A 71232-nucleotide genomic window follows, 5' to 3' on the forward strand; every position below is an offset into this window, starting at 1 on the left:
AGTTGGGAAGAAATGAGGTGGTGATTGGTGGGTGGGATGCATGGGATTGAATTTATAGGAGGTATTATGGGTTAAATTGTGCCGTCCTGTACCTCAGAACATGACCTTATTTGGAAATGGAGGCCTTACAGAGGTAATCCAGTTCAAACAAGTCATGTGGGTGGGCCCTAATCCAGTATGACCAGTGTCAAAAAGCAGAAAATAAGACATAAGGACAGATAGGGACACAGGGAGAGACCATGTGAAGATGCAGGCAGAGATTATGGTGATGTGTCTACAGGCCAAGGAATGCCAAATGACGATTGCCAGCAAACCACCAGAAGTTAGGGAAGAGGTCCGAAGGGAACAGATGCTCCCTCATGGTCTCCAAGAAGGAACCAACCCAGCCAACACTTTGATCTCGGACTTGCAGCCTCTAGAAACGTGAGGCAATAACGTTCTGTTGTTCAAACTGCCCAGTGGGTGGTGCTTTGTTACAGCAGCTCTGGGACACTAATAGAGAGGGACTGCGGTTGTCGGTGATGACAAGGACCAGGAATGACCATGGGAGTGAGTGGTTCAGACAGGGTAAAGGGCAAGGTCACTGGAAGAGAAGAGATCCTGGAACTGTCCGTGTGGATGTTGGAATCTCTGAGAACGTGGACAGGATTAGCATCAGAAGGAATGCATGAGGCAGGAGCTAAAGCCTTCCAGAAATGAGAAGTAACCCAGGGATTGATAGGTGAGCGGAAAAGGGAGGTAGAGTGAGCGGTACCGTGCGTCAACAGGAGATTTAAAGCTGAGGGACTTTAGGGAAGAAGAAGGGCCTGAAAGTAGAGCTGAAGGGTGGCGGCTGCACACCTTCTGGGCTGGTGACACACGAGCTGAGGGAAAGAAGCAGCGTCCTCAGGAAGAGGCAGGAAGGGAGGGGTGCTCTTCACAGAGACCGTGTCCAGAGGGAGCTTGCAGGTGAGGAGCAGCGACTCCAGAGGGTCCGCTGGAGGCGTTTCAGGAGATGGGAACAGAGTAGGGAACACGCAGGGCTGTGAGGATCAGTGTGGGAGGTGAGGGGCCATCACACGTCGGTGGGAAACTACAAAATACTGTGGCCGTGTTTATCCACTCACCCCAATCAGTGGTACCCCTTTGGGCCTTTAGACTTCTCAGCATGTGGATGGGGAGCGTGGTGAAGATGTGGAATGGCCACTGCCGACAGAGCGGGGGGACCGAGCTGAGGACAAGTCAAGGCTTTCCAAATGGGCCTGGAGCCAGCAGAGGCTGAAGGGGGGTGGCTGGCGGCAGCACTCCAGGGGCCGTGGAGCTCTCTGGTTGCTGTTTCTTGTCTCACCGGGTGCAGAGGCCTGGCGCTAAGTGTGGAGAAGGAAGATGGTGGGATTAGTGCAAGGGCCGGTTGGCTGATGAGGGAGTCTGAGGTGGCCGGTGTGGCCAACCACCAGGGGCTCCGGCTTGAACGACGCTGATAACCCCTGGGAGCAGACACCACGTAGGCTGTGCCAGGCCCATTCTAAGTGCTCACCCGTAGTGACTCGGTTTCCAGCCCACACTCTTTCAGGCCTGCGTGTGGTCATCCCCACTTCAGTGTGAGGGCGTGAGGCTCAGAGCGCTCAAGTAACGAGGCCAAGGCCGAGGCCTACCTGGGAGGAGCCGTGATTCCGCCTGGGAGAGCAGGGCAGGGAGGCAGGGGCTGCTGGGAGGAGCAGGGGTGAAGGGGCAGGGCTGGGGGTGGGTGCCAGCACAGCGGAGGGGAGAAGCAGGGGGAGGAAGTGGGGGCCGGATCCACGTGTGGCTGCGGCCTGAGAGCGGAAGGGTGGACTTTCACATCCGGGGCCACTGGCCGAAATGAGGCAGAAGGGAAGTCACTGCAGGGAACCTGGGAGCTGGGGGGTGAAGGGTCATCCACAGGACACTGAAGTACCCGGGGTGACATGGGTGTGCAGGGAGGGACGACTGGAGACAGAGCTCTGATAAAGGCAGGGAGGGCCTCGCGGTAGAGTGATGGGCAGGGAAGAGTCTGGGCGGTAGGGCCACCCAGGGGGACCCAAGGTGGCAAAAGCCAGCAGGAAATCTAGCTTCTGTCACCCACTCATGTAGAAGCCCACAGGCTAGGAGCACTCCAAGGAGTCATTTTCCCCTAATTTAAATTTACCACATCTTTTCTTTGTTTGCGATTCTTGATACAAAAAAAATCATTTCCAATAGAACAGCTGGAGAATGTGTGGCCACCAGGGGGTGCAACGGCAGCAGCGCCCATCTGAGAGGTTTGCGGGCCTCAACTGTCACCCAGTGGAGAGAAGGGAGAATGCAGGGTGCCCTCCCAGGGTTGCCCCACCGAGAGAATATGAATGTGGGCACTTGGACCTCCCCGCTCACTCCTTCATTTCCTCATCCACCCACGCCGTTGTTTAGACGACAAACATTTGTTGGACACTCGGTGGGTGTGAAGCACCCAGCTAGACTCCGGGGGCCCAGAGGCGAATGTGATGACAGGTCCCTTCCCTCGGGACTCAGTGTTAGTGGTTGGTGCCAAACAATCTGTGGCTGATCCCAGGGGAACGTGGCTAGTGCTGTGATGGGGGGCACCCCTGGGCTCTCGAGGCCGCCGAAGGGGCTCTATAGGCCAGTCTTCCTTCCACGAGGTGCTAGCAAGACCTAGACCAGCAGGGTGGCGGTGACTGAGTCACACCCAGAGGGTTGGGTAAGAGCTCTAGGCCGAAAATTTGAAATGCCGGGGTGCCTGGGTGGCTCAGTCGGTGAAGCGTCTGCCTTGAACTCAGATCATGATTCCGGGGGGTCTTGGGATCGAGCCCTGCATGAGGCTCCCTGCTCAGTGGGGAGCCTGCTTCTCCCTCTTCCCCTGCTTGTGCTCTCACTCTCTCTCTCTCTGTCAAATAGATCAATACAATCGAAAGAAGAAAGAAAGAAAGGAAAGAAAGAAAGAAAGAAAGAAAGAAAGAAAGAAAGAAAGAAAGAAAGAAAGAAAGAAAGAAAGAAAGAAAGAAGGAAGGAAGGAAGGAAGGAAGGAAGGAAGGAAGGAAGAAAGAAAGAAAGAAAGAAAGAAAGAAAGAAAGAAAGAAAGAAAGAAAGAAAGAAAGAAAGAAAGAAAGAAAGAAAGAAATATAAATTCCAAAGCCTCGCAGTGAGGGACCAAATGGAACATTCTATAGCATAAAGATGAGTTCATAATGGCTGGAGCATTGAAAAATGAGAGGAGGGGATCCCTGGGTGGCGCAGCGGTTTGGCGCCTGCCTTTGGCCCAGGGCGCGATCCTGGAGACCTGGGATCGAATCCCACGTCGGGTTCCCAGTGCATGGAGCCTGCTTCTCCCTCTGCCTGTGTCTCTGCCTCTCTCTCTCTCTCTCTCTCTCTCTCTCTGTGTGTGTGTGACTATCACAAATAAATTTTTAAAAAATTAAAAAAAAAAGAAAAAAGAAAAATGAGAGGACAGAGGTAAGCTGTATAAAGGAGGAGTTTGGACTCTAGCCTGACAGCAAAAATGTGCTATTGAAAAGTTCAGGGTTGGACACCTGGGTGGCTCAGCGGTTGAGCATCTGCCTTCGGCTCAGGGCGTGATCCTGGGGTCCTGGGATTGAGACCCACATCAGCTCCCCACAGGGAGCCTGCTTCTCCCTCTGCCTGTGTTGCTGCCTCTTTCTGTGAGTCTCTCATGAATAAATGAATAAAATCTTAAAAAAAAAAAAAGTTCAGTGTTTACTATCAGGAAAATCCATCTAGAAATAGTGTGCAATGTGGACTGGAGAGACCCAAGGCGAGGGGCTGAGGCCAGTGAGGAGGCTGGAGCACTAGCCCAGGCAAGATTCAGTAGGGCCCAAACCTAGGCAGCATGTGTTGTGTTAGAGAGCAAGGGACGAGGTTTCCATATGCTCCTTAAATATGAGGTTCCTGGGGATCCCTGGGTGGCTCAGCAGTTTAACGTCTGCCTTTGGCCCAGGGCATGATCCTGGAGTCCCGGGATCGAGTCCCACGTCGGGCTCCCTGCATGGAGCCTGCTTCTCCCTCTGCCTGTGTCTCTGCCTCTCTCTGTGCCTCTCATGAATAAATAAATAAAAATCTTAAAAAAAAATACGAGTTTCCTGGGGTTCTGTTGGGCTCAATCATTCTTCATAAAATAATGCCTTGAGATCCATCCAGGTGGCTGTAGATGGCTATGGCTTAGTCCATTTTACTGCAGAGGAGCATTCCATTGTCTGGATGGACCACAGTTAGTTTATCCATTTGCCTGTTGAAGAATATTTGGATTGTTCCAGATTTTGGTTATTACCAATAATGCTTCTCCAAACATTCATGTACAAGATTTTGTTTGAACACACATTTTTACTTTTCTAGGATAAACTGTGCAATTGCTGGGTTGGATGGTACTTAATTTTAAAAGAAACTGCCAAATTGTTTTCCAGGAGTTGTACCATTTTACTTTACCACTGGCAAAGTATGAGGGCTCTAGTTGCTCCACATTTTTACCAGTAGTTGGTATTATCACGATTTTTAAAAAAAATTTTAGTCAATTCTAGTAGGTATATTTCATTGTTGCTTTAGTTCGCATTTGCCTAATATCTAATTATATTTAACATTGTTTCATGTGTTTATTGACATTTGTATATCTTCTTTGGTGAAGTGTCTGTCCAAAGGGCTGACTCACTCTTAAGGTTTTAAAATGTGCCGAATCATCAGGGAAATACAAATCAAAACCACAATGAGATGCTACTTCACACCACAACCAGAATGGCTAAAATGAACAAGTCAGGAAATGACAGATGTTGGCGAGGATGCAGAGAAAGGGGAACCGTCTTACTCTGCTGGTGGGAATGCAAGCTGGTGCAACCACTCTGGAGGTTGCAGTATGGAGATTCCTCAAAAAGTTGAGAATAGGGCTACCCCATGACCCAGCAATTGCACTACTAGGGATTTACCCCAAAGATACAAATGTAGTGATCCAAAGGGGCACCTGCACCCCAATGATTATAGCAGCAATGTCCACAATAGCCAAACCATGGAGAGAGCCCAGATGTCCATTGACAGATGAATGGATAAAGAAGATGTGGTGTATATGTATGTATACACACACACACACACACACACACACACCATGGACTACTACTCAGCCATCAAAAAAAAAGTGAAATCTTACCATTTGCAACGACCTGGATGATCTAGAGGGTATTATGCTAAGCGAAATAAGTCAATCAGAGAAAGACAGTTATCATATGACCTCACTCATGTGGAATTTAAGAAACAAAACAGAAGATCATGGGGGAAGGGAGGGGAAAACAAATAAGATAAAATCAGAGAGGGAGACAAATCATAAGAGACTCTTAATCATAGGAAACAAACTGAAGGTTGCTGGAGGGGAGGGGGGCGGGGGGACAGAGTGACACAGGGTGATGAACGTCATGGAGGGCACGTGATATAATGAGCACTGGGTGTTATGTAAGACTGATGAATCACTGAACTCTACCTCTGAAACCAATAATACATTATATTTTAACTGAGTTTAAATAAAAATTTAAAAAATAAAAAATAAGATAAAATAAGATGTATCAAATCATCCACATCTCTATCTCCAGCTTCCCTCCTGAACTTCAGATTGGGATGCAAATGCCTGTTGACAGCTTCATGAAAGTCCCTCACCACTGTACTCTCAATATGTCCAAAGCCAAAACCACCATCCCACGGGAGTCCTGGGCCTCCCCAGTGGAAGCGCTAACACTTTGAGGGTTTACTATGTGCTCAATACTGTTCTAAGTGCTTTATGTATTTTAATTAATTTAATCCTTTAGGTAGTACTGGGTTGTTGTTGTTGTTGACTTTTTATTTATTTGAGGGGTGGGGGAGAGGCAGAGGGAGAGGGAAAATGAGCACAGAGATGCTGAGTAACTCGTCCAAGCTTGCACAGCTGGCAAGCGTCCGGTAGGTCTATCCAGATCCCAGAGTCACCCTTGATTCTCCTTTCTCACCTCCCCAGGTCTGTTCAGTCATTAAGGCCTAAACATTTGCTTTCTGAATATTTTGCTTCCATCATCTTTTCTACAACCCTTATAACTACTGCTCTATTGCAGCCACCTTTTCTCTTGTGTGGACCACCGTAAGTACCTTTTTTTTCATAATGTTTTATTTTTAATAATGTTTTATTATAGCAAATTTCAACAACACAAAAAGTAGAGACTATGAGTATGTCTATTGCTACAACCAGTATAAACTCATGACCATTCACTTCATCTATACCGCCCCCTGCCTGCTGCCACCTAACTGTATTATTTTGAAGCAAATCTCAGCATCTTAATGCATCTGTAAATACTTCAGTATGCTCTGAAACAACACTCAAATAACAATCACAATAACATTCTTCACTTATGCATTAAATATTCTTTATTTTTTAAATTTATTTATTTATGATAGAGAGAAAGAGAGAGAGAGAGAGAGAGAGGCAGAGACACAGGAGGGAGAAGCAGGCTCCATGCCGGGATCCCAATGAGGGACTTGATTCCGGGACTCCAGGATCGCGCCCTGGGCCAAAGGCAGGCGCTAAAGCGCTGAGCCACCCAGGGATCCCCTAAATATTCTTTAAATCATCAACTAATCACTATTTGTATGTTATCCACTGCTGTGTAACTTAGTGGTTTAAAACAATAATAAACACTTATTGTTGCTCATAGTTTTTTAAGATTTTATTTATTTATTCATGAGAGACAGCGAGAGAGAGAGAGGCAGAGACATAGGCAGAGGAAGAAGCAAGCTCCATACGAGCAACCCGATATGGGACTTCATCCCAAGATCCCAAGATCCCGGGATCACAGCCTGAGCTGAAGGCAGCTGCTCAACCACTGAGCCACTCAGGCATCTCCTGTTGCTCATACTTTCTATGGGTTGGAAACCTGAGAGCAGATGATCTAGCTGGTTCTGGATTGGAGTCTCATGAGATGCCAGTCACCCGGAAGTCCGACAGGTACTGGAGGATCTGCTTTCCATGCGGCTCATCGACACTGGCTGGCAAGTGGGTGCTGGCTGTTGGCAAGGGGCTCTGGTCCTCTCCACAAGGGTTTTCCACACGGCAGCTTGAATGGCCCTAGAACCTTGCCTGGCTTCCCCCAGGGCAAGCGAACCAGGGATCCAAGGAGGAAGCTCCAAGACCTTTCATGACTCATGTGTGGGTCACACACATGCCAGCCCGCCTTATTGTGAGAGGGTGTGAATACCAGGAGGCTAGGATTTTAGAGGGTCGTCCTAGAGAATGGTTAACCACAGGTTCAAATTATCCCAGTTGTCTCCATTGATAGCTGGCTTATTTGAATCAGGATCCATGCTTGCATTTTGTTGATATGGCTCTAAATATCTAGGTTCCTTTCTGTCTTTTGTTTTTTCGTTTTGTCATTTGTCTTTTTTTTTTTTTTAGGATCCAGATTTTCTTTAGTTTTACATTTACTGGTTTTTGCTGCTTACATCCTCATGATGTCATTTGAACACAGTCCTCAGATTCATGTCTTTCCTGTAAACTGGTATTTAGATCTAGAACTTAATATGGACTTTTTTTTTTCTTTTGCAAGAAAGTATTGTTGACTTCCAGCAGGGGGCACATGACGTCAGCTATAGTCTTACGATAGTGTGGCTGTTGTCATTACCTTGCTTCATTATTTCATTAGAGGTTTACAAATTAGGGACAAATTAACCCTATAATTCCATCATCTATTAGCTGGAATTTTTTTTTTATTTAAGTTTAATTTGCCAACATATAGTGTAACACCCAGTGCTCCTCCCATCAAGTGCCCTCCTCAGTGCCCGTCACCCAGTTTCCCCACCCCTCCCGCCCAACAGCTAGAATATTCCTACAAACTTCCACTTACTTTTTGATTACCCTGAAGTATTGTTAATACAGGAAAGATAAATGTTTGTTTCCATCCCTTTGTTAACAAGTACTTGCACCCTTCAAAGTGACCAATAAAATATTGACCTTACAGATTTAAAACATTTTTCATTCCATCATACTTCTTTTTTTATTTTTTTATTTATTTATGACAGTCACACAGAGAGAGAGAGAGAGAGAGAGAGAGAGAGGCAGAGACACAGGCAGAGGGAGAAGCAGGCTCCATGCACCGGGAGCCTGACGTGGGATTCGATCCCGGGTCTCCAGGATCGCGCCCTGGGCCAAAGGCAGGCGCCAAACCGCTGCGTCACCCAGGGATCCCCATTCCATCATACTTGTAATTCCTGTTGATGCTCAAATGATCCCATTTTCAGCCAGGAGCCTGCGTCCTTATGAGTTACACCATTTTTGACAGCTTGTTGACTTTCTGCCATAACATCATGTTCCAGGTTCATCTAGCATATCTACACACACCTCTCGGCACCATTTCCCAATGGAGCTCTGGTTCTTTTTAGTGGCAAATGAGAAAGGCCACAATCTGGATGTTAGAGTGTCTCTGCTTTTCAGGGGCATCCATCCTGGTCCATCCTCCAGTCATTTGAGATGTAAAAATGCAAATCTGACCATTCCCTCGCTCAAAGTCCTGCCCTGGGCTCAGGCTCGGTTGCCCTCAGGACAAAGCCAGTTACTAAGCGCGGACAAGCCCGGTCCTGTTACTGTTTCCCGATTTCCCCCTCCCTCCTACTTCCTGCCAGTCTCCTTAAACTTTAAAACCCAGCAAAACCTATGTTTTGATGCTCCCACACCTATCTTAACCTCATCATGTGTCTCACTTTAACTTGGAGCTTCAGCTCTCTTGGGTGTCCTCTCCAAAACACTTTGTCCTAAACCACCAGGCAGGGCTGTCTCCCACTATCGTCTCATGGCCACTGTGCCTACACCCAATGTGAGCACCTTAATGTCTCCATGCAGCTCTCCTGCGCTGCTCCGCCAGGGAGGACTAAAAGGCAGTCATTGCCTTATCAGTCTTTCCCCCAGTACGGAGCACATGGCCTGGTGCCTAGTGGATGCCCCCATCTGGTCACCTGGTTAGGCAGGACAGACTAGCTCTTCCACTTCGGTCCCGACCAGCGCTTTCTTCACCCTACTTCAGGCCTGCATGTCTGCTAGGTACAGACTGAGCTGCTGTGCGTTAGTCTCTTGTTTAATTTCTATTTGGCAGGCTCGCTGAGGGAGGGCTAAAAGGGAGCCCACTGTCCTAGTTACTAAGATCTGGGGTGTGGGAGGTTTTGCTCAGACCACCACACCTTTCCTTCCCCACTCAGCCGGCTGGAGCCCTGACCAGGATGACGAGGATGTCACCGGCCAGGAGGTGCTAACACAACAGAACGGAGCCTACGCAGAGCAACCCTGAACAGGAGCTCTGGAGACAGTGTGCTAGGGTTTTCTGGACACAGATTTGCCACCGCCTGCTGGCATGACCTCAGAAGTTACAGACTGGATGTAGTGATTACATCACCCTCTCAGGCTACAGGGAGTATGAAACAAAACACGGAAAGCACCTTGCAGTGCCTGATTTGTTGTAAGTGCTAAGCTGTGCCTGGTAGATGAAGACCACACACCCCCAAACAGAAGGGCTTTAGTCTCTAAGACTGGACTTTTTCAAAGCCACCACAAGAGAAAAGGTTAAGAGCTTAAGGCACACTTTCCAGGTCGGGGAAAGTGGCTGATGTTAGCCGGGAAGGAGCTATGTGGAATCCAAGAGTTCTACTGGGAGCAACCCGGACCAGTCAGGCTAACAGTCAAATCCTAAGAGGGAGCGCTGCATCCACAGTGAACACGGCAGCCAGAGGGCTGCCCAAATGGAGTAACTGCATTGTAATGCAAACTGGTTTCAATCTTATAAACTCTAAACAAGCAGTTTTGATTTTTCACTGATGATTTTTATCACCTAGAATAGAGCCTGGCCACAGTGGGTGACCAAAACCACTTGCAGAATGAGTAGATTATGATGCCTTTCCCATTACGCATTCCCAAATTTCAAAGCTGGGCTATCCACTGGAACCAATGGTGCAGGATGGTGCAGGCCACCAAGGGCCTGAAGGCCGGGGCAGGGGAAGACAGGAAGAGGCCTGGGCTCTATCACAACGAAGAAATCCCCAACATTCGTGGCAAACTGGCTTCAGGGTGGGAGTCCTGGTTTCTTTCTGTTCACCAGTCTAGGTCTAGATCAGAAATTCAGTCCTGGGACACCTGGGTGGTTCAGGGCTTGAGCCTTCAGCTCAGGTTGTGATCCTGGGGTCCTGGGATCGAGTCCTACATCAGGCTCTCTGCATGGGGCCTGCTTCTCCCTCTGCCTATGTCTCTGCCTTTCTCTGTCTCTCACGAATAAAATTAAAAAACAAACAAACTCAATCTTGTTCTACTCCCATGTCCCACTTAGCAACTCACACAGTACCCAAGCCCATGTTCAGCTGCGGCTTCAAATTATTTTTTATTTTCATTTTTATTTTTTTGCGGCCTCAAATTTAACACACACTTACACCAAGAAAGGTTAAGGTATTTTCTTTATTTTTTACAAATTAAGACTATGTAGATTTCATATATTTCTGAATCAAAAACACCTTTGTCTTCACAGTATGAGTTAGAGAATGCAGCCTGAGCTGAAAACCAAGGAACTAGAAAAGAAAGTGATAATTACAGTGATTACTGTATTAAAAACCTGTTAGGCATTTTCTTTAAAAGTCGTTTTTTTTTTTTTTTTTTTTTTTAATCTTGTCATTCTTGGCACTGTTTCTAAAGAAAAACTCCTTTATCCCAAGCAAAAAAGCACAAGAGGTGGAGTTTGGCTTCAAGAGATGTAACTCAGATTCTCAGGCCTTGCAGAGAATCAGCAAATTTATGGAGAGTGCTATTGGGCGTTTAATGGGAAGAAGTCCCTTTATTAAGTTCTCAAGCCAGAGGCTAGAGGCGGCAGCTAGGTCAGAGGGCAACATCCTCTGCAGAAGAAAGCCATCGGGGCAGCACGCCACTCCAGGAATACACACACCCCGGGAACAAATTGCTTCACAGGCCAGCACAGTGATACGGTGTGCTGCAAACCAGTAGCCACTGGGTCAAACTGGGTGCTGCCTGTGAACAGGGAGAGCCGAAAATGGTAGCCTACTGGCAATGAGCTTTGAGGGCTCAGTGCCCCTTACACTGAAGACTTGAATAGCCAGAGCTGCAGCTGCTCTCGAGGCTGCCTGCCCTTCTGTGCCAGAGGACTGTGGATCAGAGAACACTGATCCCCGTTAGTATGGGCCTCCCCGCACTCACAGCCACAAAGCTGCGGGAATCACAGGTCTTGCAGGTTTGGTCACCTGGTCCCTGGCTGGAAGGCTACAGATTTCTGGAACAGGTGAACAGACCAAAAAACTAAAATGCACCTGTAAAATGAACATTAATCTACCACCCCAAATCTCTGGCCTGACACTACTGGCATCCAGGCTGGAGAAGGGAGAAGGCAGGAATGCACCAAACTGTTATGAATGCTGCCTCCCAAGTCACCACAACCCAGGTTTGCTGATCTGAACAAAGAACCAGTCAGTTAGCAGCGATTTTCTGCCCCACTGCCCCAACAGGTCCTTATCTAGATAGGTTTGTCAGGCAGGATTAGTTTACAATTACCCCCAGGCTCACTCAGTCCCCTTCTCTAACCTTCCTCTCCTGGGATCTTCAGTCAAAGCCACATGGGGGAGGCCACTCAACAACTAAGGTGATATAAAAAAAAAAAAAAAAAAACTAAAGATGGGAAGTTTGGGAATTCTACGCTCTATCTGGCCACACATAACCAGCCTTTTCATAAAGTCCTGACAAGAATCAGTCTTTCCTTCATGCTGAAATCCTCCCTCCCCACAGATGGAAAACCAGCAGATTCCCTGAGGGTCAGACCAGGAACAGGGAATGGGAACATGTAAATCTACATTCCTTTTGGGATAGCAAGACAGAAAGCTGTGTTTGCCAGACCAGCAGCGGCTTGGGCAGCTCAGAGGAAGCAAAGCATCCACCAGAAGAGGCTCTTCATTTTCTTTGTAGGGGTTGACAGAAGCTCAGATGTAATGAGCCTGAGTGACAACAGGACCATCAATCTCCTCTCCGATGGAAAACTCACTGTCTAGTCCCACAGGAACTGTGCACAAACCAAACGACGCTGAGGGAAGAAGAGCCGAAGTGGCTCGACCAAACAGTTCATGTGCACCTGGTGAGGCTCGGGTGGAAAGTGGACTCCTGGAGTTTGCTCTGCTGTGGGTCCCACTCCTCGTCACGGTGACTGGCTGCCTGAGCAGAGGAAGAGGCTAGGGATGGGGTGCTCAGAAAAGGGAGTGGGGAAGAACCCCAGGAATACGAAGCCAAACTCCAAACTATATTCTGCTAATCAGTTTTTTGATCAAAAAATTCAAAATAGAGAAAACCACAAAGTACAAAAGCTTTTCTGATGCTTTTCATTATCACAGAACACACCACCTGCAATGTGTGCGAAGAGGAAATGAGGGGTGGAAGGAGAGGTCAAAATGGGAAAAAGGCTGGATGGTCAATTTCACTTCTTCTCTTTCTTCTTGTCCTAGAAATGGAGAAAAATTGCCTAATTAATTTTTGGCATCTGACATTCAAGCTAAAACTTTTGAGTCAGCCAACAGTGGCTGCCTTTGTTTAGGGACTGGAAGAGATGAGGATGATAAAAAGGAAGGAGAAATACTCCCTCAGCAGGGTATGAACTGAATGTTGACCCTGTTCCACTGGTGTTCCCTTGAGTTGTTGACAGACCTGACGAGAATAAAGGTTAAGCAGCAGTTCCTACTTCCACCCCAAGAGTACCCAGCTGGGTCACCTGACCACTCTTGGCTCACTCATCACCACCACAGCTCAAATCCCAACCACTGAAGGCTGTATCCACCCTAAAATAACTACACAAGAGGCCAAGACCAACTTTCCATTAGTCCGAGAAGCATAAATCTTGAGCACAAACCAACACCCAGAAATAATCTAGCCCCAATGAAGTCTTCATTCAATCCTAGGTGGAAGCCCAGTATATTAAACAGGAGCAAGTTGAGTTGCTTTGGCTGAGTCTAGTCTAGTCCTGGCACAGATAAGACAGAGCCACCAATCCCACCTACTCACCTGCTTCCTCCTCCTCCTCCTCCTCCTCCTCCTCCACCACCACCACCACCACCACCACCACCACCACCCACCCCACCCTTCCGTCTCTTGTGCCCTACACTAAGATAAGAAAAACCTCGTGGTTTCATTTGTTCCCCTCCTGCTGGAGTAGACTGTTTACACTAACCACATACAGAATGCTTCTCTAGAAACAAGACTAACAAACGAATAAAACCGGTCTACTTCTGACACGTGTTTATAAAAGCTAATATTAAATCCCATAGAATATCTTTCCCTGAGTCATAACTATTTTTACAGCCTTTAAATTCATATAGTAGGCTGTTTCTTGCTGCCACTTAAACCCCTTTCTCTTTTGATACTAATCTCTATTTTACTTTTAAGTAATTTCTATACCCAATGTGGGGCTTAAACTCACAACCCTGAGGTCAAAACTCACATGGTCCACCAACTGAGCTAGCCAAGGCTGGCCCTTGGGTTGTTTTTTTTTTTTTTTTTGGTTTGTTATTAAGGATTTTTTTCCCTTGTTCCTTGGCCTAAAGACTTCTGGTTTACCTCTTACTCAGCGGCCTTACAGTTAGCCTGGACCTATACAGTGTGTCAGTTTTCAAATTTGAAGTTTACACAGATGTTGAGTTCAGGTGCCATTCTCTCATCTTCAAGGAGTAGATGGACTAACCTTCTCATTCATAGCCAGGATCATCATGAGTTTTCTGAAGAGGGTAACGAAATCTAAGAAGAGGTCAACGCAGTGCCTGAAACAGAAGAACCAGATTACCAGTTGGCATTTCCCACCTTCCTTTATCTACAGCCTATAGAGAGACAAGAGCATAAAAACCCCATGCCCACTCATAAGTGAGCTTCACCAACACCGTACCACCAACTAAGTAAAACTCTGGTGCCTGAGAGCCTTCTCAAAGCAACAAAGCCATACAGCAGAGGGAAAAGAAAACTGGGCTTTAGACCGCAGGGGCCTGCATCTGAACCTCGGACCACCATCAATTAGTTAAGAGACTCTAAGAATTATACATCTTTTTTTTTTTTTTTTTAATTTTTATTTATTCATGATAGGCACACAGTGAGAGAGAGAAAGGCAGAGACACAGGCAGAGGGAGAAGCAAGCTCCATGCACCGGGAGCCCGACGTGGGATTCGATCCCGGATCTCCAGGATCGCGCCCCGGGCCAAAGGCAGGCGCCAAACCGCTGCGCCACCCAGGGATCCCCGAATTATACATCTTTTTAAAGTTGTATATTACAAAAACTGTGTATCTTCTCATCATTCAAGGTTTAAAAAATATAAAAATATAGAGTAAAAAGGGAGACAGACCTTTCTCCTATGCCTAGAAATAACCCCTATTAAAAGGATAATTAAATGCATATTAGTTCAATTTTTTTTAAAGATTTATTTATTCATGAGACAGAGGGGGGTGGGGGGGAGAGGTGCAGAGATACAGGCAGAGTATGCAGGGAGCCTGATGTGGGACTCAATCCTGGGTCTCCAGGATCATGCCCTGGGCTGAAGGTGGCGCTAAACTGCTGAGCCACCTGGGCTGCCCTATTAGTTGAATTTTTAAAAGAGCTGGTGTCTCGGGAATTGAGGGAGACCCTGCCCTTTCCCAAACCATAGGTACCCTACCCTACCATGTACGCTCCTGAAGGTGGGTCACTTAAGTTGGCCAGTGCCACCTGGTCCACTCTTTACCCTACCGACGGCGACTGAAAGGGAGACATTAAAGACCAGTTTTCACTCACCAGATATAATCCTTATCTCCATTTTCAGCCTTTTCAATAATGAGTTGAGTATCAAAAAGGACAAAGCCACACATGACCACCAGCCCCACATACAGGTTTGCCTAAGAAAAGAAGAATGAAAGAAAGGAGGTCACCAGGCAGCAGATGCCACAGAGGGAAAAACCAGCTGTGCCTCTTTTTGGCTCTTGGCCATTTGAAAGTACAAAAAATGCTAACCCTACTGACATTAACATTCTCGGGCACGGAAGCTACAATAAAGACCACATTACTTCCCTTGGTACAATTCCGCACTGCCCAACAAAAGTGAGCATTCTAAAGGATTTTTGGTCTACCTTGCTTTAGGGTGAAGCAAGAACAAGAAGTGCAAGGAGATGGCTGCTGAAAAGTTATATGCAAAGTCTCACCTGGAAAAGCCAAATGGATCCAAAGAAAAGGTTCCCCAGGGAAGATAAGAGCATCAGACTCATGGCTGACATCAAGACACCTGTAAGAATGACAAAAAGCCATCCTAAGAAAAGCCAAAGCAAAGTAAGGCAACCCGAAAAAGCCTTTCCTTACTTTCCCTCCCAAATTAAGTCTTCGATTTTCTTAAGATTTTATTTCTTCATGAGAGAGAGAGAGAGAGAGAGGGAGAGAGAGGCAGAGACAAGGCAGAGGGAGAAGCAGGCTCCACGCAGGGAGCCCGACGTGCGACTCGATCCCGGGTCTCCAGGATCACACCCTGGGCTGAAGGTGGCGCTAAATCGCTGAGCCACCCTGGCTGCCCTAAGTCTTTCAATTTCAACCCAACAAGCACAAGAAGCTGGAAGATAGGAAGAGTTCCAGTGAGAATTCTGGCTAAAGCAGAGGCTGTTTTCCAATCCACACTTACCTCCCAGAAAGAGGTAGCTCCGGCGCCTGGCATAGAGGGCACTCAGGGTGAAGCAGGTAAAGATCATTGCTGTGCCCATGAAGGCAGTGGGAAGAATGCTGTAAGAGGAAAAAGATCATTAGACTGAGGGCTAAAGGTCTGCAAACCTCTGTTTAGGAGGCATATTCTCAATAATAAAAAGACCTAAGATGCTACTAAAATACTTACCTGGGGTTGATGGCAATGCACAGCTCCAGAGCAGGGCCCAGGCCAACTCCTAGAAAACAAAGGCCCCAAAACATGCTATTACCATTAATTCCTGAAGAGGAACCTTGTCCAAAAGCTGACCATCAAAAGCACAGGCATGCCCACATGTTCCTAAAAAAAAACTAAAACACGTGTACTAAAAAAAAAAAAAAAAAAAAATGTGTACTAAAAATAATGAACTCTCTCTCTCCTCTATCCTCCTTGTTTTCTAGAGAACATATACTTGACTGAATTATTTTATTTACACAAAGAGCTACAAAACTGTTCTCTTAGCAGAAAATCAGAGATGACCCCAGATGAATACACATTAGGAAAAAGGAAGTGGGCATGTCATACATTTTTGAGCGAAGTTCTAAGGCTGCAATACTCTGAGGAGGAGTGATGTGAGACATAACAGGGCCCAGATAAGGAAATTAGGATAGAAGGTCCAAGAGCAAAGCAGGGCCTTGCGGCCAGCAACCTATAGTCCTGCAGGACTGACTCCCTTTGTAGAAAAGGCCAGACTGGTTCTGCAGGTGGACACCTGCCAACAGGAGAGTGCCGGGGCCACCTGCTGCAGCCCCAACATTTCCTCACTCTTGCTACTCTCCCTCCTTATGGTAATTCCACACCTTAATGCCTTCAAAAGCAAGCCTTCTCTATGTTAAAAATCTTAAATCTCTAAATCCCTTCCTTTCTACTTCAACACTACTTAAGATTAGATAGACTCAAAACAAGTTGTACTAAGTCAAATGCTTCTCTGCCAAGTATTTTTACTATGTAGCTCGAGTCCTCTTTCCCTTAATGATAATTCTACAAGAGTTATGTTTTTAATTCTTTTCTTGAGAATCAGCAAAGTGCTCTGTTGGATGGATCTCAATGTATGGCTTTAATTAACTGTCTGCAAAGTTCAGAATAAACAGTCGTAGGAATGATTGTTGCCAGTGTGAGTCAAGTTAGAGTTTCAAGCCTAGTGTAGTCCCACTTCGACCATTAACAAGTTATGCTACCTAAGCTCTTGAATCTCATTCATTCAGACACACAAATGTTTACTTTTGGATACAAAAGTAGAAGTCACACACACACACACACACACAAAAAAAAAAGTAGAAGTCACAGTCCCTAATCATAAAGAGCTTATCCTCTGGATGGGAAAGCAAGATGTACTTCTACGAAATAACGCAATACAAGGAAGAATACACTCAAATACAAGATTGAATGGTACAGTGCATCAGTTGGAGTGAATCAGAATACATACAAATCTGAGGCCTTAGTCTAAAGTTATACTAGATTTAGGACCACCCTCCCACCCCAAATTAGCCCAATTCCTAACATACCTGTAAGGAAAGCAAATCCAGCAAGAAGTCCCAGTCTTTTTTGCTCAGTTTCATGGCTATGAGGTGTTGCCATCAGCCAAATCATCAACCCCAGGGAGCCCAAGGCAGAGAGCAGGCCAGCCTGTCAGAACCAGAGTGAATAATGAAATGCTTCAAAGTATCAAATTTATTCGGCAGGACATCTTACTGGGATCAAATATTCATATGAACTTCCTAATATTTCCTTCTAGCCTGGAGGCAGTGGAGAAGGCAGAGGGGCCTTGCAGGACAGGGCTAGGACCGTGGAGGATCCTAGAGGCTCTTCTGACCAGGTAGTCCATCAGCCACAGCTACCCCAGTCAAACTAGGAGTCTTGCCCAAGAAAAAGATGAATCAAAATGACAAGTGCTTGAAGCACATTCCAATCTGCAGGACAAGTATAAATGATCCCTTTAAAACATGCACACGCAAATATTTATCTCCAAATAGCGAAAAAAGACTAAAAGGGTGCTACAGACTGAATGTTTACATCCTCCCCCAAATTCATGTTTAAATTAGGTCATGAGGGTGGAGCCTTCATTAGTGCCCTTATAACAGAGATTCCAGGATCCCTGGGTGGCGCAGCGGTTTGGCGCCTGCCTTTGGCCCAGGGCGCGGTCCTGGAGACCCGGGATCGAATCCCACGTCGGGCTCCCGGTGCATGGAGCCTGCTTCTCCCTCTGCCTGTGTCTCTGCTTCTCTCTCTCTCTCACTGTGTGCCTATCATAAATAAATAAAAGTTTAAAAAAAATAAAATAAAATAAAAAAATAACAGAGATTCCAGAGTGCTCCTTTGCCCCTTCTGTCATGTGAAGACACAGCAAGAAGATGGTCATTTATTTACACAGGAAGCAGGCCCTCACCACACAACATTATCTGCTGGTGCCATGATCCTGGACTTCCGGCCTCTCAAACTGTGAGAAACGTTTATTATTTGAGCTACTCAGTCTATGGCATTCTGTTAGAGCAGCTGGAATGGATGGAGACAGAGAGTAAGAACCAAAATGTTAAGTTACGTGTGGGGTGTTTTTATTTCGTCCTCATCACCAGTCTGTTTTCCAAATTCTCTACAATGAACACGCATTATTTTTATAAGAAGAAAAAAATTCTTAAAAAAAGGGTAAAGCTAATACAATTAGGGAAGAAAATCATTAAGGATATATACAGACACTGAAGTTCCTTCCTTCCTTCCTTTAAAGGTATAGCTGATTCTAGTTATGCTCTGTAACTATTCACTGTGAATAATGAATTAAGGAATACTGAACAACTGCTCCTGAGAAAAATAAAGGGTTAGATTCTCATATACCTCTGGTTACATTTTCTTCAACTGAACAATACATGTTTTATGCATGTTTATGTTTAAGGACACTTTATTCGATATATATTGTTGGCTCATTAACATTGAACTCATAGCCAGCAACACTGTAACTCATGCCTGAACAAAGTTTACCTAACAGACGTATTTTCTCCATAAGACACATCACAGTCTTAGTGTACCTTTTTTTTTTTTTTTTTTGCACTTAGGAACACTAAACAGCACTCTAGCACTATGCTTGGGGTCCATTTTAAACACCGGACATCATCACCAAAATCACAAAAATGCAAAAAATGTGGCATTACACAGACCATGAAAAGGACCCTTGCTTATAGTATAAGAGCTTGAAGTAGGGCAGCATGGTACCCTGTTTGACCCCAGGTGAAACGTACTGCTGTGCACAACTCAAATTTTTTCATTCTGCTTCAGACTGCAAATGTCTGCAAAAGCACCATGAATACTGATTTTAGGGTTACAAATACATTTTAGCAAATAAGTAAATTCATAAATACAGAATCCACGAATAATGAGGATAACTGTATTTTACTTTATTATAATTACTTAAAAAAAAAAAAACCCACAATCAAAAACCAAAATGGTCACTCTTGCTTCGAGGGTGGAGTATGTTGTAGTCTAAACTGCAATGATCAAAGTCTTATCCTCTGAGTATCTGGAGTAATTTTTCTTTTTTAAAGATTTTATTTATTTATTCATGAGAATACACAAAGAAAAGAGAGAGAAGCAGAGACACAACACAGGCAGAGGGAGAAGCAGGCTCCATGCAGGGAGCCCGATGTGGGACTCGATCCTGGGTCTCCAGGATCACACCCTGGGCTGCAGGCAGCGCTAAACCGCTGAGCCACCGGGACTGCCCTGGAGTAATTTTTCATGTAACCTCTGTCAGGAGATGCCTGAGCATAGGGACAATTCTCAGTAGTTGCCAGTGTCAACACAGATACACACACACCCCAACACCCCCCCTCCCCCGTACTTATACTAAAAAGGACACTTGGAAAGGACAAGTCTTGGTTAGTGAGAACTTCAATTCCTACTGACCAAATCCAAGGTCTCTTTCAACACAGGAAAGTGAGTTCAGTATTTTCATTCAACCATGCATATATAAGTACATCAGAGAATAAAACAGATCAAATCCTTGAAGGTCTCACCCCGCCTTTCCTGACAATCATACCATCAGTGTTTTGTATCTAAGAACCCCATAGTCACAAGCAAAACAGAAGAAGAATGGAGGAAAAGATAAAAAGGTTACTGCACAAACCCCAGCAAACATGCCATGCCGCAACTCAGCAGGTTGGGGTCTTACACGGCAGCTATACACCATTCAGTGTATAGCTGAATTCAGTGTCCAGGCTTAGACACAGTTTTCAGTACCTTGAGAGGGCAAAGCTGCCAGAATATTTAAATGGCTCTGCCTGTCCTTAGTTGGGTAACTAACTAAGCTGGTTCTGACTGAGTTCAGATCACAAACTATAGAAAAGGATTAAGGAGGGGTACAGGCTAATACACCCTGCTGAGTTGCTTTCTACCTACAGCAATCTGTGCCATAGCAACTAGGAGAAATGCTCTTACCTGAAGGAAATGAGTGACCACATGGACATAGGCCCCTGCAGCTGCCACGAACATACAGAGAGCAAAACTGGCATAGACCTTCTTCAGGTGCTGCTGTGTAGAGGGGGTTCTGGGAAAGAACGTTAGTAACAGTCATTATTCTAGGATCAATTTCATTTCTAAGCTAACAATCATTTCCCACTCTTCTTCCCAGGGAATATGTATATTTAAAATAGTAATAATAATAATAATGATGATGATGATGATGATGATGTTGTTTTGTAAATAGATTAACTGGGGACGCCTGGGTGGCTCAGAGGCTGAGTGTCTGCCTTCGGCTCAGGGCATGATCCCGGGTCTCGGGATCGAGTCCCGCATCGGGCTCCCTGCATGGAGTGTGCTTTTCCCTCTGCCTGTGTCCCTATGTCTCTGCCTCTCGTGAATAAAATAAAATAAATAAAATAAAATAAAATAAGATTAACTCAGAATCTTAAATGCTGAGAAGGAGCCAAAGGTCCCAAATTATGAACAAACAGTACTCAAACTAAAATAACTAAGTGGTTTTTCAGTGACAACACAGCAGCCTTTAGAATCTGGGTGTTTTTATCATATCCTCTGGATTCTAGCAAAGTTAATATGCTAATTTATACATACAAAAGTTAATAAGCTAGGAAAAGAAACAAGATAGGAAAGGAAATGCAGTGAGAAACTACAGTCAAGATTGAAACACTTACATGTGGGAAAATTTTAAGAGTGCATCAAAGTTGATCTTCCGATCAAATATGTTCATGATGCCAGAGTTTGTGGGACACAGCCTCCACTCTGTAGAATCAAGGATAAAAAGAAAAAAGGTTATTTTACAGATAGAAGGACATACATAATAACACAAATCACTTTTTCATGAAAAATAGCAACATACAAGTTTGGAAAAATTAAAGTTATCTAAAATCCCACCGTCTTAGTACAGTCATTTTCACTTTTACATATTTCCTTCTAGGATACATTTGCAATCATATTCAACCATTTTAAAGGAGACAGGAAATGAAGCCATCTTGTCTTCCCTAAACTATTTTGTTACTACATTCGATTTCTATTCTTTCAGAAGGTAATCTGGCCCCTTTAATAGTTTCTCTCTTTGAAAAATTAACAGTTAGCAATCTAGTTCAAGGGACCCAATCATTGGAACATAAAGCAATTTTATTTTTATTTTATATTTTTGAGGGTGGCAGGGGCAGAGGAAGAAGGAGAGAGAGAATCTTAAGCAGGCTCCACGCTGGGCCTCCACCCTGAGATCATGACCTGGGCCAAAATCAAGACTCAAACACTTAACCAACTGAGTCACCTAGGCACCCCTGGAACATAAAACAGTTTTATGTCACGGTTTCAAGATGCAAGAGAATTCTCTCAGCAAAGGCAAAGAACCTCAAAGAGGGAGGGAGGAAGAAAAGGAGGAGCTGGGCCTGGTACTGGGGCCTGAATTTGCTTTATCCCCTCTCTATATAGCAGTATAGAGAAACTTTAAAATATTTCTTTCCCAACCATGCAAGCACAATGCCTCTTTATCCCTAAATACTTGTGTGTACATCCTGAAAACAATGATCAAAACCAGGAAATTAACAATGACACAATACTATTATTTGATCTACAGATACTCAGATCTTGCCAACTGTCCCAATATGTCACAGAAAGGACATTTTCAATGAACTGTACCCAAACTACATGCCATTAACACCATCAAGTAAGGTTCTTAAATTATGTTCCCTCCTCTATGTCACATGCAATCCTAAATACACACATTCAATCTGTGGAGCTAAAAAAAAAAAAAACAAAATCTAATCAAGAATTTTCATCTTCCTAAATATAAATCTTCCATAATCATCTAGATTCTTATTAGAGCCATAATGCCTATTCATTTCAAACTGACCAAAAACCAGGGAGGAGGGGGCTGTATTAAAATACACAGGTAAGTAGTTTGAAAGACAAGCCAACTAGTCACACCTATTCTAGTCAGCACCTAGCACAATACTCAGCAAAATTAATCTGGGCAATAAAAGTTACAACCTGACTCCTGAGAAATCCTGGGCCAGTGGAAAGATGTCATTCTTCTAGTTCACACACATCACTACCATTTGTGAGGCTTGCTCTCTCACTAATGAAACAATTATAATGGCAGCTTGTTCAACTCTCTCGTCACTTCTCACCAACATCCCTACTCACCTCAATCTGTCAGTTCTGTTCTTAAGGATGGATACTGTGAGAAGCTGCAGAACCTACTAAAGCTGCTGCCCACACTTGTAAATCACGGGGCTCTGGGCCCTCTTGATCTAGATGGTGCAATTATTGCAGGCTGTTGCAGGGCCAACGACAGCCATTCACAACCATGATGAACACAGCCTCCAGAGAGCACACTTACAGGATGCCAGAATCCAGCACCTGGAAAGTGTCTTTGTTTAAGGCTTCCATTAACACCCTTAATGACATCCCTAGATAGAACGTGCAACAGTTCTGAAGCAACCTTCAGAGCCAAGTTTCTCAGTATTCACAACAACAACGCTAAAGTACCTCTTGCTTCCAATTTCAAGAGTTAAAAAAGGGAAGACGGGGTGGTAAATGGGCCTTCCAGTGTAAATCCTTAAATACCCAGGGGATTATTAGTCAGAAAGGGGCAACTCCCTGTAACCAGACCCCACTGAGTAGCAACAGTGGGAGCGAATGGTGGTAGAAACTCCTCTTTTCCAGTTTGCTCTTTGACATTTCCCAGGGGGTACTGACTGCCTCTTACAACTGCTGATGGAAAAACCAAAACTAGCAAAGGTTGCTGAGGACAGGAAGGAAGTAACAAGCGGGAATTTCTCCATGATTTACAAGTGCCTTGTGGTTTAAAATAATTTTAAAATAAGTCAAATAAAACCAGTTTTTAAACACCACTACTTATTCTAAATTTAAGTGAGATATGTAATTCCCAAATTTTCTAGATGCAAAGGCACACGACAATTTTATTTTGAGAGAATGACAGCACACACAGGTGGAAGTGGGGATAGGGAGAGGGGGCCAGATGGAGAGAAAGAATCTTAAGCAGGCTCCACGCTCAGAGCAGAGCCTGATGCAGGGCTCAATCCCACAACCCTGAGATCATGACCTGAGATGAAATCAAGAGTCAGATGCTTAACTGACTGAGCCTCTCAGGCTCCCCAAGGTACACAGCAATTTTAGAATAGCGTTGTAGCGAAAAAACACAAATAAAGAATACATTTAATAAATGACATGATGGGGCAGCCCGGGTGGCTCAGCGGTTTAGCGCCGCCTTGAGTCCAGGGCGTGATCCTGGAGTCCCAGGATGGAGTCCCATGATGGGCTCCCTGCATGGAACTTGCTTCTCTCTCTCTCAGCCTCTCTCTCTCTCTCTCTCTCTCATGAATAAATAAAATCTTAAAAAAAAAAAAGACATGATGTATATATGACATAATTTATTTCAGAACTGTTAAAACATGAGGGGGGAAAAAAACCATGAGGTGGGAAAAGTCAGATCTTGGAATCAAGGAAATACGAAGTTTGCTGTTGTCTGTTTGGAACAGACAGACCTGGGAGTGGGGGCAATGGGGTAAGTGGGTGGTGGGACAGTAAGGAAGGCACGTGATGTAATGAGCCCTGCGTATTATATAAGACCGATGAATCACGGTCCTCTACCTCTGAAACAAGTAATACATTATAGGTTAATTAATTGAATTTAAATTAAAACAATCACCTTATTAGCATAACAAATAGAAAGAAGTCATGTCCAGATAAGTAGAGTAAAAACGGTTCTTACAAGTTTTGTCAGATGGATTAAACCAACCAAATTTCTATCTTAGCTTCAATGACTTTTACTCAGAAGCTGCAGAGAAAACGTATCTACATTTCGATGGTCAATGTGCAAAAGTCAGCTGAACAAGATTCAGTTACATTCATAACTCAAAAATAGCTCCCAGTGCACTTGGGTGGCTCAGTCAGTTGAGTATTCCAATCATAATTTTGGCTCAGGTCCTGATCTCAGGGTCATGAGATCCAGGGCCAGGCCTGAACTCAGCAGGGAATCTGCTTGAGATTCTATTCCTTTGCCCCTCCCCCCATACCCACTCTCTCATATAAATATATCTTTAAAAAATAGCAGCTCCGCACCAGAAGTATTTTTGGTCCCAGGGAACAGTTAGCACCTAACAGAGCTTAAAGTATTCAAAAACTTAACCAAGTACCTCAGCTAACATTTCAAAGGGACCCACAGTTAAATAAGTCTTTGCTTTCAAAAAACATTAAAATAAGTTAAATGCTATGTATATTTTACCAAAATAAAGGGAAAAAGTATATTACAAATTACTCAAAAATTATTCAATACAGTAGTTCCTCTAACACCCATCAGCCCATCATGAAATCCATACCCAGCACTGGTCTTTCTCACCCTGGACATCAACTCACACAAAAATCTAGAAATTGCATCCTCTTCCCCATCCCCTAGTTCTTTTTTTAATTTTATTTTATTTTTAAGATTTATTTATTTATTTATTTATTCATGAGAGAGAGAGAGAGAGAGAGAGAGAGGCAGAGACACAGGCAGAGGGAGAAGCAGGCTCCATGCCAAGAGCCCGACGTGGGGCTCGATCCCGGAACTCCAGGATCGCGCCTTGGGCCAAAGGCAGGTGCCAAACCGCTGAGCCACCCAGGGATCCCCCCCATCCCCTAGTTCTATACTCAAATGTAAAACAGGGAGGTGGAATGATTTATTCAAAATACAATGTGGGGGATCCCTGGGTGGCTCAGCAGTTTGGCACCTGCCTTTGGCCCAGGGCGAGATCCTGGAGTCCCAGGATCCAGTCCCGTGTTGGGCTTCTGGCATGGAGCCTGCTTCTCCCTCTGCCTAGGTCTCTGCCCCTCTCTCTCTCTCTATGTCTATCATGAATAAATAAATCTTAAAAAAAAAATACAATATGGACAGTGCCTCCTAGACTCATGAGATATTTGTCTACGTCACATTTAAGAAGTATATGTTCAGGGATCCCTAGGTGGCGCAGCGGTTTGGCGCCTGCCTTTGGCCTAGGGCGCGATCCTGGAGACCCAGGATCGAATCCCACATCGGGCTCCCGGTGCATGGAGCCTGCTTCTCCCTCTGCCTGTGTCTCTGCCTCTCTCTCTCTCTCTCTCTCTCTCTCTCTGTGACTATCATAAATAAATAAAATTTAAAAAAAAAAAAAAAAAAAAAGAAGTATATGTTCAGATGTTAATTATAATCAAATTCCTTTAATTTTGTTCAGAGCTTCATTTAATGCCTTCATCCTTAGGAGAGCAGGAATATCAAACTTGTTAGAATTTGCCAGTGTCAAAAAAAAAAAAAAGAATTTGCCAGTGTCTGTCACACAGATACTGCTAAAGTTTTGTTGGAAGTATCAGCATTCTGTGGTTCCTCTGGACAGCCTCTTTTGCCACGGCCACCCCAAAACAACAAAACTTACTGCATTGCTTTACTAAGAAATAAAAAAATTCAGTAAACACACGGTTTTGAGTTAGTATTCCTGAGGCCTGTTTTTGCTTGGGGAGGGAAGGGTACGGGGGAGGCAGAAGACAGATATTCTCATCAACTAACAACTATGTCTTATGTCTTTTTAAATCTCTCTCTCTTTTAAAAGATTTTATTTATTTATTCATGAGAGGCACAGAGAGAGAGGCAGAGACACAGGAAGAGGGAGAAGCAGGCTCCATGCAGGGAGCTCGATATGGGACTCGATCCCAAGACTCTGGGATCACACCCTGGGCCGAAGGCAGGCGCTAAACCACTGAGCAACCCAGGAACCACCCCCCCCCTCTTTTGTTAAATCTTTTTTTTTTTTTTTTTTTTCATTTATGATAGTCAGAGAGAGAGAGAGAGGCGCAGAGACATAGGCAGAGGGAGAAGCAGGCTCCATGCACCAGGAGCCCGACATAGGATTCGATCCCGGGTCTCCAGGATCGCGCCCTGGGCCAAAGGCAGGCGCTAAACCGCTGCACCACCCAGGCATCCCTGTTAAATCTCTTATACTAGGTATCTTCCTTACCCTTGTCCTAAAATGAATTATCGGGGCACCTGGGTGATTCAGTGGTTGAGCGTCTGCGGCTCAGGTCGTGATCCCAGGGTCCTGGGATTGAGTCCTACATTGGGCTCTCAGCCACGGAGCCTGCTTCTCCCTCTCTGCCTCTCTCTCTGTGTCTCTCATGAATAAATAAATAAACTATTTATTTTTTTAATTTATTATTTTTTTATTTATGATAGTCACACAGAGAGAGAGAGAGGCAGAGACATAGGCAGAGGGAGAAGCAGGCTCCGTGCACCGGGAGCCCGACGTGGGATTCGATCCCGGGTCTCCAGGATTGCACCCTGGGCCAAAGGCAGGCGCCAAACCGCTGCGCCACCCAGGGATCCCCAATAAATAAACTCTTTAAAAAATAAAATGAATAATTATCATCAAAGGCCAAGTCCTGAAAATAAGAAAAATAAAATTATCTACAATCTTACTTCAATACCTATTAAGTAGTCTATATGAAACACAGCCAAGTGACCAAAAACTATGCAAAACAGAAGAAAAAAAAAGAAACAACCAAATTTTAAAAATAATAATTTTAAAAAATTTTAAATCCTTGCCTTTGAGAGATAAAAGCCTGCTGACTACTGGGCAGAAGCCTGCCTTGAAATATGTAATTTTTAAAAATATTTTATTTAAATTCATTTTGCCAACATATAGTATAATATCCAGTGATCATTTCATCATAGGCCCTCCTTAATGCCTGTCACCCAGTTACACCATCCCCCTACCCACCTCCCCTTCTACAACCCTTTGTTTCTTTCCCAGGGTTAGGAGTCTCTCATGAGTTAGGAGTCTCTCATGGTTTGTCTTCCTCTCTAACGTTTTCCCACTCAGCTTCGCTCCTTTCCCTTATGGTCCCTTTCACTATTTCTTATATTCCACATATGAGTAAAACCATATGATAATTTTTCTCCATATGACTCATTTCACTCTGATGTATACAATTCAACAACATAAAACCAGAAAGTCAGGGGTGCCTGAGTGGTTCAGTCAGAACAGCAACCAACTTCATCTGAGGGTCCTGAGTTCAAGCCCACACTGAGTGTGGAGCCTACTTAAAAAAATATATATGTATATTTTAATATAGTAAGTTAAAGAAACATTCTTTACATTTAAACATTTAGTTTGTGGGATCCCTGGGTGGCGCAGCGGTTTGGCGCCTGCCTTTGGCCCAGGGCACGATCCTGGAGACCCGGGATCGAATCCCACGTCGGGCTCCCGGTGCATGGAGCCTGCTTCTCCCTCTGCCTGTGTCTCTGCCTCTCTCTCTGTGACTATCATAAATAAATAAAAAAAAAAATTTAAACATTTAGTTTGTGAATTACATAGTTCCCCATTCCTGTTGTTAATTTGACCATTCTGAGTCTCCTTCCCACATATCCAGAAGGGATCAATTGATACTTTTTTTTTTTTTTTAAGATTTTTTGGGGATCCCTGGGTGGCGCAGCGGTTTAGCGCCTGCCTTTGGCCCAGGGCGCGATCCTGGAGACCCTGGATCGAATCCCACGTCGGGCTCCGGTGCATGGAGCCTGCGTCTCCCTCTGCCTGTGTCTCTGCCTCTCTCTCTCTCTCCCTCCCTCTCTGTCGATCATGAATAAATAAATAAAAATATTAAAAAAAAAAAAAGATTTTATTTACTCATGATAGACATGGAGAGAGAGAGACAGAGACAGAGACATAGGCAGAGGGAGAAGCAGGTGCCATCCCAGGAGCTCTACGTGGGACTTGATCCCAGGACTCCAGGATCATGCCCTGGGCCAAAGGCAGGCGCTAAACCGCTGAGCCACCCAGGGTTTCCGGATCAACTGATAATTAAGAAAAACCCCACGTGGTTAAAAAGCTGAGGAGGTGGGCAGCAGAATTGTATTTTTTTTTTTCCAGCAGTTCTTCTTACTGAATAGCTTTCATATTCTGTAAAACCAATCTAGAACAGTGGTTAACAGTTTGGCTTGCTGCACTTGAATCCTAGCTGATATTTCCTTAGCTGTGTGATACGCAGTAAGTTTCTGGCATTTGAACCTCATTGTGCTTTAGTTTGACTTGTCTATAGTAATATATAATATTCTCTATTTCACAGGGTTGAGGATTATATGAGATAATACAAGTAAAGTGCTGAGAATAGTGCTTCATACAGGGGTGCCTGGGTGGCTCAGCCAGTTAAGCATCTGACTCTTGATTTCAGCTAGTCATGATCTCAGTGCCGTGCGATTGAGCCCTGTATCAGGCTCTGCGCCAGGTGTGGATCCTGCTTAAGACTCTCTCTTTCTGGGCAGCCCCAGTGGCGCAGCGGTTTAGCACCGCCTGCAGCCTGGGGTGTGATCCTGGAGACCTGGGATCGAGTCCTACGTCGGGCTTCTTGTATGGAGCCTGCTTCTCCCTCTGCCTGTGTCTCTGCCCCCCACCCCTCTCTATGAATAAATAAAATCTTAAAAAAAAAAAATTCTTTCTCCCTTTCCCTCTGCCCCTCTTCCTCCTACCTACTCTCTCTTGCATACATGCTCTTTAAAAAAAGAAAAGAATATGCTTCATTCATAGAACCCGCTCCATATGTTAATCATTGTTGTTACCAGTGTAAACACTCATTACTCTCATGTCTTCAGTCCATTATTTTCCCCTGGTTTTAGAAAACATTTATTACAGGTCTAATTTACATGTGTCCTATAAATTAATTTTTTAAAATATTATTCAACCATTAACTTATAGCTAACTGTGTATCCTGAAGACTTACTATTTACCCAAGTGAATAAGATTAAATAGGGGGGAGAAGGAAGAGTTTAAGAAATTTATAAACTGGAATTTAAAGGAATATGATAAATCTTACTACTGTCTAAAATTACTTTTGTTGAAATGGCATGCCTCTCCTTGGGCACATTTACACTGGAACTCCTGTCCCACAGGGCCACAAGGTGTTTTGAGACAGCCTAATAACCTCTAAGTGATAATCCGATGTGGTAAAGAATTTGATGAAGTAAATGGTCATTAGCTTGATGCTTTCCTTGCTAACCCTAGGAGACAGGTCAGTTTGGTTTCTGGAAATCCAAAGAACTGTTGTGACAGGGCTAGGCCCTGATGGTCCTAGATTTTAGCCCTAGATGTTCCAGCCCCTCCCTTAACTTGGGCCCAAATTCCTGGCTAGCTCGTTAGCTAACACTGGATCCGTCTCTCTAGGGTGCTGCCTGAGAACGAAGCCAGGAACTGGAGATGGAATGCCTACTGTCTTCTAAAAATGTTTTGTATTGAACTTTGACACTACTGAACCTCTTTCTGTAACCACAAGTGTTTTGACAGACTGAATCATAAGGAGGCCCCAATGTCTTAAATACATACCCATCTTCCAGTGTAAATCAGTAATCCCTCCCCCAAAACAACATATTTTTAGCTTAAATGAGATGAGAGCAGGCACAGATAAGGACAAACAGCACACCCATTCAACTCTCATCCTGGAAGCTCTTTTGAAGTGTTTTGGATTCCAGTTCACTGTGACAGAACCTCTCTCACCCATTTGGCTGGAAGCACCTCGGGTGTAAGCAGAGCTTGCATCTGATTCGACTTTCGATTTCCCACATTTAAGCACAACCAAGAGACCCGAGAGTGAATGCAGACCCCACTGTCTAAACAGGAGTTTTGTGTGTTTTTTAACTTTATTTTTTATTATTTATGAGAAACACACAGAGAGCGAGAAAGGCAGAGACACAGACAGAGGGAGAAGCAGGCTCCACGCAGGGAGCCCAACGCTGGACACCATCCCGGGTCTCCAGGCTCCAGGATCACGCCCTGGGCTGAAGGTGGTGCTAAACTGCTGAGCCACCTGGGCTGCCCCACAGGAGTGTTTTCAATCTCAAATCAACGCTCCCCAGCTGACTTAAAGGGGAACCTACTATGAGGAGTAACTCGAGTGGCCCTAAAAGCCAATCTCTAGTCTTTTTCTCCTTGGTTTGAACAAGTTAGAAACTTGGCAGGGCGGGGGGGGGGGGGGGGGTGTGCCTGGGTGGCTCAGGTCCTGGGATCAAGCCAACATTAGAGACTGCTCAGCAGGGAGTCTGCTTCTCCCTTTCTCTCAAATAAATAATCTTTTAAAAGGGAGGGGGAGGCTTGGGTGGCTCAATCAGTTAAGCATCCGCCTTCAGTTCAGGTCATAATCCCAGGGTCCTGGGATCTAGCCTCACATTAGGCTCCCTGCTCAGTGGGGAGTGGCTTCTCTCAGCTGCTCCCCCTGCTTGTGCTGGCTCGCTCTCTCGCTCAAATAAATAGAATCTTAAAAAAAAAAAAAAGAAAAGAAAAAAAAAAAAAACCCTGGAGGAACAAAACTGGGTAAGGTGGAAGACACTTCTAACAGATTTCTACAGTCAAGTCAAAGTAGCAAAGGAAAATCTAGCAGATAGACCATCATCAAGAGAATATTCAGTATTTTCCCAGAAGACACTAATACCCTTGGGTAGTTTATGAAATGAAGTGAAACTTCAGGTCAGCAGAAGTACCTTCTATAATACCACTGACTACATTTATATAAAATTTTACAACTTTTAAAAAGGCAAACTTTTTTTTTTTAAAGGCAGCCTAATAGTGACATTAACACTGGCTTTGGAGTCACGAATCCTGCCATATTCTACTACATAACTTTGGAAAACCATTTTACCTAAGGTCATCTAGGCTTCCTTATCTGTAAGATAAGGATAATTAAATAACACCTGCTCTACCACGTTTATTGAATGCCAATAAAAAAATCCTTGTGACATAGATTAAAAAGTACAGTGCAAGGGAACGTAGTCAGTGATACAGTAATAGTGCTGTATGGTGAGACGGTAGCTATATTTTCAGTGAGCACAGCATAATGTACATATAGACTTTTATTTTTTAAAATATTTTATTTATTTATTCATGAGAGGCAGAGACACAGGCAGAGGGAGAAGCAGGCTCCATGCAGAGAGCCCGCTGCGGAACTTGATTCCAGGACTCCAGGATCACGCCCTGAACCAAAGGCAGGCGCTAAACCGCTGAGCCACCCAGGAATCCCCCATATAGACTTTTAAATCCTTATGTTGTACATCTGAAAAGTAATGAAACATTGTGTGCCAACTATACTTCAAAAAAAAAAAAAGGTAGAAAGGCTCTGTGTAAGTACTAAATGAATACTAGTACTGACTTGACCAACACCATAAAGTTAAATAGTAGAGTCATTATGACCTCTAATGCCTGAGGCTCTTCCCACAGGAGAAAAGTAAGTTTTCTTTAAGACAGCTCCAGTCATAGGTCAAGAAAAATTTTAAAAATATTAACACACGCTTATTCCTACTACGCTTTTCTGGATTTTCAGCACTTCTACCATAAGCATGAACTATATGCATAACCAGGAAAAAAAAATAGAAATACTGACTAAATATCTGGATTAATTTTACCTTTTCCATTCTTAGAAGAGTAAGACTTCAGTCATAGCAATAGTGGGGAAGGGATGAAAGAAGGTTTACTAAGCCATGTTTCCACAACAAGATGAATAACAGAAGGAAACTCTGAATACAAATCAGAGTGTTTCTCAAGGATTTAACCACTTTGTCCCTATTGGAGGAAAAGTAGAGAATCTAGGTATCAACTTTTTTATTTTTTTTTTTTAAGATTTTATTTACTTACTCATGAGAGGCACAGAGAGAGCAGCAGAGACACAGGCAGAGGGAGAAGCAGGCTCCATGAAGGGAGCCTAACGTGGGACTCAATCCCAGGTCTCCAAGATCAGGCCCTGGGCTGAAGGCGGCGCTAAACCGCTGAGCCACCCGGGCTGCCCTAGGTATCAACACATTCTTGAAGCCACAACAAAAAATATCAAAGAGAAACCACCAAAGACAGTAAACCTAATAGTTACAGAAATAAGTGTATTTGCAGAAGCCTTAAGAATTTGGTTATGCAATGTGAATAATCTTTCTCGAACTGAATTCTTAAATTACACGTTCAACCAAAAGATAAACTAAAACTAAGTAAACAAAGAGAAACCACCAATGACAGTAAGCCTAATCATTACAGAAATAAGTGTATTTGAAGAAGACTTAAGAATTTGGTTATGCAATGTGAATAATCTTTCTCGAACTGAATTCTTAAATTACACGTTCAGCTAAAAGATAAACTAAAACTAAGTATCAATAAATAACCAGAAAAACCTATTCGCCATTAACTTTTAACTTTAAAATCTTTGTTTCAGGCACAGTCAGCTCTTCTGAGTTACACATTCACAAATTAACCATTGCTAGAACAGTCTCAAGTTCAGAGAGATCTTTGCTATTGTTTGGTCACCGAAAGGCTGATTAGGGGTAGGCAATGCAGTCTGGACTGGCACGGAGAATTAATTCCACGCTTAATAAACTTGCAAAAATACCAAAGCCTACTTACTACCACAGCTCCAGCAAGTAGGTACAAGGTCAAAAACAAAACAAAAACCACCTAACGACGCCTTTCCTGAGCGGACTTTGAGAAAGACGCCCACAAGGCTCGGGCCCAAGCAAAGTCAAGGCCATCTCACCTGTCCAAAGGTAACCAATCAGACCAGAACGGGGCTGTTCTGTGCAGCTGGAAAGCCAGAAAGGATCTTCTCACTTCTCGCCTCTGCTTGCGGCTTCCAAGTAACTAAGGAGCCTCGCGGGTGTCACAGAGGACTGTGACATCACCCGCCTGGCCGTGACAGGGCAGCCTGGCTGACCGGGCCCTTTCTCGAGTCCTGGCCCTGGCTGCTCACCCAGAAGGGGCCCAGCCAGAGAGCCCACAGCAGGGCCGCGAGCGAGCAGGCAGGTGAAGGAAGGGTGACCGCAACCCCGTGAGGTTTCGCTTTCATTAGCCTCGGAAGGAAGGGGTGGGGGATGCGGCCTGAATTCACCTAGTCGAGTGGGCCGAAGGGCCCCTGCGCCTGCTGTCGGCGGGGGGGTGGGGCGGTGGGGAGAAAGCACGCAGAGTGGAAGGAAGGAAGGAAGGAAGGAAGGAAGGAAGGAAGGAAGGAAGGAAGGAAGGAAGACAGACTAACAAGGACCCCTCGCGAGCACCCGCGCTCAGAACCGGAGCCTGGACGCCCCCCGAAACCCAGCCGACGCGCCCCAGCCCCTCCCCCGCTACGGCACGGCCGCGCATGCGCAGGACTAGTTCCGGGGCTTCACCCCACCCCACCCCCCGCGCAGCTTTCCCGAGTCCCGTCGCGGAACAGGGCCCCATTCCCGGAAGCCGCAGTCCGTCCGAACCCCGAAACCATTCCCACTCTTGCTCAGACAAGAATTGCCCACCCCGCTTCCGCTTCTCATCCCCAGCTTACGCGGTCCCCGCTTCAGACATACGTTCTTACCCGCCTCTCAGGAACCCACACAGGCCTCCTACCACCGGATGCGCTTCTGACTCTCCCAGGGTCCGCTCCAGCCTCTTCACCCGAGCGTCAGCCCCTCAAGGGTAGCCCCGCCCCCGCGTTCCGCCTACGGCCCGTCCTCATTGGCCGCCGGCCGCACCTCTGCCTTCCCATTGGCTTTACGTGCGTAAACAACGGCTGCTTACTTCAGAGCCATTCGCTAATGCCCTTGTCCATCAAGACTCCGGCCGCCCAGCGGCGGCGTCGCACAAAGTCCCGCCTCTTCCCCGTAGCTCGGTAGGCCCGCGGTGTAAAGCCGCCCCTAGTGGAGACCGAGGCGAGGAGCCGCCCCGCCCCAGCCGCCCGGCTGGTCCCCGGGCCCCGCGTCCGGGGATTCTGGTTTCACGCTTCTCGTGGAGTGTTAAAGGGGGAAGGAGATTCAGATAATACGTGAAAGGGGCTCCATAGGGGCCGAGCTACCTCCAGGGCCCTCCTGACGGCTCCGAGGCTCGCCCGGGAACGCAGGGGGACGTGGCCGCAGGCCTCCAGCCGCAGCCCAGGGGGCGGCCCTAGGGCCGCGTGCGGGGCCGCCGGGCTTCCAGGACCACCTTGCGGGCTTGCGGGAGCTGGGCGGCAGCTTCACAGTCACTTGGCCCGGGGCAGCGGGGAGAACGGGAGGGGGCCTGGCCGGGCCGCCCCGGGCAGCCGCGGGCGGAACCAAACTGGGAGGTCAGGGGCTGGAGCTCCTCGAGGGTTTGCCCGGGCAAGAAGCACCACCCCTGGGGGAGCTTATGGTACGGAGTTGTGAAGCCCATAAAAAATGTTCCTGCACTCTCCGTGTTTTAAATTCCTCTTTTCTTTCTTTCTTTTTTTTTTTTTTTAAGATTTTATTTATTTCAGAGGGAGGGTGAGCGAGACCGCACAAGCAGGGGGGAGGGGCAGAGGGAGAAGCAGGCTCCCCTGCTTCTGATGTGGGCCTAGATCCTAGGACCCCGGGACCATGACCGGGGCCCAAGGCAGACCCTGAACCTGCTGAGCCACCCAGGCGCCCCTTAAATTTCTTTCTTTCTTTTTTTTTTTTTAAAGAATTTTATTTATTTATTTATGATAGTCACACAGAGAGAGAGAGAGGCAGAGGCACAGGCAGAGGGAGAAGCAGGCTCCATGCACCGGGAGCCCAACGTGGGATTCAATCCCAGGTCTCCAGGATCGCGCCCTGGGCCAAAGGCAGGCGCCAAACCGCTGCGCCACCCAGGGATCCCTCTTTTTTTTTTTTTTTTTTTTTTTTTTTTAAGATTTTATTTATTTATTCATGAGACAGAGAGGCAGAGACACAGGCAGAGGGAGAAGCAGGCTCTATGCAGGGAGCCTAACGTGGGACTCGATCCTGGGACTCCAGGATCACACCCTGGGCCGAAGACGGCGCTAAACCGCTGAGCCACTCGGGCTGCCCCCCTTAAATTTCTTTTTTAACCAGTTTTTTAATATGTCTATAAAAACAGTGCAAAATTGACATATGTAGAGGCAAAGACTTCACAGGCAAAAAAAAAAAAAAAAACTAGAAGAAAAAGAGGTTATAGCTGTTGCCAGGTAGTTAAAAGTGTTGTTTTGGGTTCTGTTTCCTTTTGTTTTACTCTGGATTGTGGGATGTTTGTCGTTTTGTCAGCATTCTAAAATAGGCGATGATTTCTTTTTCTCATTCTAGATAAATATTGACTATTACATAATTTCATATTCCATTTTTTGAAAAGATTTTATTTATTCATGAGAGACACAGAGAGAGAGGCAGAGACACAGGCAGAGGGAGAAGCAGGCTCCATGCCGGGAGCCCGATGTGGGACTAGATCCCGGGACTCCAGGACTTGGGCCCTGAGCCAATGGCAGATGCTCAACTGCTGAGCCACCCAGGTGTCCCCATATTCCATTTTTAAAATGAAGCCCCAGAGGGCAGCCCCAGTGGCTCAGCGGGTTTTAGTGCCTGCCTTCAGGCCTCTCATGCATAAATAAGTAAAATCTTTAAAAAATAAAGCCCCAGAATTGTATTTTTTTTAGGCTGCACAGAATATAGATGCACCCCTGCTTCTCATTTTACAGATGAGGAAACAGGCCTCCAGACAGAAAAGGTTACGGCAAAGTAAGGGAAAAAATGTAGATTGAGCATTGGATCAGTGCAGATGAGATCAGAATCTATCCTTCTAGAAGGATATCCTTCTCAGTACCCAAACAGGTATGCGATAAATATAATTTTACTTTCTGCAGTACAACCTAATATTTTACTCTGAACCTCATTCTACCAGAGTAGGTGAAAATGTATTATTAGTCTTCCTCGGGGTTTTTCTTCCAACCCCACCCGCATGCCTGCCACATTTCTTGCGTTAAAGGGCTGGGGAACAGGGTCTGCTTCCTGATCATCAGTCCACACAGGTTACTGCAGAGGTTTTTACCTTTCTACTAGTGCAGCACCTCTATTCCATGTCATGGTTAAGGCACAAGAAACCTGTCAGGCTAATGTTGAATTCTCTGCCTGGAAGAATAAGTTGCTGAGGGTTTGATCTGTATGGTATTGACAAATGTAGGTCACCTATTCACTGATAACAAATTGTCCATTCCCTTCTGGCTTAGGGTCTCTCATGAGGTTGCAAGTCAGCATCCAAAGGCTTGACTGGGGTTGGGGGAATGACTTCCAAGGTAGCTCACTCAGATTGCTGACAATTAGATGCTAGCTATTAGCTTGGAGGCCTGAGTTCCTCTGCATGTGGGCTGCTCCTTAGGGCTGCTTGAGTGTCCTTACATCACGAGAGCTGGCTTCTTTTCTTCTTCTCCTTCAGGGTGAGAAATCCCAGTGACAAGGAGAGCTAGATGGAAACTCTCTTTACCATTTATCCTCATAAGTCACCTAGTAATCACTTTCTTATAATACCCTATTCCTGGACTCCTGCCCTGGATCTTGTGCCTCAGAGGGCCTCATGCTTCGCAGGGCCTTCCTGGAAATTTTCTAGGTCTCCTTTATGTGCCTGGGACCAGCCAGGACCAGCAATGCTATCAAAGGTGAGCCCAGACTGGGCCCTGAATGATCCCTTATCCCAGTTTCTCTCCTTCATGGTGTTCTCCAAACCCATGTTGCCTGAGAAACTCTTGGGCCCTGAGACCAGGTCTCAATTTTAAGAGGGCATCTTGATGAGCCAGCTACTCTTTCTGGCCAGCACAGTATTCCTTTTGGAAAATCAGGTGAGATTGAATCTCCAAGATGGTGCTGACAAGGCTATTTGTGATCACACAGAAGAGGAGTTCGGGCCTCTGAGCTACCAACAGAGCTTCCCCAGCCCTTGGTCATGAGTCATGTGTATGGGTCCGTGTGTTGACCCTTTCCTTTCGATGTTCTGACTATGGAGTTACCTGGGGTCCATAGCATCAGAGGACAGTAGAGGGGCAGCAGACATCTTTTCTCCTGTACATCACTGCATGCCACCACCCACTGTCTACTGCACCACTGGCATCCAGGGAAGTAACTCCATTCCCTCCAAAGACCTTGGAACACATATCAGGCAGTCATCTGGGAGTATCCCCACTTTTCTCCTCCAATATCATTTAGAGATGCTTTTGAGACTGTCACTTCACAGTACCAACAAGTCCTTTCCAACTTATGTCCTCTTTTGCTTCTAAATGACGTGGTGATAAAATGCCCTTCCCATGTCAGTCTTAAGTCATGCTGTATGAGGGCAGCCCAGGTGGCTCAGCAGTTTGGCGCCACCTTCAGCCCAGGGCGTGATCCTGGAGACCCGGGATCGGGTCCCAAGTCGGGATGCCTGCAGGGAGCCTGCTTCTCCCTCTGCCTGTGTCTCTGCCAATCTCTCTCTCCTCTCTGTGTATTCTCGTGAATAAATAAATAAATAAAATCTTAAAAAAAAAAAAAGTCATGTTATATGAGGCATGCACAAATGTCATCATTCCTCTTCCTGCACCCATAGATCCCCTACATATATTGCCTGTTGATGGTGGTGTTTGGAAGATAGAGATGTGGTTAACATTGTAAGAGATCACAGTCTAGGAATGCTATGATCATAGAATACAAGAGAAGACATGGTTGGAAGAGGTGTTGTTCTATATTTACAGTATAAAATTCTGAATGAAAATTTAACATGACCATACAAAAAAACTATTGTTCAAAATTTCCTACATATTCTGAGTAAGACTTCCATTTGTGATCATCATCAATAGGGCACAGTAATAATTTTTGAGTCAAGGGCAACATGATGTGGTGTCATGAGTTATTTCACAGCCAGGAATAAATAAATAAATAGTATAGAAGAACTACAGAGACAAGAATATGTCAATATAAAAGTTATAAAAAAATATAAATAGTTTATATATAAAACTATATATATATAGTTTCCAAAATATAAAAATATAAGAAGTTTCCAAAAAATAAAAATAAAAAGTTTCCAAAGAGCCATGGCATTGTATGTACAGTGTTACTATGTTTTCTCCTGGTAGGAGATATAAAATTAGCTAGGGGGGATCCCTGGGTGGCTCTGAGTGGTTTAGCGCCTACCTTCAGCCCAGGGCATGATCCTGGGGGTCTGGGATCTAGTCCCACATCGGGCTCCCTGCATGGAGCCTGCTTCTCCCTCTGCCTGTGTCTCTACCTCTCTCTCTCTCTCTCTCTCTCTCTCCGTCTCTCATGAATAAATAAAATCTTTTAAAAAATAAAAAAAATAAAAATAAAATTAGCCAGGAATGATATATTTGACAATAAAGAACATAAAGAACATGGCAGGGGGTGGGAGGGTAGGAAATAGGTAAAAGGGACTAAGAGGTATAGTATGGACTAAGCCCATACTCCTAATCATGAAGCTGTAGTGCCTCTCATTGTAAAATTGACATGTATTGTTAATGTAATTTTGTAAAGTTGTGTATGTTAATTTAATAAAACCTTTGAAGGAAAACAACAGTGGTACCTGACTTGAAGTGCTAGGGGTGTGTAAGAAGATCGGGAGGAAGGTGGGAAGATGGCAATAGGTTCTACACTCCAGAAGAAGAGGAAGATGTGGCAGGGTTAAAGAGGAGCTGGAAAAGCAGGCTGAACTCAGCCTAAGGCAAGGACGAAGAGGAGAACAGGAAGGGGGGCGGGGAAGCTGGGAATGACTTGGGGCCCTTGGTCTAAATTCAACCTTAGGGAACCACTGTGGTTTCCCAAAAAGTAGAGATAAACGTGGCTTCCCTGAAGTCAGTTTTTCCTGTATCTCACACCTTTCCTGGTCTACTTTTACAACTTCAGTACCTCCTGATCTCAAATGCACCGACCTTGTTCTGCCCGGTGGTTATGAGAACAAGCAGCTCATGGGAAAGAAGCACATTAAAATCCACACCATCACTTATACCTCTGTGTATTTAATATTCTGTTTAAGATTCAGGACGAGGCTTTTCACTTCCTAGATCATATTTGCATATCCATTGACTCCTGAAAAACAGGAATGAAGCAAATGGAATTTTCTTTTTCCAGCCTAAGTATTATGACCTATTATTACTGAAGACTGGCAGGAGAAAAAAAAATAACTAAAAGATACAGCTTGCAATATTTTAAAATATCAATCAGTCCCTTCTAACTTTGGAAAGTGGTGCTAGTAAAAGTGTTAGAAGAACGCTTTTCTCCTTTCTTTTTTTTAAGATTTTATTTTATTCATGACAGACACAGAGAGAGAGAGAGAGAGAGAGGCAGAGACCTAGGCAGAGGGAGGAGCTTCACCTCAGGGAGCCAGATGTGGGACTTGATCCCAGGACCCTGGGGCCATGACCCAACCGGGGCCAAAGGCAGATGCTCAACCACTGAGCCACCCAGGTGTCCCCCTAGGCTTTACTCTTTTCAAAGTAATTTTCCAGCTATTGTTTCACTTTCTGTAATAACTCAGTAAGAAGATAATGCAGACATTATTAATCTCATTTTAGAAATGAGGAAACTGGAACCCACATTAAGTCAGTTACCTTAAAGAGCTATCATAGATGCTTTATTCTTCGGAGTAATTAGCTATTTCCATATCACTATGGAGCCTCCAGTCTGAGTTTCAGATCAATTACTTCAATATTTCCCACCCCTCCAATGTCCACATTCTTCTATTCCTTTACTGTTTCCAAGCCCCAAACACGTGGCCAGCCTCTTCATCTGCTTTCCCTGGTCCTGCTTCTGTCATCTAGCACAGGTAGAAAAGTACTTTTAATAACAATTGCTCACTGCATTAACTTCTGTATTGTTATTCACAACTGAGAATCCAAATCTTTTCTTCCCCCTTAAGGTGTTGGTAGACCTTTCTTTCCTTGCTTTATGGTGATGGTTTTCAAATAGGTCCTGACATTCTTTGAGACTCCTCCCTTCAAGAGGTGGAATCTAATTCTCATCCCCTTCGATGTGGGCTGGACTTAATGACTCGCTTTTGGTAAGTACAATAGAGTGGAAATGATGAGGGCCAGGGAGGATAAATCATAAAAGGCACTGTGACATCTGCTCTGCTCTCAGATCACTCACAGCCAGCTGTCATGTCAGGAGGACACTCAAGCAGCTCAGTGGAAAGGCCCAGGTGGTGAAGAACTAAGGCCTTTTGCTGACAACTAGCAAGGAATGGAGGCATCTTGCTGATAGCCTTGTGAGAGAGGCTTCTTAAAAACAGTCAATCTTTAAAAAAAGAGGAGGGAGGCATGCCAGGGTGGCTCAGTGGTTGAGCACCTGCCTTTGGCTCAAGTCATGATCCCAGAGTCCTGGGATCAAGTCCGGCATCGGGATCCCCTTAGGGAGCCTGCTTCTCCCTCCGCCTGTGTCTCTGCCTCTCTGTCTCTCTGTCTCTCATGAATAAATAAATAAAATCTTAAAAAAAAAAAAAAAGAAAAAGAAAAAGAGCAGTTAAGACTTGTGATGACTGGAGCCCCAGCCAGTAGCTTTAGTGCAACCCAGAGAGAGACACTAAGCCAGAAGCACCCAGCTAAGCCTCTCTCAGATTCCTGACTCTCAGAAACTATAAGAAAATAATAAAGTTTTTTTGTTTGTTTCAAGCCTCAAAGTTTTGGGTCATCTGTTAGACAGAAATATATAACTAATACTCAGTCCTTTCCTGATTCCAACAGACAAGGTGGCAAAACTTGAAGGCTTCACAGCTGAAGCACATGAGAGTGTTAACCATTAGCGTAAAGAGAGAACTAATTACAAGAAGATTCCATGGGAGAATGAGGCACAGGCCGCGGTTAGTGTTTCAAAATAATCATTTTACCTGGTTTGTGGCAAATGGATTGTAAGAGAGCAAGAGTGGCATCCAAGAAAGGAGGAGTTAGGCTATCAGAGCAGAGCAGGGACAGAGAATGAGGGCTTAGATGGGAGTCAACTAGTGAAGACAGAGTGAAGCCAATGGATACTTTCACTGTATGAAGAAATTTTTGTTTTGTATACAAGGAGGGAAAGAGAGGGGAAAAACAACCTGGCGTGTCCTAAATCACTTTCTTTGAGGCACCAATGCCTTCTAACTGTTAAATCCAAAAATCAAATGGCCTTTTTCTAATCCTTCTTGAAACTAGTTGAAACCATTACTGACTTTGTCTTCGCTGGCACACTACTTGGCTCTCCTTCACCTTCGCTGCTTCGTTTCTGCCCTTCCTCCCTATCTTTTTTTTTTTTTAAGATTTTATTTATTTATTCGTGAGAAACACACAGAGAGGAAGAGGCATAGACACAGGCAGAGGGAGAAGCAGGCTCCATGCAGGGAGCCTGATGTGGGACTCGATCCTGGGTCTCCAGGATCACACCCTGGGCTGAAGGTGGCATTAAACCACTGAGCCACCCAGGCTACCCCCTTCCTCCCTATCTATCAGCAGCAGCACATTCCCTCTTTTACTCAGGTTAAAACTCAGGTATTCTCAAGTCTTCTGTCTCCTTTCTTCAGCAAATATGTGTCAAGTACCTAATATACACCAGACTGTATGTTAAATACTAGAGATGTGCTTGTGCACATAGCGTCAGCCTCTATGGAGTTTTCACACTAGTGGGAAAGACAGACATCAAACAATCATATAAGTGGATATACACAGGGAGTATAGGGGTTTCTTTCCAACTGTCTCTGCTTTAATTTTTTCATAGCTTTATTTAGGTATAATTGACATGTAATAATCTGCACATATTTAAAGCATCCAATTTGGGTTTTTTGAAGTATTTATTATTATTATTATTGTTATTTTTAAAGATTTTATTTATTTATTCATGATGGGGGGGAGGCAGAGACAGAGGTCAGAGGCAGGCAGAGATCAGGCAACCACTGATCTGGTTTTGTACATTGGTTTGAATTTTCTAGAATTTTATGTCTGTGTTCAAACTGTATGGTGATATTATTTGGTCTCTTTTATTTTTTTATTTTTTATTTATTTTTTTTTATTTATTTATGATAGTCACACACACAGAGAGAGAGAGAGAGAGAGAGGCAGAGACACAGGCAGAGGGAGAAGCAGGCTCCATGCACCGGGAGCCCGACGTGGGATTCGATCCTGGGTCTCCAGGATCGCGTCCTGGGCCAAAGGCAGGCGCCAAACCGCTGCGCCACCCAGGGATCCCTATTTGGTCTCTTTTAATTAGCATAATTATTTGAGATTCAATCATCATTATAGCATCATAGTTCATTTCTTGTTATTCTTTTCATTATCCCATCATATGGATTACTAAAATTTGGTTTTCCACTCACCTGGCTATGAGTTTTGGGATGGTTTCCCATCTTTTGCTATTCCAAAGTGCTAAGAACATTTGTGTACCAGTCTTTGTATGCTCGTGTGTTTCCTTTTCTCTGGGGTAAATATCTAGAAGTAAAATGACTGTATCACATGGTAGGTGTATGTTTAACTAAGAAACTGCTAAGCTATTTTCCAAAGCAGTTGTACCATTTTACAGTCCCACCAGCAGTATATGAGAGGTCCGGTTTCTCCACATCATTACCAACACTCAGATCAGACTTCTTAATTTTAGGTGTATAGTGGTATCTCCTTGTGGTCTTAGTTTGCATTTCTGTAATGACTAATGTTTTTTTTTTTTTTTTTTTTAATTTTTTTTTTTAATTTTTATTTATTTATGATAGTCACAGAGAGAGAGAGAGAGGCAGAGACACAGGCAGAGGAAGAAGCAGGCTCCATGCACTGGGAGCCCGATGTGGGATTCGATCCTGGGTCTCCAGGATCGCGCCCTGGGCCAAAGGCAGGCGCCAAACCGCTGCGCCACCCAGGGATCCCTGTAATGACTAATGTTATTGAATATCTTTTCATGTGTTATTTGTCATCCATATATCTTCTTTAGTGAGTGATCTGTTCAAATTTTTGCCCATTTTTTAAAAAGATTTTATTTATTTATTTATTAATGAGAGGGAGAGAGAGAAAGAGGCAGAGACACAGGCAGAGGGAGAAGCAGGCTCCAAGCTGGGAGCCTGATGTGGGACTTGATCCCAGGACTCCAGGATCACACCCTGGGCTGAAGGCAGGTGCTAAACCGCTGAGCCACCAGGGATTCCCCAATTTTTTGCCCATTTTTAAAAAATTGGGCAGTTTCTTTTCTCTCTCTCTCTCTCTTTCTCTCTCTCTCTCTCTTTTTTAAAGATTTCAATTATTTGTTCATGAGAGACACACAGAGAGATGCAGAGACACAGGCTGAGAGAAGCAGGCTCCCTGCAGGGTTTGATCCCAGGACCTCAGGATCATGACCTGAGCCAAAGGCAGACGCTCAACCACTGAGCCACCCAGGCGCCCTGGTTTATTTTCTTAGTATTGATTTTTGAGACTTATTTATATATTCTGGATACAAGTCCATTGTCAGTATGTGATTTGCAATATGTTCTCCTGGCTTGTGGTTTGTTTTCACTTCTCTTAACAATACAATGCCTTTCAGGGGTGCCTTGCTGGTTCAATCAGTAGACAATGCGACTTTGATCTCTGGGTTGTGAGTTCAAGCCCCACACTGGGCGTGGAGCCAACTTAAAAAACAAAAACAAAAAACAAAAGCAAAAAACAATGCCTTTCAAAGAGCATTAGTTTTTAATCTTGATGAAGTCCAATATGTCAATTCATTCTTTTAAAGATTGTGCTTTTGGGGATCCCTGGGTGACGAAGCGGTTTGGCGCCTGCCTTCGGCCCAGGGCGCGATCCTGGAGACCCGGGATCGAATCCCACGTTGGGCTCCAGGTGCATGGAGCCTGCTTCTCCCTCTGCCTGTGTCTCTGCCTCTCTCTCTCTCTGTGACTATCATAAATAAATAAAAATTAAAAAAAAAAAAGATTGTGCTTTTGGAATCATAGCTAATAAATTTTACTTCATCCAGGTCATGGAAAAGAGCAAACTATAGCCTGAAGGACCTAGACCAAAGACTAAATCGGCCACCAGGGTTGGTGTTTGGCAAGGGGAACGGGGAAGGAGGAAAAGATCCAATTGTAGATAACAACAAGACTTGGGTAGATTTCAGACTAGCAGAGTGGTCGATATGGTTCTCATCTCCTTCTGGTGTGCTTTCCTACACTGCAGAGGCTGAAAAGCTAAGGATTATATTTCTCAGAATGCTTTGTAGGCAGCCAGATGTCTTTGGGTGAGATTTAGAAGGCAGAAGTGAGACAAAGGCCATTGTACTATGATTTTGGCTATTTCTCCTGAAAGTGAAGTCATAGAGATGTGATATATTTGTACAGCAGTGATTCAGTGATGTCTCTAGCTTTGTAAATATTGAGAGGTGGTTGCATCAGAGTGTAGCAGCAGCAACGTCCTGATCATAGCTTCCAGATCCCTGGATCACTCCTGTAGCCACTTGTTCTTAGACCCAGTCATCAGTGGAGACCTCCAGATACACCACCCTTCCTGACTGTGGGAGACATAGCAGCCTCTTTGCCAGAGTTTCAGCCTACAGTGGGATCCTAGTACTTGGAGGAACTTTTATTTCCTGCATTAAACCCTGAGTGATACAAGCAGACAGATTGTATCTAGAAGGAATGATAAAGAATAAAGGGAGTGCCATTGTGTGGGAAGAATGTGACAATGTATAAAGTCATTCATTTGTTCAAGGAGCATGTTACAGACATGAAGTGGGTGGTATTGCTAGATATTAAGAATCTACCTGCCCTGAAGGAGCTTACACAATTTGATGATTTCATAGTATGATGATAGAGATATGTTGGGACACTATGTGATCTGGACATGTTATCAATTAAATTTAGAAAATCATGAAAGAGGTGTCTGTAAGCTTTATTTGTTTTTTTTTTTTAAAGATTTTATTTATTTATTTGAGAGAGAGAGAGAGAGCAGAGAGAGAGCATGAGCCAGGGATTGGGGGTGGGGAGAGGCAGAGGGAGAGGGAGTAGCAGACTTCTGGTGGAGCAGGGAGCTTGATGACTGGGTTGTGATCCCAGGACCCTGAGATCATGACCTGAGCTGAAGGCGACACTTAACTGACTGAACCACCCAGGTGCCCCTGTAAGCTTTATTTTAATTTTTTTTTTAATTTTTATTTATGATAGTCACAGAGAGAGAGAGAGAGAGAGAGAGGCAGAGACACAGGCAGAGGGAGAAGCAGGCTCCATGCACCGGGAGCCCGACGTGGGATTCGATCCTGGGTCTCCAGGACCACGACCTGGGCCAAAGGCAGGCGCCAAACCGCTGCGCCACCCAGGGATCCCTGTAAGCTTTATTTTAATGGATAAGAGGAATTAGCCAGCAAAGAGGGAGAGAAAGAGCACTCTATGTGTAAAAGGGTACATTTTTAAGAAAAGCTTTTAGATATCTGTGTTCACTTTCCCCTCTCCCACCCTCCACACCTTCCCAGGAAAGAGAAGAAGAAGGGAAGTGTATGTTTCTCAAGACTTTAGAGGAGGAGGCCAGGGATAATGTATGAACTTCCTCCGTGGGGATGGTGGAAGTGGAGGCAGGAGCCTGAAAATGTTTCGAGTAAAGCAGTGGACACAGTTGACCTAAGAGAGAGATTCTGGGCTTCCCTAGAGATTAAAGGTAAGGCATCTTCAAGCTGGCCTCAACTTTTCAATATTCTTTGTTCCCTTACATCTCACAAGAGAATCAGAATGGCATAGGAGTCCGAGGCCAAGGTCAGGTCTGATGTCAGGTTCACCATTTGCTAGCATATGGCTTTGAACATATTATTTAACTTCATTTAGTCTGTTTATTCATCTGTGTAATGAGGATAATGATAATATCCCCCTCCTACAGTGTTGTAAAGATAAAATCAGATAATGGTGGTGAAAAAAATATTGTAAATTATAAAGCACTGTAAAAATATTAGTTACTATTATCTAATAGGTATAACTAAGTCTTCTTGATACCATCTCAAGTATATCTCTGATATAGACTGAATTGTGTTCTCCCCAAATTCATACGTTGAAGCCTACCCCCCAAGGTGACTGTATTTGGTGATAGGGACTTTAAGGAGGTAATTAAGGTTAAAGGAGGTTACAGGGTAGGGCCTAGTGCAATAGGACCGGCATCCTACTAAGAAGAGATGCTGCAACCTCTTTCTCCAAGTCTCAACAGAGGTGAGACCATATGAGCACATAGAGAGAAGGTGGCCATCTACAAGTCAGGAAGAGAGGTCTCACCAGAAACCAATGTTGATGGACCCTTGATCTTGGACTTCTAGCCTGCAGGACCATGAGAAAATAAATTTCTGTTGTTTAAAAATATGTGTGGGTTTTTTTTTTTTAAGATTTTATTTATTTATTCATGAGAGAGAGAGAGAGACATGGGCAGAGGGAGAAGCAGGCTCCATGCAGGGAGCCCAATGCAGAACTGGATCCCAGGACACCGGGATCACACCCTGAGCCAAAGGCAGACGCTCAACCGCTGAGCCACCCAGGTGTCCCAATCTGCAGTATTCTGTTATGGCAACCCAAGCAGGTTAATGTAATCTTTACCGACGACCTTATTTCTCTTTGTTCTCCTGCCCTGATTTGGCTTAGGCCCTTCTCTTTTCCATATCATCTCTGTAGACCTTTCTGTATTCTCCATACTGATAAAGAAACCTTTCCAAAGAGCATACTAGAAAACCGTCTAGGATACAGAACTATTGACAGCATAGGACAAACCCCTCAACTGAGCACAAGACTCCTCTTGAATTTGATTTGATGTGTCTCCCTAGCTTTGTCTACTGTCCTCCTGCTACACACACATCTTATGCTTCAGCCTCACAGCCTCACAAAATTCTTACTATTGCTTAGACATCCCTGCTCTTTCACAATTCTCTTCTTTGGGCTGTAATTTCTCTTCCTTCCTGAAATGCCCCTTCCCCTCCTAATCACCCCTCCTTCCATCACCTTCTCATTACACTGTCTCATCTTTCCCTCTGGGACATCTATTCATCTTTCAGACCTGGCTTAAGTGTTGCCTACTCTCCGAAGCCCCCCTGTATAGCTCTACCCTCTTGGGAACATTTTGCACACCCCTCTATTCCAACACTTACTACACTGTTTTGTAAATATTTTGAGACTCTTTCCTAGTAGATTTTGAGTACCTGAAAGAAAGACACCTAGTCCTCATTGAATCTTCCTTCATACTTATGAAACAAAGGAGGTACTAGATACATATGTTTTAAATAAACAAACAAAATAATCCCACAGTCGAGACAAGACACAGACACAAAATTAAACAACAGAACAGTGGAGGCACCACGAGTTATGAATCTAGGTAACCTCCATGGCACCTAGCACAGTCTCTTGCATGTAGTAGACACTCAGTAAATGTTGTTCTAAATGAAAAGTAAAAGTTCTAAATGAAAAGTCAAGAAAAGAGTCATGATTATTTAAATCTAGGAGAACTCTAGGATGGGACTTAAAAAGCTGGTATCCAGCAATGATTTCATCTGACCCCTTCAAACTCAGTCCATATTCTTTCTCTCTATTTTGCCTCCCTTGCCTGTAAGTTCTTTTGAAGTCAGGGTATCTTTTATTTGTCTTTGTATCTTGCATTCTTTCTCTATTTACTGGTATCTAGGCAGATGCTTTGGACATGATAGCATCCAATAAGTATTTGTTGCATTTTTGTTAAAAAATAAAGGTTATACTGAGTCTAGGTGGGATTTGAATAGGCTGCATAGAAGAAAGCAGAAGTCTAAAACAGGGACACACAGCAGGGGTGTATTCATTCCCAATTACTACTTTAACAAATTACCACAAACTCAGTCTTAAAACAACACAGATTTATCATGTTAAAGTTCTAGAGGTTAGAAGTCTGAAAATAGGGATGCCTGGGTGGCTCAGTGGTTGAGCATCTGCCCTCGGCTCAGGGCATGATCCCGGGATCTGGGATCGAGTCCCACATCAGGCTCCTTGTAGGGACCCTGCTTCTTCTTCTGCCTGTGTTTCTGCCTCTCTCTCTCTCTCTCTCTCTCTCTCCCCCTCATGAATAAATAAATAAAATCTAAAAAAAAGAAGTCTGAAAATAGATCTTATGGGGCTAAAATTAAAGGGTTAACAGGGCTGTGTTCCTTCCAGAGGCTCTAGGGGAGAATCTATTTCCTTGCCTTTTCCAGTTTCTAAAGGCTGCTGCTCTTGGCTTATAGCCCCGTATCACTCCAACTTTTGCTTCTGTTGCCATGTCTTCTTCTCTCCTGACTCTTCTGCCTTCCTCTTAAAAGAGCCCGTGTGATTATATTGAGAGGGCTCAGATAGCCCTCAATAATCTTCCCATCTCAAGATCCTTAACTTAATCACATCTGCAAAGTCCCTTTTGCCATGTAAAATAACACATTCACAGGTTCTGGAGATTAGGACATGGGCATTTTGGGGAGCCATTATTATGCTTAGCACAAAAAGCAAGTTGAAGACATAAGAATGTACAACTAATGTTTGGAGGTGGACCTTCCAGCTGAAGCAAAGGGCTCATAAAATATTAGAGCCTGGGTGGCTCAGCAGTTTAGCATCTGCCTTTGGCCCAAGGCATGATCCTGGAGTCCTGGGATGGAGTCCCACATTGGGCTCCCCACATGGAGCCTGCTTCTCCCTCTGCCTGTGTCTCTGCCTCTCTCTGTGTGTCTCTCATGAATAAATAAATAAAATCTTAAAAAAAAATATTAGAGCCAGGTAAGATAGGAAAAGTAGTTTGAAGGGGCACTACGGTTTAGAGATGATATAGACCTTTGAATACCACATTAAGTTTTGGCTTTACTTTGTATAAAGTTAGACACTTTGAAGGTGGGTGAGCAGAGTTAACAATGAAAGTAGTAATCTAGAAGACTCCAGAAGTCCCTGGAGTACATAAATCTGGTGGTCAAGGGGAATCCCTGGGTGGCTCAGCGGTTTGGTGCCTGCCTTTGGCCCAGGGCGTGATCCTGGAGCCCCGGGATCAAGTCCCACGTAGGGCTCCCGGCATGGAGCCTGCTTCTCCTTCCGCCTGTATCTCTGCCCCCCTCTCTCTCTTTCTATGTCTATCATGAATAAATAAATAAAATCTTTAAAAAAAAAAAATCTGGTGGTCAAGCAAAACCAAAAAGAAAAGTTTGGGGACCAAAAGACCACATAAGGGTAAATACACTGCTGTTTACTGTCTTATCAAGTCTCTTCTTTCTGCTGGATGTTCCTTGAGCAAATGTTAAAAAAGTGATAGATGAATTATTTCCCCTTTTGAATTCTCAAGTTTTATGTAGTAGAAGTCTTCAGTCACATTATAACTCTTCTGCTCTAGAAGAGTCTGCTACAGCAGTTGGGAAAATATGCTTGGGGAGGAGGGAGAGAGTAAAAGGGGCTAAGTTGTGAGGTGATTGATTTGTCCAACTGCTTGAAAGACATTGAGCTTCACAGGAGAGAGGTTCAGTGGTCTGGAAAAGACAAGGACTCCTCCACTTTTGGGTTGTAAGCAACAGAAACAGTGCAGATTGACTTGCAAAAGAGAATTCACCAGCTTTAGATAGCATCCATATGCTAATGATTTCCAAATTGATACTGCCAACCTGGATCTCCGGACTCATTTATATCCAATTGCCAAGCACTACCTCTACTTGGATGTCCAGTCTGCAAATCAGACTCATCACAGCCAACACCCTGTTCCTAATCTTCTCTTTCTGGCTCTCCCTCAACAAACCTACTCCTCTCTCCATTTCAGTTAGTGAAAATTCCATCCTCCTAGTTGCTCAGGTCAAATAAAACCTTGAATGTGGAGGGTTAATAAAAGATAATTCCAAAGTGCCAAACAATTTTACTGGTTCTACTCTCAAATCTGTTAAGAATCTGACCATTCCTGGGGCTCCTAGCTGGCTCAGTCAGCAGAGCATGTGACTATTGATCTTAGGGTTGTGAGTTCAAACCCCACATTGGGCATAGAAGGTACTTAAATGTTCTACTTTCAAATCCATCAAGAATCTGACCATTTCTTGGGCTAAATAAAGTTTAGAGATAATTATGCTTATATCTATAAACAAAATGTGGCAAAAAAAACATTAAAAAAAAAAAAAAGAACCTGACCATTTCTCTCCATCTGTACAGCTACCCTAGTTCAAACCACCAACATTTCTCACCTGTAATATTGTATCTGCCTCTAAGTGATCTCCTGGACCATGCCTCTATTCAGTCTGTTTTCAATGCAAGAGCTATTATGATCCTGTTAAAACAGAAGTCAGATCATACCATTCTTCTGCTCAAAGTCCTCCAATGGCGATCTCTCCTACTTCGAGAAAAACTGAAGTTGTTATGGTGGCCTATAGTACCCTGCACACTATGGCATCTAGTTACTTTCTGACCTCATCTATTCTGCCTCTTTGTCTTGCTCATTGGACTCCAGCCACACTGGCCTCCTGGCTGTTCCTCTAACAAATGAGGCATAGCATGCACTTGCCATCCTCTCTGTCTGGATCTTTCTTCCCTCTGATATCCACATGGCTTACTCCCTTTCTTTAGATCTTTATCCAAATCCAAATGTTATCTTATTACTGAGGCCTTCTCTGACCATCTTATTTAAAAAATTTTTTTTGGGTAGCCCAGGTAGCTCAGTGGCTTGGTGCCGCCTTCAGCCCAGGGCCTGATCCTGGAGACCTGGGATCGAGTCCCACTTCAGGCTCCCTGCACGGAGCCTGCTTCTCCCTCTACCTGTGTCTCTGCCTCTCTCTCTCTCTCTCTCTCTGTGTCTCTCATGAATGGATAAATAAAATCTTTAAAAATAAATAAATTTAAAAATATTTTATTTATTTATTCATGACACACACACACACACACACACACACACACAGAGGCACAGACACAGGCAGAGGGAGAAGCAGGCTCCATGCAGGGAGCCTGATGTGGGACTTGTTCCCAGGACTCCAGGATCACGCCCTGGGCCAAAGGCAGGCGCTAAACTGCTGAGCCACCGAGGCTTCCCTTATTTAAAATTTTAACCTCTTCCACCTCTATCCCTTTTTAGTTTTATTTTTATCAACACTGTTAGTACAGATGTACTAACATCTGTACATTTTACTTGTTTAGTTGTAAATGTAAGTTCCGAAAGGGCAAGATATATGCCTTTTTGGTTTACAGCTGTATCTTCAAAGCCTCAAACAGTATCTGACATATAATAAGCTTTTCAGTAAAAAAAAAAAAAAAATTGTTGAATAAGTAAATAAAGAGTCAACGTGACAATTCAGGCTTGGGTAGATTCAGGTTTTCAGCATGTCGCTAGAACTCTGTCCCTATCTCTTAGCTTTGCTTTCCCCAGCATGCTTGAGGTGTGACAGGTGATGGCATGATGGCTACCAGCAGCTCCAGATTTACATTCTCACAATCCAACAGCCCTAATGGAAAGAGAGTATCTTTCCTTTTACAGTGAAAGCCTGGGAAACGAATTTTATACTGTGGGTTTGGGTCAAGTGTTGATCCCTAAAACAGTCTCTGAGGGTAGGGTCTAGGTCATAGGGCCCCCTGGAGAGGGGGTGAAGTTCAGCTCCATTTGGACTGAGAACAGGGGATGGATGGGTGGTACTCTAAGAGAAAGCGTGTGTGTGGGTGTGTGTGGGTGTGTGTGTGCTACTACTGGAAGAAAAGGGATGGAAGCTAGACTGGCAGAAAGAAACAGTAAATGTTCATCACATCATCAGTGATGACCCACCTGCAGACCTAGCCCAGAGTAGCATCCTTCTTGGGCACCTGTGTTTTCACATCCAGCCAGATCAACCTCTGAACTTTGGTAAGATTCTGTCTTCCCAAATGCTTTATTTATTATTATTATTTTTTTAATTTATGAGAGACACACAGATTGGGGCAGAGACACGGACAGAGGAAGAAACAGGGTCCCTGCGGGGAGCCCGATGTGAGGACTCCATTGCAAGCCCAGAGGATCATCACCTGAGCTAAAGGCAGACGCTCAACCACTGAGCCAGCCAGGTGAGCCCCAAATGCCTTTTCACCTGTCTCTGTGGATTAAGGTCTTCCTCACTCCTCAGTGCGAATGAGTCCCCTATGATAACGCTCAACAGTTGTGGTCTCGCTCCCTCTTCTGAGCATCCTAGTTGTTTCTTTTTAAAAGATTTTATTTATTTATTCATGAGAGACACAGAGAGAGAGGCAGACACACAGGCAGAGGTGGAAGCAGAGGTGGAAGCAGGCTCCCCGCAGAGAGCCCGACGCGGGCCTCGATCCCGATCCCGGGTCTCCAGGGTCACGCCCTGGGCGGAAGGCGGCGCCAATCCGCTGAGCCACCCAGGGAGCCCCCTATCCTAGTTGCTTCCGCACCGTGCCCTGTCTTTTCCGTACTTGTGTGCCCCACGAGCTCCGGGCGGCCGGAGAGGACCGGGTCCACCTCCCGCGCGTCCACGCCGCGGCGATTCGATTCGCATGGGGGCCGCCAGGGCGCGCTAGGCGCCAGGCGCGAGGCCGCCGGGGGGCGGGAGGCGCTGTGATTGGCAGGCGCGGCCGTCAATCCGGCGCGGGGGCGGGGCGGCCTGTGGGCGGGAGGCGGGCCCTGCATGAATGGGGCGCGCGGCGCGGGCTGCAGTCGGCGCTCGCGGGGGGCGGGGGGAGCCGGAGCCGCGGCCGGGAGTGGGTGGGAGGAAGCGAAGTGGGGGGGAGGGACGGGAAAGAGCGCGAGGGGGCGGGGAGGGGCAACGCGGGAGCCGCGGCCGCCGGCTCTGTCGCTGGGCTGCCGCTGTCCGCTGCGCTGCCTCCGCCCTCGCCGCGCGCCGCCGCCCGCGGGACCCCGAGGAGCCCGGCGCCCCGCACGGGGCCGAGGAGCGGGGGCCCGGGAGCCGCCGCCGAGGGAGGAGCCGGGTCGGAGCGGCCGAGCCCGAGGCCCCCGGGCGTGGAGGTGGGGGGCTGAGGCCCCCGAGGGGGCCCCGCCGAGATGGGCAACCTGGAGAGCGCCGAGGGGGGCCCGGGCGAGCCTCCTTCCGTGTCGCTGCTGCCGCCGCCCGGCAAGATGCCGATGCCCGAGCCCTGTGAACTGGAGGAGAGGTTCGCCCTGGTGCTGGTGAGAGCTGAGCCCGGCCCCTTCCCCCTCCTGCCGTCCCCGGGGCCCGGGTGCCCCCGTCCGGCCCAGCCCTTCGGGGCCGGGGGCGCTGCCGATGCGCGCTCCGTGCCCCCTTGCAACCTCGGAGCAGCCGCTGGCCTCCCGACCTCGGAGGAGGGGTCCCCGGCCCGGGACCTCCCCGGGATCCGCACGTCTTCCCTCTCCCTCCCTCTTCTGCAGCCCTCACACCTCTCCCCACCGCCCCGACAGCCTTCCCGGGTCCGGGTCCCTAGAACTCTACCCCCATTTCTGAGCCTCCTGCTGGTGCGGGGTGGGGGGTGGGGGTGGAATCCAGAAACTTGGGGCCGGCCCGCCCCTCAGCCCAAGTCAGGGTCCTGTGGCTGGGGAGACCGCCTCTCGTGTTAACATGGAGGCTTCCCGGGGAGTGGGTCCCACTTCCAGCCCAGACCAGATGTTTGGGGAGGTGGGGAATGGAGGAGAGGGGGCTGGGAGCTGTCGAAGGGGGTGGGATAGAGGGTGATGCCATTCTACTTATTTTCAGAATGGCCTGCAGGCATCCTGCAGAGTTCTTAGTGGATTTGCCCAAAAGGCTGAACATGTGGATAAACCATTTCACCAGTGTATTTTTCCAATTGAAACAATACACAAACCATCCCGCGTCCTTTTTTTTTTTTTCCCCCTCCCTCTTTATGTTAAGCCCTAGTGGCTGGTTTGTGTTCTTTGCCTGTGCTTCTTTTTAGTCTTTCTGTGGGTTTCCCAAAGACCTGTATAGACGAATTTTAAGCCGACTTTGGGATTCTTCTTTGATGTGGGAATTGGACGTTGGTGTCATTGGCTCTGTGGATAGGGAGGATTTGAGCTGGTATCCCTGGGATGAAGCCAGAAAATGTGTTGGAGGTAAAAAAACAAAAACAAAAACACACACACACAAAACAAAACGAGGTTTTGGAGAAAGAAAGTGAACTAGGTGATGGGACATTTGCTAGCAGAGGTAAACCTTTAAGAAACTTGGGGAAATAGTTCCTAGTTCCTCCGAGAACTCTCTAAAGGAGCAGTGTTAATGCTGCTGTTATTGTTGGTACGGCCCAGAGGGCCGATTTTGCCTTTGCCCATGCGGAGGGAATAGTTGTGGACTTAGCAGCCTTATTGGATTTCATCTGCCTTGGAATAGGGAGATTAGATCTATTGGCAACAGTGGGACTGTCTAGAGATCCCGGCCTCTCCGATGGTGGAGAGCCTGACATTAGCCCACTGGCACCACAAGCCAGCTCAGAGGTATTCCAGGGGGAAGCCGTGGTCCGGGAACCTCTCTGCCCACCAACTCTGCAGAGGGCCAAAGGGATCTGGGCCACACATCCTGTGGCCCTCTGCATTTCCCCCAGCCTCCTCAAGGGGATGGGTGAGTCAGTGATTACTAATGTACTGTGGCCAACTCAGAGGCTGAGAAGGAGAGATTGGGATTTGGTGCCCTTGAGAACAAGAGCTCAACTGTTGGGGAAAAGAGTGGGAGGGAATATGCACTCCAGTGGGGGTGTGAAATCCCCCCTCCTCCCCACCACCACCATGAGTTGGCGCGAGGTAGTTACAGAAATTGGAGAGAAAGCGATGGTTTCAGGTGGACTGGGTCAGGGGCTGCCTTAGGTAAGGGCTGCCAGGCTGTTGGTTGTGTGAGCTCAGAACCAGAGTTGATCATGTCCTCATTGGAGCTTGGTTGACAAGTTTGTTTAGTTAGTTGGCAAATTGATGGCTTAATAGCCACAACATGCACATGGTGTCCTGATTACTAAGCAGAGCACCCAGAGAGCACAGGTCAAGCCAGAGGGACCACCCACTTGCAAGTTATATTTTCTGAATAAAGTTTTGATTTGGTTCCTCTTGGCTTTTGTTTTGGTCTTGTTTCTGTGTGTCTGAGCTGCTGCTGATCGGGGGTTGGAACAGGGCAGGCCAGGGCTAGTTAGCTGTCTTATGGGCGGAGGGGATTTTACCTCACTTTTCCAACACAGAGAAATCATACTTTCTTAGGGATCTGAGTTCTTCTCTGGGGGCTCTTTCCTCTGCTTCTGTAACATGCCTTTTTCACTATCCTTCTTTTACTGTCCTACTATTTGGAAATAGCACTGGCCATTGGATGTTTGACCCTGGAGTAAGCTCAGGTGTATTTCCTGTATTCAGGAGAAGTGTAGTGTGGTAGAAAAAGCCAAGGCTGTTTTAGTAACTGTCTTAACCTCTCTAAGCCTCATCTATGAATTTTATAGATTTCTTTATCTAGAAGATAGGGTAATAATTTCTGTCCTGATAGGTTTATGAGAATTAGATGAGCCATGTATATAAGGCCCTTGGTACCCAGGAGGTACTCAGTATAGATTAGCTTTTTTTCTTGATTGTGTGAGTCAGACAAGCTGCTCCTTTCTTACTCTTTTCTTTCCCATATTGTCAGCATCATTATGATTGATTTGGTTTATGAAAAAGTTATTTGGGTATTTGTTGAGGTGACATACTGGTGTCTTGGTTAAGCATATGGATTTTCAAGGTAAAGTGGCCTCAAATACTGGCCTCTCCACAGTCTCTAGTTAGAAAAGTGTTTGGCCTTAAGCAAGTTGCTTAATCTCTTCGAGTCCCAGTTTCTTCTTATAAATGAGGATAATAATAGTATTTGCCACATGAAGTTGCTGTGTGGATATAATGAAACTGGAAGTCAGGTACTTAGATAGCAGAGTCTGGCAACTACTATATGCTCAGTAAATGGTAGCTTTTAAATTTGTAGCTCTCAGCAGTGACTCAGATCTGAGATCACTTGTATTCCCCAAAAGGATTTTAAGTTTAGAAATATGATGAGACCAATTACCCTATTCTGTATAGCTAGTCTCAGGATTTGCCTTCTGCTGTCAGATGGAGGGACTCCCCCAGTTCCAGTGTATCTTTGGAACAACCCCACCCCCCCAAAAGCACACTGGCTGGGGAAGTTATATCATTGTGAGTCAAGACCACAGGTTCCCAGTTTTCTGGAACAGACACATGATCTGACACATAGCCTGTCAGCCGAGGTTGTAGAGCTGAAGGTCTAAGGCCATGAGATGATTTGTTCAGGACATTGATCCCAAGAGTTCTAATCTGGCCCAGTGCCCTAATCTAAGACTTCCCTACTGTTGTGCTCGGATACTGATCCCCTCATACCTGGGGGCAGCTGAGGTCCCTGATTGGTCACCTCTGACTGGGATCAGTTCCATCATTTATTCGGTGTGCTATACAAATAGTATCATTTTCTAGCTGTGCCCTGATATGAAAAAGATTGTGAAGCTGTGTTATGCTTCTTTACCCCCCTTCTCTGGGATCCTTCTTTACCTCCCTGTCTGAGCAGCAACTCCTATGCTGTTGAGTACTGAGAAGTTTAGGGATGGTGCAATTATTGGAGCTTCTCTATTAATACCAGAATGAGAACCCATCTCTGTTCTGATAAAGCCCCAGTCTGTGTTTTGGTCCCAACTAGATTACTACCCAACCTCAGTTTCTCAGAAGCCAGTACTGGCCTTTGCTAAGAGAGGAGAGGCAGGGATCTCTAACTGCTTTGAAAGGATAGCTGTCTGCCCTTGCTGTGTTTGCACCCTCACTTTTCTCTTTGCTGACTTATTATGGACTTGAAATGGAGTCTAAACGTTCTGACGCCAGAAAAAGCCCTGGATATCCCTCAGGAGAAGGCTGTCAGGGCAAAAGGGTGGGGTTGTATGTCAGAGCCTGTCCCTGCCATGGGTCCTCCTCTCCTCCTCTCACATTTCCCTGGTGATGACTGATGGCTTGGGGTTTTGCTCTAAGTGTAGCGTTGACATGGGAGCTAAGCTGGTCTGGGTGCTAGCTGTCTAAGAGGCTTTGAGGGCCTCTTGTGACACAGAAAGGGGATGGGAAAAACTTGGATTAAATATCAAGTTCCAAATGGCCATGATGGAAATTTTTTCCCAGCCCTGGGGATTGTGGTGAATTAGTTCAGGCTGGAATAGGACATGGGGGAGGGAGAGGACCCTTGACAGCAGCTGGTCAGGGGAACCCCTTTGCTCAGAGACCCCATGGAGAAGACCTTAGGCCACAAGAGAGGAGCCTTATTCTCTTGACCTTTCCATGCGACCCTGCCTTAGACTGGGGGAGGTGTGTGGGGAGTTCAGGGGATAGGGCTGATGGAGTGGGCTTCTTGTCATTTGGGAATGTTTTCATTGCTTAAAAGGACTTTTAGCTTTTTTCTTTTTCCTCTTAAAGTAATACTCATTCCCTAAGAAAAGTCTGAACAATTTAGAAAGAGGAAAAGACTTAAGATTTATATTGAAGAAAAGCATCCATATTTTCTCTAGTTCCTTTACCAAATGGAGCCAATGTGTTTTTAAAACTGTTCATATTTTTTTCTCTGCATAAGGTTTTGTATAATGTTGTAATATTGGAATATACTTTTTAATCCAGTTTGGGGTTTGTTTGTGTTTTTTCTTTCTTTCTTTTTTTTTTGGCTTTGTTATTTCACTAGTTTTCCCAAGCCTGTCATTGTAAACATTTTTAAATGCTTGTACAGTGGTTCCTCAAGTGAATGTACCATTGTGTGCTTAACTGTTCTATTGTTGGATATTTAGGTTGTTTGCTTCTGTTTGCCATCATAAACAATGCTATGATGAACATCTTGATGTATAAAACTTTTTCAATATTTAGAGTTTTCCTTAGGATAGAAACCCAAAATTGAACCTGCTAGGTTGTAGGATATAAAGTTTTTAAGGTCCTCGATACATATTTCCAAATAGTTTTTAAAAAAGAAGTAGTGCATGCGCGTATCTTCAAAGGAAGGGGGGAGGATTGAGAATAGCTTCTTTTCTCCTGATTATGACAATAATAATGACATGTTTATTAAGCAAATTTAGAAATTAAAAATGGAACAAGTATAAACTATATAGAAAAATATAAAGAAGAGAATTAAAATCACCTGTAATCTCACTGTCTACTATTAACTTTTTGATGTACTTATACCTATTTTAACCGTTAGGATCATACTGTGCAAATTGTATTGTAAGCTGATTTTTATTTTACTATCTTTTTTTTTTAATGAACTAGATTTTATTTATTTATTTATTTATTTATTCATGATAGACAGAGAGAGAGAGAGAGGCAGGAGACACAGGCAGAGGGAGAAGCAGGCTCCATGCAGGGAGCCCAATGTGGGACTTGATCCCAGGACTCCAGGATTATGCCCTGGGCCAAAGGCAGGTGCTAAACCGCTGAGCCACCCAGGGATCCCCTTTATTTTACTATCTTAAGCATTTTCTCCTTTGTTTAAACATTCCTCAGTATCACGATTTCATAGCTAGGTAGTATTTCATAGTATAGTACTTTATTAATGCCTTATCTTTTTTCTCTTTTTTGCCACTATAAATAACAACTGTGAAGAATATCCTGTGCATAACTATTTGTATGCACCTCTGATTATTTATGTAGGATAAATTGCTAGAAGTATAATTATTGGGTCAAAGGGGATATTTTTTTGGGGGGGGGATATGCTTTTTTAAAGTCTTTTGAGAAATATGTTTCTAAAAAAGTTATACTAGTTGGCTTTTTCACTGACAGTATGTATCTCTCCCATTCTTTGTAAGCTAAACATTACTGGATGGTTTAACATTTTTAAAAAACCTTTGCCAATTTCATTAATGAGAAATAGTGTTTTACTTTGTATTTCTTTCAACATTTCATCATAAATGTTTTGGCCATCTTTTGTGATCTTTGCTCTCTGTTGGGTATTTATTACAGATACATATTTCTATGTGATAAATGTGTACATTTCCATTTTTATTATAAAAATTTTCACATATGAAAGAGCATATTATGAGATTAAAATAATGTTTAAAATGGATACACTGGTGTATCTACTGTGGAGTTCTTGGAATTGCTTCCTGTCCCTTAATTTCTTCTCCCTGCTATTTTATCTGGGATGAAGAAACCCTTTAGCTCAGGACTTGTTGGGTCTGGGACAAGTCTGCAGCTGGGACGGTCCAGGTGGCAGCCATACCAGTGTTTCAGAGCTCTGTCTGTGGGGAAACAACCACGACAGCTGCTGAGAACAGGAACTAGTCGTGGTGGAAATAGCTAATCTTCAGTGAAGTGAAAAAAGAAGCCAAGGTGGAGAGGAAATGAGACCACAGATCCTCCCGTGCCCCTGAGGTTGCCTGGGAAGGCTGGTTGGAGCCAGGGCCTGGTTCTGTGGTCAAGACCAGAGTTCCGCCCCAGAACTGACTACGGTGGGCTCAGGGGACGGCAGCGCTGGCTGCCTGAAGTCAGAGTGTTAACTGGTCGACCAGGCTGGTCGCCTCAATCCTGGGGAAACATTTCTTCCAAGTCTGAGCTGAGCTGAAGCAGTGCCAGGGAAAGGCCGGGGGTTCATTCCAGTTCGGAAATGCACTTCAGAGAAGAGGAAGGACCTTTTACTTTGAAGATAAGAGAGGGTGCTGTCTCCACACAGCACCCCCACCTCCTGCTCCTTGCTGGGTGCTTCAGGACTCCCTCTTTGATCAGCACCAGTTGGGGACTGAAGGGTTTTAAGATCGTCATCCATAAAGAAAAGTATATTCTGGAACAGAGATGAACTAAGCAGCTAGAATTCCTGAGTTCCCAGTTCCAGTCTCTCTTTTGCCTCCCTCAGCAAAGCCGCATCTTTGCGTGTTGTTTTCCTTCCACATGGGAAAATGAATCACCCAAGGAAGACGTCGAACTGTCAAGCTGCCTCCCTGTCCTTGAGATACCCTGCTGGCCTTTGCCTCCCAGCCTGCTCTCTGCTTCTCTTTTCATCTTTCAGAGCCCCCTCTGTCCAGATTCTCTCGCCTTTTCTGTCCTTCATCCCCTCACAGCAAAGTCATGGGCTGGGAGTTTGTGTGTTTTGGTAAGAGAGGACCTGGAGAGGGTGTTTTGGAAGCAGTAAACCCCCCCGCCCCGCTTTATGAATTTGCACATTCTTCTTAGTTTATAAAGTACTTTGAGGTCCTTGAATGGTGTTGTAAATAATATTCAGAACCAAGGGGCTAGCAGAATTATTTACATGATGAATTTTGCCAGGAGAGGAAGGGTTTAGGCTGTTTACAATGTGGTGGTTCAGTTCTTGTCCTCATCTCTTCCTCCTATCCCCTCCCCATCTCTTTTACCACCTTCCCACCCTAAGCCAGTGTTATTGCCAGGGGGGCTGGAGTTGGGGCTGATCATCTTGCCTCTGGGTCCCTAAACACATTAACAGAGCTGGTATGTATTCTCTTCCTTCCCTACTTGCTCATCTACTCAGGTCTAGACTATGTCATACCCCTTCTGCAGTTGCCCAGTGCCTCTTTAAGAAGAGCTGGGGATGAGCCTGGTTTTCCCTACTTTAGGAGATGGTTATTTTAAGAACTACCTACCTACAGGGACACCTGGGTGGCTCAGTCGATTAAACATATGACTCTTGATTTTGGTTCAGGTCATGATCTCAGGGTCTTGGGCTGGAGCCCCATGTTGGGCTCTGCACTCAGTACAGTCTGCTTGAGTTTTTCTCTCCCTCTCCCTCTGCTCCTCCTCACACTCATGCACCCACATTCTCTATCTCTTAAATAAATAAACTTTTTAAAAATAAAAAGTTTATTTATTTGTGAGAGAGAACAGAGAGAGAGAAAGCATAAGCAGTAGGGATGGGCAGAGGGAGAAGGAGAAGCAGACTCCTCACCTAGCAGGGAGTCTGATGTAAGCTCGATCCCAGGACCCCAGGATCATGACCTGAGCTGAAGCCAGATGCTTAACCAACTGAGCCACCCAGGCACCCCTAAAATAAAATCTTTAAAAAATGTTTCTTTCTGAGCAAATTTCATTCTTTATGAAATGGGTGATGATGATACCTATCTTACAGGATTTTGAGGCTGTTTAAAGTAGAAAACATAGTAAAAATACTTTGTAACCTACAAAGGTTCTACAAATAAATGTTTGTGGCATATACATTACCCACTACACCAATCTCTGTTCCCATAAATAAAAGTGGTTGTCGTGTGGGGGTGGTATGATCCCAGGAGGGAGTTGTTGGAAATAAGTGAGGATGTTTTGGTTATCATACTGACTGGGTGGTGCTACTAGCACTTAGTGCTGCAGGGCCAGGGATATTAACTATCCTACAGCGTTTGGGCAGTCCCACACAGTAAAGAATGCTCCTGTCCACATGCTGACACCACCCCTGCTGAGAATCATCTTCTACTAATCTATACCTCCCTTGTCCCGTGTCCCAGTTGGGGATTAAGCTTCGGGGAGCAGTAAAAGTGAAAGCAGAACCATAGTTTTTTGGTACTTTCTTGATTTTCCCCACTTCCTGTTATGCCCTCAGGCAAGAAATGGATCTCTTTTATGACTTCTGTTTAAGGCCCGATTCCCTGATCCCCTCTGTACTTTGGGCCCTACCATAAATTTATCAAGGAGCAGTTTGGGGTATGCATACTCCACTGCTGATCTTTACCTACCCCTGGTTAGCTCCTGGTTAGCTCCTCAAGCCAAGGTAAAAATTCTTTGAGGTTGGGAATATGTTTGAGAGATCTTTGAACAATGCTTCTGAATCTTGTGGGTAACCGACCCTTTTGAAAATCTGATTAGACCTGTGACCCCTAATTCTCCCCACCCTAACGCATATGTGTACACACACACACACAGTATCTGGGGGTTTAAAGCTTATTCTTGGATCTGCTAAAGAATTTCTGGCTTTGAGCCTAGAGGAATGGGAAGGTAGAGCTGAGGGAGAAGGTGGAGCCACAGAAGTCCCTTGATACAAGTACTCTTGATATTTTGTAAGGAGAAGAAGCCCTGGCTATCAGTTCAGATAAAATGATGTCTCTTGGTGGTGGTTCCAAACAAGAGAGCTTGTTGAAACTTGGCTGACTCTCATTTAGGGGAGATATTCTTGCCCCTGGACATTTTGATTTATTTTTGATTAAGGACATTTTGTGATAGGGTCTGTCCTTACACTCTCAGCCTCCAGGAACATCTAGTTTAGAGATGACAGGATGTACTTTGACGAGCCAGGGGAACCAGTGGCATCCTTGCAGTGAGATCCAAGGTTTAGGTCATATCCTGTGTTTGGCGGTCCTACCTGCCTAATGTAGCAACTGCCTCCTGCAGGCCCAAGTTCTGGGAATATTCAGGCAGTCAGCTTCCCAGGGTGTGCCTGAGAGAGAACTGGGAATAGCCAGTCTCTAGGAGTTACTTTTATGCTTAAATCCTCTTGCTTTCTACCTTACAGGGGTAAAAAGAAACTAATAATAATTTTAAGATTTTTTTTGACAGCTCAGAACATTTCATACTAAAATTTTTGAAGGAAAGAGGTTTTAGGGGCCTTATTATGAAAAAACTTTTTTTCTGGGTAGAGTCTCCTATCTCATCCTTATAGGAATGGCTCAGTTTCTGGTCTCCAGCAAATGCCTCAATTTAACTTGTATAGGTTAAGGAAAGACAACGTTTGTTGGGTATATGCCGCATGTTGTTACATGTGTTACATCCGTTAACTTGTCAACAACTCTGTGAGGCATTTGTGTCACTTCTCTTTTACAGGTGATAAGACAGGGCTCAGAGTGGTTAACTAACCTGCAGAAGGTCTCCACTTAAATGTCACTTACTTAGAGGAGACTTAAGCAAAAATTTTCAGTTTTTTTTTTTTGTTCATGTTAGAAGGACTGCTGGAATACAACTTCTAAAAACCGCTTAATCCTTGATCGTATGTATAGATTTTTAAATGCACAGAAAAATTTCTGGAAGTATACAGTGGTTACCTCTGGGATGGAGGGAGGGAAGGGACCATATTGGGAGGAACAGGAAAGTCAAATTGAATTTAATTTAGCTTTATAAAATGTTTACATTTTTTATAAGGAGAATGTGTACTTGTGTGTTAATTATGTAATTAAAAGTTAAGGAAAAAGGTTCTTAATCTTACTAGAAGTCAAGGAAATGAATATTTAAAATATATGCTTTTGGGGAGTCTGGGTGGCTCGGTTAGGCATCTCCCTGCGGCTCAGGTCATGATTCCAGGGTCGTGGGATCCAGCCCTTCATCGTCTCTCTGCTCAGCAGGGAGTCTGCTTCTCCCTCTCCTTCTGCCTGCTGCTCTGCCTACTTGTGCTTGCAGTCTCTCTTTGTCAAATAAATAAATAAAATCTTTTTTAAAAATACACTTTTTCTACTAATCATTAGGTGAAATTTGAGAGATTGATAATGTCTATGGGTGTCTTAATGGTACATTAATACACAATTAATGGTGGGGTAATTTGGTACAGGCATATTTGAAGGCATTTTAGAGTGTCTATCCATTTCAAATGGGCACACCCTCTGACCAGGCCATCTTCTAGGAAACTGTCCTACAGAACTGTTTACACATGTGCAGGAAGGTGCATATAAAGGATCCTCAGAAAATAAATAAATAAATAAATAAATAAATAAATAAATAAATAAATAAAAAGGATCCTCAGGGCTGCACTGTTTAATTGTAAAAAACTAGGGACAACCTGATGGTCTGTTTTGTGTCCAAATCTATTTCCCTTCCATTCACCTAGTTACTCAAGGCCAACGTTGGGAGTTATCCTTAATTTTTTCTTCTGTCTCTCCCATACCTGATTCCATCTCCAAAAATATATCTCAGATCTATCCATTTTCTCTCTACTACCATGGTTTCAGTCCAAGCAATATCAGCTCTTGCTTCTATTATAGCCAACCAACTGGCCTCCTCTACTGCCCCTTTCTCCATCCCCCTGTTCATTTTCCACAAAGTAGCCAAATTTATTTTTTATTTTTTTAAGATTTATTTATTTATTTATGACAGACAGAGAGAGAGAGAGAGGCAGAGACACAGGAGGAGGGAGAAGCAGGCTTCATGCTGGGAGCCCGACGTGGGACTTGATCCTGGGACTCCAGAATCGCGCCCTGGGCCAAAGGCAGGTGCCAAACCGCTGAGCCACCCAGGGATTCCCTAAAGCAGCCAAATTTAAAATATAAATTACATAGCATCTTTCCCCTGCCTAAAACCTTTAATGGCTTCCTTTTGTACATAGGAAAAAAGGAAACTCTTGGCCTTGGCCCTTAAGATTGTGCATTATTTGGTCCTGCTGACCTCTTCAACCTCACTCACCCTCCTGTTCACCACACTCCATGTTAGCCTTCTTTCATTTCAGTACAAGCTCCTCTCTGTCTCAGGGCTTTTGCACAAGTTGGTTCCTCTTCTGGAATGCCTTTTCCCTGAATCTTCAAGCGGTTTGATCCAGCTTCTACTTCAGGTCTCAGTTTAAAAAAATGTGGAACACCTGGGTAGCTCAGTGGTTGAGCATCGCCTTCGGCTCAGGGCATGATCCTGGGATCCAGGATCAAGTCCCGCATCAGCCTCCCTGCATGGATCCTGCTCCCTCTGCCTGTGTCTCTGCCTCTGTCTCTCTTTGTGTCTCTCATGAATAAATAAATAAAATCTTAAAAAAAAAATGCCACCTTTCAGAGAGGCCTCCCTCACTTTTAATTTTCTATCTTAACATGCTACTTATTTCTTTTGTATTATTTTCATTTTCAAATTATTTGTTGATTACTTATTTATTATCTGTCCACTGAGACTGTTGGCTCCAGGAGGGTGGAGACTTTATGTATGCTTATCACTGTACAGCCAAATAACTGGCACTGGGTAGGCACTCAATAAATGGCAGTGGCTGATGGGAATCTCCAAGATGTGTATGTGTGTAAATAAAATAATCTAAAAAGCAGTTAAAAGGAGACTGTGTATAATGCTTTATAAGCCACATATGTTTATATGTAAATATATAGAAAAAAGGTCTGAAAGAATCAACAGCAGACTTAATTGTGTGATGACCCTTGGAAGGCAATGGATAGAGTTGGGGCTGATGAGTGACTCATTTTTTATTTTGTAAGCTTTTGAGGTGATTGAAAAAAATTTTATAGTATGTACTCATGTATTTATTTTTCTTTTTTTTTTATTTTTCTTCTGAGGGAAGAGGAGGCAATAAAAAAAAAACAGGGGAGAAGGACTCAACTTTTTTTTTTTTTTAAGATTTTATTTATTTATTCATGAGAGACACAGAGAGAGGGGCAGAGACCCAGGCAGAGGGAGAAGGGAGAAGCAGGGTCCTTGCAGGGAGCCTGACTCTATCCTAGGAACCCCGGGATTATGACCTGAGCCAAAGGCAGACACCCAACCACTGAGACACCCAGGCATCCCAGCACTCAACTTTTATTGCAAAGAAGAAAGTTCCTCTTTCTTATTCCCTGCACTGAGCCAAAAGAAGTGAGCAAGAGGGAGAAAGGACACCAGTGGGGTCAGCAACTGGCCACAGCCCATTCCCTGCCCTGTGCTGAGCTGGCACTAGTTTTTAGAGTAGAAAGAATCTTAGGAGATGCTCTTCTGCCCTGAGGTTGTATTTTAAATTCTTTAATATAGGCATGATCTTGGTCCCCCAGACACAGCCTCGTTGTGTATTTTTAGCCTTTTTTATTTCTAGGCCAGTGAAAGCTGCACCTCCAGCCTTAGCAGAGCTGTAGCAGGTGAAGTCAGCAAAGAGAATAACTGTGAGCTCTGGACTTCACTGCTGCTAAGTTTTTCAAAGTCAAGACCATTTAGCAGCCCTGACCCCCACGGAAGCCACATTCTCTAGATTCTTATCTCCCGGGAATACAGATAGCTAATCATTTTCATAGCTAACATTTCCAGGGCTAATGGTATGCCAGGCACCATGCAAAGCTCTTCACACATGATTCATTTAATCATCACAACTTTATGAAGTAGTTTTATTATCTGCATTTTATAGATGAGGAAACTGAGGTCCAGGAAGGTTAAGTAGCTCACTAGGATCACACAGTAAGTGGTGAAGTTAGGATTTGAATCCAAGCAGTCTGACTCCAAGCCCCTGTTGTGAGCTAGGGTTTCCTTCTCTTCCCGGGGTCAGCCTCCTTTCCCTTGGTTGCTGCTTTGGAGGAGGGTGTGTAGATTATAGCAGAATATATGGGAGGCTCCAGGACAAGGCGTCCTTTGCTAAGAGGTGTGGTAGGAAGATTTGGGCTTTGGATTCAGTCAGACTTATCCCACTAGGACATGGGCTATTCAAGTGTTTTGGTTTTCAGTTTTTGGAGGGTTTTGTTTTATTTTGTTTTGTTTTACTTACTGTGTGCCAGCAATACCACTGGGTATACAGTGGTGAAAAGACAAATATCGTCTCTACCTTGGTGGAGTTTACGGGGAAAGACAGATTTTTTTTTTTTAGATTTTATTTATTTGAGAGAGTGAGAGATTTTATTTATAGTGAGAGAGGGTACAAGCCAGGTCAGGAGGAGAGGGAGAAGCAGACTCCCTGATGAGCAGGGAGCCCAAAGTGAGACTCCATCCCAGGATCTGGGAATCATGACCTGAGCCAAAGGCAGAGGCTTAACTGACTGAGGTACCCAGGCACCCCTGGAAAGACAGATATTAAGCAAATAAATAATTAATCGCAAATTATGGTATGCCCTTGGGAGGCAAAGAACAAGTAGTTAGGAGAGAGCAATAACAAAGGCTCCCTCTAAATGAATGCCAGAAACAGCCTTGGAAGTTTATGAGCGGTTTTCTGCTTTCATTTCGTTTTCCTTCCTTTCTTGATTTATTAAGGAAGTGTGTCTTAGGTGCCTGCTGTCAACACAGCACTTTCCTGAGTACTTTGGAGAATACCAAGAAAGAGAAGACAATGCTCACTATCTAAGTTGGAGAGACAAAACATATACCTAGAACTGTACTTTGAACAACTAGAGAATTAGAACAAGTGTGTGTCCTCAGATTGTCTACGAGACTCCTCATGTACCTCTCGTATACCTCAGTTATCTTATCCATAGCATGGGGATGCCCTTTGTCTTGCCCAGTCCCATCTGGGAAGACCAAAGGAGATCATGAGGTCACAGAGTGTCACACAGCTACAAGCACTGAAGTGTTGGTGAGTTAGGGAAGGGTCCCTGTGGCAGAGGATTGCCAATCAGGCGGTGCTCTGAGGAGGACATGGACTTTCATTCAGGTCTTAAAGGGGATAGGTGTAGATAAGGAGCGAGGACATTGTTGCAGGCCAGAGCTTAGGGGAGGAGGTTAAAGGGGAAGAATGAGCCAGGCATGTGAGGGGCAGCCAGAAGCCCTGCTGCTGGGACAGAGGAACCCAGGTACAAACAGAGAGGTGAGCTTGGATCAGGTCAGAGGGACAGTTGGTAGAGAGTTTTGTCTGAAGTGTCCCTGATTGCTAGAGAAGGCTGTGGAGGCCTTCCTGCCTGGGCTTTCAGCGGGGAAAAGAGATCGTTGGCAAGTGGTTCATGGCCATTCATGGGTTTGTTCCCTAAATTGAATGATTGACATATGGGAGAAATACATGGCGACCCAGTCCTTATAGGTTACAAAATCAGAATAATTTGATGTAAGCGATACTGGATAGAGGATGATCCATATGTTGTTACCTCTGAACTGCAAAGTCCAAAAATTTAGAAGACTCCATTTCTAGTCACCAAGTTTGGGGCTAATTCTTTCCTTTGCTAAATCTATTATGCCTTCCTTTAGGATGAAATGTTGTCTTGCACTGTATAATTGTATTATTAACAATGGCTTGTTCGTGGTAGGTACCCAATAAGTGTAGCTCATTGTGTAGTAATAGTGTCCGGTGTTTGTGAGCCACTTTCTACCTGCTTGTGTTTCCTTACACACTATTGGGGTAGAGGGTGGAAGGGTGGCCCTGGAGCCTCTTCCAGCTAGTCATCTAGGCCATACTCCCGGGAGTCACGCTAAGCTATTTTTCCTCCCACCTTCTCTCTGTATGTACTACCACTGCCATAGTTGGTCCTCATTGCTTGCCTGGTGTATTGTAACAGATCCCTCTGTGGTCTCTCCACTCTGGTCGTGCAGACCCACCTGCCCTGATCCATCGTGTAGCCATATGTAAAGACCTCAGGGAAGGGTTTTCTAGGAAGAGAGAACAATCTGTGCAAAGCTGTGGAGTGGGAAGGAGCTTTGCACAGTTGAGAACGCAGGGGAGTGCCAGATTGATTGACAAGGATGCTGGAGAGAGGTGAGCAGGGCCCCCAGATCACGGGAGACCTTGTCAACTTTGGTGAGGAGTTTAGGTACTATTGTAGGTGGAATGACTTGATCTGCTTTATAGTATTAAGAGTTCACTGGCTGCTGTGTGGAGAATTCTGGAATCTGGCTCCCCTCTGGGCAGCATGGTGGTCTGAGTGAGACCAGGCTCCTCATCCTCACTCAACTTTGTCCACAGCAGAGTGATCATACCCTCTGCCTTTTCAAGTTTGACTGGTGCTCAGTCCTCACTCCTCTACCCACCCTCAGGCCAGAAAGGGCAGTGCCTCTGCTAGGCTGGCCCCAGTGTTTGGCGTGCCTACTGGTGGCTTGAGCCTATAATTTGGCGGGTTGGCTGGTTACAAAAATAAAAAGTGCGACCTATAACTAAAGCTGAGTGGATTCAGTAAAGAGGGAGCTTTTAATTTGCAGAGGTCCTGGGCTGTATTTAAGTGGAGGAGAAATGTGTCTCCTCCCTATGTGCTGTTCCATTTTCTCCCTCTAGTACCTGCTCTGGGCAGGGTTGGGACTCATAGGTCTGCGGATGATCTGTGCAGGACTTTATTTTTTTATTTTTATTTTTTAAAGATTTTACTTGTTTACTCATGAGAGAGAGAGAGGCAGAGACACAGGCAGAGGGAGAAGCAGGCTCCATGCAGGGAGCCCGACATGGGACTGGATCCCGGGTCTCCAGGATCACGCCCTGGGCTGAAGGCGGCACTAAACCGCTGAGCAACCCGGGCTGCCCTGTGCAGGACTTTAGGGAGATATTTGGAGGGGATGTTGGGTCCAACAAAAGGTTGTAGGCTTCCTGTGAAGTCAGTATTATTCAGTCTTGTTTCTTAGGGATAGAAGTGGAGTCTTTAGATACTTGTCTTTTCAGGGCTCCTCAAGCTTGATTCTCTAAAGAGTTCCTGAATCCACTCTATATGTTCTTGACTGGCAGAGAAATAAGAAATCTGGGCTGGGAAACTACAAGGAGCTCAGGGATTCCTTTTGCCTGTTCAGCCAGGCCTTTTTCAAGAGCTCTGGGACTCAGTGAATCTGGATTTGGATCCTGGCTCTGCCACTTATTATCTTTATGACCTTGGGCCAGTGCCTTAACTTCTTTGAGCCTTAGTTTCTTTATCTGTATAATCAGGATAATAATACCTAGCTTCTAGAGATTTTGTGAGGATGTAAAGGATCCAGGGCAGTGTTTGGCATACTGGCCACTTAATAAATTTTAAGTAGAAATATTTTAAGACCACTAACCTCTTAATGTTACGGATCTAGTATTAAGGAGCTGAAAAAGAATGTTCAAGAAATTTGAATTACTGTTGATGGGTAGGGACTGGTTTTATGTACCACAAGTTGTCAAATCACTGAGCTGCATGCCACCCAGTCATCTCCTTGCTTTCCCAGCTGATGATATTGGCTTTGTCTGACCTATCCACAGGCCTAAGGGCCTTTCAGAATGTGTAACCCTTGCCTGCTGTTTAGCACAATTTCATTTCTTGTACAGCCCTGGACGTTAAAAGCCTTTTGGACTGGGACATGTACCAAGGCCAGAATCGCTTGAATAGGCCTGCCCGGGCCAGATCTGTGCTCCTGGGACAGTAGGGAACTCTGGGGTGGTGGGGGCCACTTTTAATGTGCCAGATGCAGACTGGCAATCAGGAGATCACATACTCCCCTCTCCTTGATGCCAGCCTTAGAGGGAGGCCCAGATAATGTTCTAGAATAGATGGATCAGAGCTAACTGGGAAAGAGTGTCTTTATTTGAGCCTTATGTGTCCAGGATATGCTTGAGCCTCTTAGTTTGGACAAGCTTCTTGTTTGTGGTTGTGGTTATTTTGTTTTTACTTGCTGCTCAGCGGAATCAGCATCACACAAGCGCTCATTATCCTCAGGTCCTTGGCAGTCAGGGCACTTGGTGAATCCCTTGTGAAGTGCTCACGTCTGCAGATTATTTTCCAATGCATCTGGCATGAGTTCCAGAATGATGGTCCAACAGCAGCTATTACTTGCTCCCTTTGGGTTGGCTAATTACTGCTGGCATCGTGGGTGACTGAGGAATTAAGAATCTGTGCTTTTATGGGGCAACTGGTCCTGGTGAGCTCCCAAAGCAGTTATTTGTCATTTCCCCAGAGTATCCTTGTTTAAAGTTTTGAGCATAACCTCAGGAGGTGAGGGGTAGCCAGCTAGACAGGCTATGGTGGCATTTGGCTACTCAGTTGATACTTTCCAAGAATTGTAAAGAACTCATCCAGTACCTGTTGCTGCAGATGCCCGGGGAAATATCAAGATGGTGTCATAACCGTATAAAAACACTATCAGTTGTTTCCGATTGTCTTGGGGGCAAGAGGGCAGACAGTTTACTCCATCCTTACTCTATGGCAAGGCAGGTGAAAAGATTCACATCAGTACTCTGGAGGGCCTGAGGCTGTGAACTGAGAACGGTTACGGTGTCATCTTTCCTGCCTGGAGAAGGGGGGGAAGGACCCAGTGCCAGCCCTCGGAGACTCACTGACTGCAGCCTAGCCTTCATTCACTCTGTAAGCATTTATTGAGCACTTAGAATAATGTTAAGTGCCAGAAAAGTAGAGATGACTAAGGCAGTGTCTGCCCCCAGGAGTTCAGTCTAGAGAGGGAGACAAGCACACGAAACATGTAATTGCAATATACAGCTTGGGAAGCGCAGTGCTAGAGATCATGCAGGAGCATCTGGGGAGCCCAGCGTAGAGGTGAGGCTCGGGGAATGCTACCCGTACGAGGAAATCTGCGGCTAAAGGGAGAATTAGGAGTGGGAGAGACGTGTAGGTGAGAACGCGGTCCGGGCAGAGGGGACAGCACGAGCAGAGGCAGCCAGGCGACGCAGAGCAGGCATGTCAGGAGTCCTCGTGCAGACGCTCACTCGAGGGTTGTTGGAGTGGGAGGCGTCAGGCAGATTGGTGGGCAGAGAAGCGAGCGTGGTCAGGGAGGCCTTGGTAGTGCCGCCTTGCTAGTGGGAGCCCGAGCCAGGGCTGGTATGGAGAAGCATGCAACAGAGTCCATAGGTAGTGACAAAAATTTTTTTTTTAAACATTTTTATTTATTTATGACAGTCACAGAGAGAGAGAGAGGCAGGGACATAGGCAGAGGGAGAAGCAGGCTCCATGCACCGAGAGCCCGACGTGGGACTCGATCCCGGGTCTCCAGGACCGCGCCCTGGACCAAAGGCAGGCGCCAAACCGCTGCACC

At 45.0% G+C, this 71232-nt stretch overlaps 2 protein-coding genes across 9 annotated transcripts in view; one reads left to right on the forward strand and one right to left on the reverse strand.

Annotated features, from left to right (window-relative positions):
* Nucleotides 1–10422: 10422 nt before the first annotated feature.
* On the reverse strand, nt 10423–33676 carry TMBIM6 (transmembrane BAX inhibitor motif containing 6). Of its 3 annotated transcripts, none has more exons than XM_072798019.1 (10): nt 33517–33676; nt 20850–20937; nt 20137–20245; nt 17217–17337; nt 15862–15910; nt 15655–15752; nt 15188–15267; nt 14784–14884; nt 13710–13785; nt 10423–12476 (listed from the first exon to the last, which is right to left on the reverse strand). In XM_072798019.1, the coding sequence occupies exons 2-10, from the start codon at nt 20903–20905 to the stop codon at nt 12453–12455; spliced, it is 714 nt and encodes a 237-aa protein (XP_072654120.1). In that variant the 5' UTR covers nt 20906–20937; nt 33517–33676; the 3' UTR covers nt 10423–12452. The 3 variants fall into 3 exon arrangements, with proteins under 3 accessions (XP_072654120.1, XP_072654121.1, XP_072654122.1); XM_072798020.1 differs by lacking the exon at nt 33517–33676 and adding an exon at nt 32710–32997; XM_072798021.1 differs by lacking the exons at nt 20137–20245; nt 20850–20937; nt 33517–33676 and adding an exon at nt 17835–19120.
* A 19000-nt stretch (nt 33677–52676) lies between these two features.
* Nucleotides 52677–71232, forward strand: part of FMNL3 (formin like 3) — a 53875-nt gene continuing 35319 nt past the window's right edge. For 2 of the 6 annotated variants that reach the window (XM_072798003.1, XM_072798006.1), the window contains exon 1: nt 52678–52938. In XM_072798003.1, coding sequence (XP_072654104.1) covers nt 52813–52938 — 126 coding nt within the window. In that variant the 5' untranslated portion in view covers nt 52678–52812. Of the gene's footprint in view, nt 52939–71232 lie in introns of all 6 variants that reach the window. The other 4 variants (XM_072798001.1, XM_072798005.1, XM_072798004.1 and 1 more) reach the window with 3 other exon arrangements.

The sequence above is a fragment of the Canis lupus genome, chromosome 25, assembly GCF_048164855.1.
Source record: "Canis lupus baileyi chromosome 25, mCanLup2.hap1, whole genome shotgun sequence".
Taxonomy (NCBI): Eukaryota; Metazoa; Chordata; class Mammalia; order Carnivora; family Canidae; genus Canis; species Canis lupus.

Excerpts from the sequence above, each read along its gene's own strand:
- TMBIM6 (XM_072798019.1), bottom strand. The coding sequence starts at position 20,905 with ATGAACATATTTGATCGGAAGATCAACTTTGATGCACTCTTAAAATTT. Across the intron at positions 15,268-15,654 it reads GAGCTACCTCTTTCTGGGAG|GTGTCTTGATGTCAGCCATG; the intron begins GTAAGTGTGGAT and ends TCATTCTTACAG. Across the intron at positions 12,477-13,709 it reads TCCTGGCTATGAATGAGAAG|GACAAGAAGAAAGAGAAGAA; the intron begins GTTAGTCCATCT and ends CTCCATTTCTAG.